Source organism: Acomys russatus, chromosome 5 (genome assembly GCF_903995435.1).
Source record: "Acomys russatus chromosome 5, mAcoRus1.1, whole genome shotgun sequence".
Lineage (NCBI taxonomy): Eukaryota > Metazoa > Chordata > Mammalia > Rodentia > Muridae > Acomys > Acomys russatus.
The window spans coordinates 53,402,784-53,474,872 of record NC_067141.1 but is presented as its reverse complement, the minus strand read 5'-3'; the positions used below and the strand labels follow the sequence as shown (position 1 = coordinate 53,474,872).

Genomic DNA, 72,089 nt, shown 5'->3' with positions numbered 1-72,089 from the left:
GGCCAAACAGGTGGAAGACATAAAAGAGGCCTATAGAGAGGCAATAAAAAAAATTCAGGAAAATACAAACAACCAGATGAAGGAAATCAACAAAACACTTCAAGCTTTGAAGGCCTATAAAGAGGCAGTGGAAGAAACTCAGGAAAATACAAACAATCAGATGAAATAAATAAACACATTTATATTTAAACCAGACTTAAGTCATAGTATTTTAGAACTAAAATCACAGATCTTAGAAGTCATTCGCTTCAGTATCCTACTTCTGGATTTCTATTTGAAACATAACACAAATTTGCAATTTAACAAAAGTTATAGAATACATATTCATGTAAAACTTTGACTACCACAATGTATACAAATTGAGATCCACATATTTTTCCCTGAAACTAATTTTCATTAGCAATTTGATGTGTACTTTCAAGGCATTTAAGAATATTGCCACAGGACAAATTTATAGATGTAAAACACTGGGCAAAAAAGTATGCACAGTCTATATTCTGAAAGATCTTGTTAAATTGTTTCCTAAAAGACTGTGGAAGAAATATGACCATGACCCCACCCTTCCTTCAGTAATTTAACATTTCAAATCTCTTTTTAATTTTGCCAGTTTCAAGAGGGTCAAGGTAACACCTCATGGTGATTTTGCTTTTGTTTTTATGAACTACAGACAGGCTATGATGTTTTAATATATTTCAACTATTGAGTTTTCATTTACGGATTGCCTTTTGAGCTTTCAGCCTGTTTCATCTTAATGTTTCAAAGAACGATCAATTTGAACATTTTTTTATTATTGATGTTGAGCTTCCATTAGCTACAACTGAGTTAATACATTTGCTTTTTCTTTTTTAAACATTGGCTTTTGATGTGCAGATATTTCATAAACATTTCATTATAGATGCTTCATATTTAATTGATTTGAAGTTTTCCCTTCTAGGATTTCTGTTTCCCTAGCATTTGTAGAAGAATTTTGAAGTTTTGGTTTATTTAAAAAACCCAAGATAGGAAAGATGTTTTCTTCAAGGCTGTCAAATACAAATAGCCAAAACACTAAGAATGTAATATTTATACAATTCCTGATTGTGTCATGGATTTTCTTCCTATAGGTAGTTTACTGTATGCATGTGTAATAATATAAATATATATGTAAAAATGTTTAATTAATAAAAATACATGTAATAGAAAACCATATAAATATTTAAGAATAGGTTTTTTTGTTTTAATGCCAGGTATGGGGATATGAGGTTGCTTGGTAGTAGCTGACTATATGGTTTGCCTCTTGCTCTGGAAGGGGTGTGATTTTTCCAGCTGCAGATAGTTTCTGTGAGTGTGTGACTTGTGGAATTCTGGGGACTTTTTAGAGGGTATATAAATACTAGAGCCCAGAGAGGCAGGGTGGGTTGTTAGTTGATTGGTGGTTGCTGTTGGCCATGGTTTGTTAAGTAATTGTGTGTAAAGAAGAAACACACACACACACACACACACACACACACACACACACACACACACACACACGAAAAGAAAAAAATAAAAAAGAAAAAAGAAAGAAACTGGACAGCAAAGATGAAAATGGCCCCAAGGAACTCAACTCCTCTAATGAGCAGGAACCTTTCCAAGCCCCTGATTTTATTCAGGGATCGCTTTTCTTTCCTCTCTATTCTCTTTTTCTATCTTATCTAGTGTTGGAGGCTGAAAGGGAAGAAGAAAAAGGGCCAGAGAAAGGTCGAAGAAAGAAGAGCAAATGCTGGCAATACACATTGATCCTCTTCACCCTAATATAATTTTATAGTCTTTATACATTTGTAATATGATCGTGGGTTTTCCCCTCTGATTCTAGACCAATTAAAATTTCCTTTCCAACATAGGATGATATTGACTCTGAATTTTTGTTTTTCTAGCTTGTCATTCATTTTATAGAGATTATATTTCCAAGTTGTTTCTGATGTCTCTGGGATGAAAGTCACCTAATGTGTTCTCACCTGCTGTGACAGATATCTGCAGCCCTTGCAAGATCATGTAGTTCCTGGGGCACTCTTTCTCAACTGGAGTTGTTTGCCTTCCAGACTGGGACACTTGGCAAGGTCTGTAGAAATTCGGCTGTCATTGCTAGCCGGCAGCTAGTGGTAAATACTTTATTACCACTAAATATTTTAAATACATTATAAAGTATCCCCTCTCCTGTCTCCCCCCCCACCCCAGGCAAATGTCTACTAAGTTGAGACATGGTGTTTTATGTATGGAGATATACGTAAAACATATACCTTCACTTAAAATTATACTTTAAGATTTGTCACTCAAAGTTTTGTCAGTCAGTAATGGCATTTGTTGATAAACCTTCCTGAAATTGTCATTGGGAATCCACTGTTTGTTTACCAATTTTTTTTTAATTGAGGTTTTGTTGTTGTTGTTGTTGTTCATGGATTGTGCCCATGGAGGCCAGACAAGTTCATACTTTACAGATTTTTATTAGCAAGCTAGGAAATCAGATCACACAAACTAAGATTACAGACCATCAACTGTCGCCCAATGCCACCCACAGGGGCATGCTTCATTATGTGACCTCAACACACACACACACACACACACACACACACACACACACACACACAGAGCAAAGAAAAAAATTCCATCAAGAATTTGTTAACTTCAAGAACCTTAGAGTAATGTTTGTTCTGTTACCTTGTAAAATTGAAGTTCTTTGAAGATTTTAATTGCTTAAAAATAACTATGATAGCACGGAGTGGTAGCTCAGTGGTTAAATGAATTTGCTTTTCTTACAGAGGGCCTGAGTATGGTAACATGTTGGGTAGCTCACAAATGCCTCTAATTCTAGGTACAGCGGGCCTGAAGCTTCTTGCTTCTCTTTGAGCCTAACCTCACACGTATAGTCTATGCTACCAATTGAAAATAAAATAAATATTGAAAAAATAGCAACTATGATTGCAGCTGCTTATGTGAGGACGGTAACATATCATGCAGTCAAATGAAGTATAGTGCCCATATATACACGCAAGGGTTTACAGGGGTGTACTGTCATTTGTAGCCCCACCTCTAATTCCAGAGATCTCATGTCTATCACTACATCTCCTGGTCTGCAGCTGTTACACATTTGAACATCACATGATACTTTTATTTATACTAGCTGCTTTCTACTCATTTATCCTGTGCATGCTGGAAAATGTAAAATATTTTTATATGAAAAGGTTGCTTCTAAAAGAGTTTCAATGGGGAAAATGGTTTCTATAATCCTATTCTCTGACATTATATCAGAATGCTGTAATAAATTAGAAAATATTGGTTTTCTTATGGCACTTTGCTCCTTTGGACATATTGAGGTAGGACATAAAGTGCCTGGGGTTATTTTAGTCCTGGAGCCATGGGAAGAGAGCCAGCATCCACTGGCTTCCAAAGGTAGTAGGTAGGAGCATTCTGAGAGCAGCATGGGCAACACACATCCTTATGTAGTGGCCCAAGTGCTGGGGGATTGGTAAAGTGCCAGAAACTATAATCTTCCTAGTTGGCAGGAGAAGTGTAGGCTGCTTAGCTCTGCCATTTACCATGCCCTGATTGCAAGAGATTAAGCTTTAGGACTGAGTAATGCTGGGGCTTGCTAAGGCCTGGCAGACAGTTCATTTATTTTGCAGTTAGGAGCCTTGGGCAAAGAAAACAGAAATCTTGTATCCAAATATTTACAATGAGCTTGACCTTCTTACAAACTGAGGTGAACAAAGGGCAGGTGGAAAGGAAAGAGGAGAAGGACGTATAGGAAGCAAGCAGAGGATCTTTTATCTCAGTAGAATCTTGAGATTACTAAACAAAGTCCATTTCTCATACCAAGAGCGCTGAAAGATGTGCTTATCTTCGGAGTCTGCCCTTCTTCCAGTGCCCTCTGCCTTCTGTGTTGATGTCCCAGCATGCCCTCTACTAGAACACATCAGCAGACTGCCCGCCTTGCCTCACCACCAGCACTGACATACACCATTCCCAGAGGCTCTTTCCAAAGGATTCTGCCCTGGATGTTTTACTCTCTGGAGTATGCTCGGCACCATTTCACATCAAGAAAAATGCAGCAAATTCTTAATAATCACATTAGCACACGCCAGACACAGTAAAATAAATCACACACACACACACTCACAAAATTTAATAGCAATAAAACAAAATTCAGTGATCTCAAAGGTCTCGAGGGAAACGAGTTGCTCCTTTGCCTCTCATTGCTCTTTCGAGCTTGTGAGGGATGGATGCAGCAACTGGGACCAGAAGGAAGAGAAGATGATGCATGTTACATATTACTGGGTCTCTCTGTCTCTGTGTCTTTGTCTCTCTCTCTCTCTCTCTCTCTCTCTCTCTCTCTCTCTCTCTCTCTCTCTCTCTATGTGTGTGTGTGTGTGTGTCTGTCTGTCTGTCTGTCTGTCTGTCTATCTGTGTGTCTGTGTGTGCACATGTAGGCCAACCAGACCAGGTCAACCGCTGAAATCACCCAGTGCAGTGTTGGCTGTGTTCCAACACAGTGTTCTGAAAAGGCAAAGATTTCAAAGAGACCTGCTGTGTTGTGCTGTACCGAGGACTGTATACCCACTGCGTCTCTCTCAAACTGGAACATTGTGATGGTAGAATTCTTTAAATTAATGTAAATATCCCTAGAAAAGGGACCTCATTTTGTCTTCATAAGAGTTTGCCAATTCAAGAACACTGGTTCTCTTCCCCTTTTGCTCTGATACACAGTTCAAGAGGAAGACGGGTAGACTTTCTTACCTATCCCACAGTAAAAAATAATCATAGTTTTCTCTAAAACAGGTCATCCTTTATTTACTGCTTCATTCACTTAGTTATACATTCAATTAACTTAAAATATCCTCTGTAATATAAATTTTTGTAACTGTGATGGATAATTTGGAAGCATGCTCACAAAACTTCAGTAGTTGTAGTTGAGAAATATATTTTAGAAGCCACCGAGGCGAGCAGAAAACTGTCAGAGAAAAAGGCCGAGAAACTGAAAAAAAAAATCATCAATAGCCACGCCAAGTAAGATGGCGACAAAAAGATGACATAGTCTAGGAGCAGAAGGCACTACGGTATAACTTACCTGGATGCAGAGAGAGTCCCTGTGCTCCTGCAGGCCTGCCTCCGCAGTGGAGTCTGCTACAGGACGGAGGAAGGTGAGGGAAGGCAGAAACTGGGCAGTGGGTGTGCAGAACTTTCCTTTAATCATCTGTAGCTTAGCAACTAGCTTCCCTGCCTCAAGCCAATACTCCTATGCACATGCCTTAATCTACAGACACTGTTATTTGTGGTGGCCAAGAGAGTTCACTAAGCAGTGTTTAATGCTCATGCGTAGGGCGTTTACCAATGAGGCTACGCATAATTTTAGCTGATTCTGAATACATGGCTCAGGTTTCCAATACTGTGACAAAATGCCTGAGGGTAGTCAGCTTGCAAAACGGAAAAAGCTCACAGTTTTTGAAGCTTCAGCCATTGGTTGATGTGGAACTGTTGTAAAGTCTATTATAGCAGGGACGTGTGGCAGGGACTCGCTTACATCCTGCATCTGGGAAGCAAGAGAGAGGGAAGTGCAAGCTATCCGATATGCCCTTCCGAAGTACAGCTGCAGTGACTTAACTCCCTCCTGCTAGGTCTCACTCTGAAAGGTTCTTTCCCAATACTGTCACAGGCTGGTAACCAAGCTTTTAGCACAGGGAACTTCAAGCCCTAAACTACAACAGGATGAGCATGGTATGCTACGAATCACATGGTATGATAATTTATCTCTGCACTTTTAAACTTTTTCTTTTATTATTTTTCTTTTGTACATATACATTTATATTATTGCACATATATACAATAAACTACCTACAGCAAGAAGAACCATGATACAATCAGGAATTATATAAATGTTACATTCATAGTGTTTTGGCTATTTGTATTTGGTAGCCTTGAAGAAAACATCTTTCCTATCTTGGTGAGTCTAAAATTCTGAATGTAAATCAGTATCTATCATATCTCATCTTTATCAACTCAAAACATCTATCTAGACCTAAAAACATATTTAAGCTTAATTGTAAAACTAAAGTATCTGTTCTTCAACCCCACCAGAGACTTGAGAAGGAATAAAACTAATTACCTGAATATACAGGGAGTGCAGCTTCCAAAATGAAAAAGTGACAGAGACAATTTGCATCCAAAACTCTCTATAACATTGGAGCATCATCTTTAGCCTTCTGGCCCAATATATCTGACAGACATATTTGTAAGGCAGGAACTATTGAGGACTTGCTTACCCTGTCATGGCAAAGTTTGGCTGTCGACTCTGCCTGCATCCAAGCTAGCCCATTATTAGGCAGAGTTCTGTCAGTGGCAGAAACGAGAACATTTGCCCAGTGGCTTGTTTACAAAGAAATGTTCAACATCCCTAGTCATCAGGGAAATACAAATGAGAACGACTCTGAGACTCCTACCAGAATGTTTAAGATCAAAAACTCAAGTGACAGCACATGCTGGTGAGGATGTTGAGAAAGGGGAACACTTCTCCATTGCTGGTGGGAGTGCAAACTTGTACAACCACTTTGGAAATCAGTCTGGTGCTCTCTTGGGAAATTAGGAATAATTCTACCTCATGATGCAGCCATAGCACTCCTGAGCATATACCTGAAAGATGCTCCAGCATACAAAAAGGACGACTGTGTTCATAGCAGTTTTATTTGTAATAGCCAGAACCTGGAAACAACCTAGATGTCCTTCAACCATAGAATGAATAAAGAAACTGTGTTACATTTACACAATGGAATACTACTAAGCTATTAAAAACGAGGATATCTTGAAATTTGCAGGCAAATAGATAGAACTACAAAAGGGTCATCTTGAGTGAGGTAACCCTGACCCAGAAAGATACGCATGATATATACTCACTCATAAGTGAATATTGGCCACAGAATACAGGGATATTCCTGCACTTTCAGCTTCTTGTTGCTGCTACAACAAATTAGCACAGATGTGGCCTCAATTCACATACATTTGTTTTAGTACACGGTGGAGGTAGTGACTGTAAGATTAGCATATCAGAGGGACGTGGTGAATTTAAGGGTGAATTGACTGTTTTCCTTTCCCCAGCTTTATTTCCTAGGAGCCAGCTTTCTTTCCCTGGGTCATAGGACACAATTCCAACCCCTGGTTCCATTGTAACTTTTAGTTTCTGACTCTGATGCTTTTTTCTCCATCCATCAGAATTGCACCATATTCAATCTCAATCCCCACCCAACCCAACCCAAAATAGGGTGAGCCTGTCTCAGGATCTCTAGGTATCGAAAAGGTATATTTTATATGTAACATTTTACATATAGACACAATATGCACCTTCATATATGACATGCATATACACTTGTAATTGCATATTCACAAAAGATACAGAGATTCATATGAAATTATATAGAAAAAGTATTCTAAACCTAGTGGAGGCAGAAATTCTATTTATAACACTATTTTTTCTTATCTGGGTAGTTAGTGAAGGCATTTGATGTATTGTTCTCTATACAGTTTTGTGGTTTTGAATAATTTTTTTTGTAATAAAAATGCCATTGCATGGAAGAGTAAGAAGATGAACAAGATAAAATGCACAGGAAAACTGAAGGCACACAAACACAGACACTGGAGGCTAACCAATCATGTGGCGGTGAAGTAGCTAGCATACCAGTGATCATCAGAAGCAATTTGATCACAGAACCATAGAGACAAACAAATAGCAGAGGAAATGACATCTCAAAAACTAAATAGGGAACTGATTTTTCTTGATCACATTAAAGCCAAAGACAGAAACAGGAAGCAGAAACACATATTCAAATGTATGACATAGGACTTATGTTGAAGAAAGCCTACTATTGTGTTTTGGAGAAAAAAAAAATCATGGTTAAATGAAAATCCAAGGAGGCAACTTGAACAGCATATGCATAATAATGTTAATGATGAGACATAAAATACAAAATCATATAAAGCAGGCATGCAAACAAATAAGTAACACCTTTTGAAAAATTGCAGCAGGTCACCGAAAGATGTTTAATAATGACAGTGACTTCAGACTTCTTTCTGTTATGTCAAAGTCCATTCAGGAGGCAACGAGAGTCTGACAACTTTATAAAGAGAAGATGTTTGTCTTTTGGTGTTAGGAAAAAAAAAAAGACACTGGTAGGCATATGCACTTAACAAAATTCATTACATTTTCCTTCTCCAAAAACCACTTAAGCCACATGTCAAAGACTAAGACATATGGGGAAAATAGGAGGGAACAAAAATTAAAGAACTGTTTAGTACCAAACCACACATAATATTTGTGCTTTCCCTAATTTCTATCACTTGCATATATTACTTCATCATTTTGAAAGTGTTCACAGTATCGTATGCATCCTAAGCCAAACATGGTGATGCTCACAATCCCAGCACTTGAGAGGCTAAGGTAAGTGAATCGCGTGTAAGGCCAGTCTGAGCTACACATAGAGACAGTCTCTCTGAAAACCCGAACTCAGTCCCAACCCAACCCTACACAAAACAAACTGGAAAACCATTCTCAGACTCTGTGCACCTTTGCATCAAACATCATGGATTACATGGTAACTTTTCTTCTGCTCCGTGCCAAGTTTTTATTATTACCTTATGTTCTTGCTGTTCTGACCTCTGTGCCCCACACTGTTGACACACTCTCTGAAGGGGTAGAACTGAATGCTCACCTTTAGCAGTGTCCAGGGAACTCTTAGGTAAGATTCGAATGTCACGATAGGAAAGATATATTTTAGAAGGGCTTGGGTTGATGAAGCTTATAAAAAGCAGGCGGTCTTCAAAATAAAATTACTATTCTCCCCTTAGCTGGTTGGTTTGGTCAGGAGAACAATCCACACACAAGATGGCACACAGGTACAAGACGGTGCTTACACAAATAAGGCTTGACTCCAGAATTCTCTCCATCAGTAGTGTTCACCTTCCTAATGCTGTGGTACTTAAGTTCTGGTGGCCATGTGATACAAGACAAGGAAGATTTGTGACTATTAATGAGATAACTATAAAGCTATCGCCTTTGTTACTCCATAGCTGTAATTTTTCTACTATTATGAATCATAATGTAACTTTCTGTTATGCAGGATGCCTGCTATGCCACCCCTGTGAAGTGGCCCCTTAAACTCCAAAGGGGTCACAACCCAAGGGTTGACAACTACTGCTTCACATGGATTCTAAGGGTCGGGTGATGGAAAATGGGATGGAGGGGCTATGAAGCCTTTTGAGTTGCATTTCATAAAAATATATGATTTTATAGTATTTCCTTTTCTGTTCCTATAATAATTCAACTACAAAATGTATGTATTGGTGATTCTTTTACATTTCATGCTTGGTTGTTGTTGCTGTTTGCTCTTCTGTTTGTTTCTGTTTTTTTTTTTTTTTTTAGTCAGGATTTCCGTCGACAGCTCAAGAAGCTGTAGAAGTCACTGAATAGCCTGGACTACCTCCGCCTAATGGCAATTTCCCTTCCTCAGCTCTCAAGTGCTAAGGCTGCACAGTGAACCGACAACTCTGAATACACTTCATGAAAAGTTTTCACCTGCCACATGCTATTATTGCTATTGTCATCCTTACTGAGCTTAGCTCTGGAGAAGGTAAGAGTCGGGTGGACATTTTGATGAGGATGCAGAGCTGTGGCATCTCCTCAGTGATCGAATGAGGCATTTCATCCAGAAATGAATCAATCATCTGTTTACATCACACAAAGCCACTTTTTAATTACATTAGAATTCTAAATTGTAATGGGAAACAAGCTAATGTTTGGGGTCTGTAGGAGTTAGAAGAAGACAGGACTAAAGTATTGTATGATAAGTTCAGTGAGGCTGTTCATGGTAGAAACTGACAATTTTGCTTTGATGGGATGTTGAAGTGATAGGAATAGATTAATTTTAATTGGAAACTTCCCGCCCAACCAAGTTCTAGCGGCCAGTTCCAGCTCAGATTTGCCAGATGAATGCACCAAGAAGCATCCCGACTTTCTTTGTTGTTTGAGACAGGGCCTTACTATGTAGTTCAGAATGTCTTCAAATTCCCAATTTTCCTGCCTCTGCACCCAGACTTCTGAGATTACCGGAGTGTGTCAGCCCTCCTAGAGAGTGTTGTTTAGTTTTAAGTCACCTTGCTAAGCAGCAAAAATCAAGGAATTCTGAAACTCAGAGCAACTCAGACCTTTAGCAGCTGGGGAAATGGCTTATGCCAGGTTCTCCCGTATTGTAGGTTTCTATCAGCAAGAAGTATGAACATGGTGGCAGACCTGTAGTCTAGCCAGGAACAAGCAGCAACAAGCCAGGAAACATGTGGGAGGCAGCAGCTGGAGGGTCAGGAGTTCATGATCAGCTCCTGCTACCTTGTGAGACTGAGACCAGCCTGGGTTGCATTTGACCTTGTCTCAAAACAACAACAGCTACTGCTGCTGCTGCTGCTGCTGCTGCTGCTGCTCCTCCTGCTGCTGCTACTACTACTACTTTTAAATGAGCTACTAAAATAGTCTGCATATGCATTGCTTTTGGATAGGTAAGTAACCTTCCTTCTTCTGCTTATATTTTTATACTTTCAATTTTTTTCTTTACTTTTTTTTTGAGATAGGCTTTTTTTTTTTTCTGGGTGGTTTGGCTGGTCTTGCTTAGAACTAGCTATGTAGACCAGACTGATCTCAAACTCACAGAGTTTGCCCTCTAAGGGCTAGGATGAAAGTCAGTTGTATGCCGCCAGACAAGGCCACCCTTATTCTTTTAATGAAATGAAATCTTTATTTTATTCTATTAATTTTAACATTAAATAAAATTTAATTATATTAAAATTAATTTAATTTTAACTAATTCAATTTAATTGATACATTTACATTTTAGTCATTAATCAAATGGCCTTTATAAAACCCTTAGTTATGAAAATAATTTTATGTTGTTTTTAGAAGTACTTTTTAATATTCAAATTTAAACTTAATTTTCTTTTTTGGTTTTTCGAGACAGAGTTTCTCTGGGTAGCCTTGACTGCCCTAGACTCTCTTTGTAGACCAGGCTGGCCTCAAACTCATAGTGATCTGCCTGCCTCTGCCTCCTGAGTGCTGGGATTAAAGGTGTGCACCACCATGCCTGGCTTTAGACTTCATTTTAAAAAAATTTTGTGTATGGTACGAGGTACAGAAATATACAACCTTTAAAAATGGCGACATCTAATGTACACGACACCATTTCACAGACAGAACACTCACTTCTCCTTAGAACCATAGCGTACATTTACCTTTCGTTGGAACACGGTCAACAGAATGGCACTGGATGAGCAATGCCTTAGGGAACTGTGAGAGAGGCTCCAGGAAGAGACAGAGGGCCTTTGACCTCAGGTGCATGTGGTTCCCTGGGTTGTTCCTGGTGTGGTTTCATATCTCCTGTGACAAATCTTTACACTCAATGTATAAGACATGTTTCTTCTTGCTGGATGTCAGATCATAACTGTAGAACCCACTCGGCTGTCCTCAGTGTACCCTGAATCTGGACATCACCCTCTGCCTTGCTTCTGTGCCTCCCAGATATAATCTATCACATGCGCCAGAGAATTGTGTCTCAGTTGGTTTGTCCTGGCAAAGGGCTGCTCTGTGAGCTCATTGATGTTTATTTACACATTTTTCTATTGATGTTTTTAAAAGCTTAAACAATATTTAATCACATGTTGTTATTGCCTTGTAATTTTTAAATTGGTGCCTTTTTTGAAAAAAAAAAAAACAATCAGATTACAGGATAGTTCTTTTAAATTGTAAAGCAATCCTTTTCAGGCAGTCAGATACCAGCATTTTCTTGCTACAATATCATGTATAAAAACTTGTTTTGTTCTGTTTTCCTGTGCCAGCACAAGGGTTTTGCAGGTTTGCTGCCAAACCTGAGAAAGCTTTAACATTGAAGACTCTTTTAGTTACAAACAAATTATCCATATGCACAATTTAGTTAAGAAAATGCATGGGTTACATGGAATAACTCTATCATGTCTAAAAGTATAAAATACATTAGACACCATGTAATTATAATGTAACACTGAATTCTATTTCAATATTGCTTCAGCTTTTTGATATATAGTATCAAATCATATTTTAATAGTTACATATTAAAATAATATAAATTATTAAATCATCATGTCCATTATGTAAAAGGCATTGTTTCATATATCACCATGTGAGTTTTCACGGTGGTAACTGTTACCCTTCAGTAATCATGAAAATGTAGCTGCACTGCTGGCTTTGAGGGAAGAGTGCCTGCAGGAGCCAGCAGCTTAATGACTTGCCAGAAGGTCATGGAGTTGGTTCTGGTTTCTCCGGGATTCTTCTGGAGAGTGGCAGGAAGAGATGCTCCTGTCTCAGGTTTTTTGTTCATGATCAGTTCCCTTCCCATTTTACTTCACTCTCTGTACAGCAACCACAGCGATCTTTCGAAAGCAGTGCAGTGAAGGAGTCCCCTTTGGATAACACTCTTCAGTGCCTCTCCTTTGCCTTTAAGATGAAGGAAGAGCCAGGCAGTGGTGGCACTTGCTTTTAATTGCAGCACTCACAGGCAGGTGGATCTTCAAGTTCAAGACCAGGCTGGTCCAGGCCTACAGAGTGAATTCCAGGACAGCAAGTGAAGGATGAAAACCCTCTACACACACACACACACACACACACACACACACACACACACACACACACACACCATTAAACTTAATTGGGCCTCTGTTTCTATCTCTAGTTTAATTTCTCACTATGTTCTCATTTGTCAGTTTTTAATAAAATACTCAAACACATATAATATGCTATAAAAGGGAAACATCATACTGAATCATAAACTCTCCCTATGATTGTAATATAAAGATGAATTATAAATTTCACATATTTTTTGTACCAACATTTCTACATCACTGTACTTATACCATAGATATAAATAATATTTGCATGGTTTATTTATATTGTATGTACAGATGACATTCACATGGACACATTCACAATATTTTTATAGCACTGGGTATAATTACAAAAGATTCTAACCCTTTTAAATCTCTGTTAGTAATGATTTTGAGGTAGTCACAATGGTGCCTCTGATGATGAGCTGGTAGGGGGTAAATTTAGTGATCAAAGTAAGATGAAGAAAAGCCTTTATAGAATGCTACAACTGGGTGATAAAAGTAAGTGAGCAATTTAATTTTAACAGCGTTTATGATGTAGTTCTGGGAAGGTTTGCAGAACACATTGCTAACAGTTGTTGTCTTAGAAGGAAACTGTGTAAACAAAAGGCAGTGAGGGTTATTTTATACTCTTATCTCTTTTATTTGTGTGTGGTAAAATAAATTATTTTCCTTAATTGTGCACTCCTGGTTTCTTATTTATTTTGTGTCATGTGATTTGCAGCCTTCCCTGTTAGATGAGGCTGACTGGCCACTCCATAGGACTAGGCTTGGTCCTATGACCTGAATTAGCCAAAGGAATGTTAGTTAGTTCCTTTGAAGGAGGCATAGGTTTAAATATGCTTACGCAGTTTATGCCTTTTATTTTTCTGGGATTCATCATAAGAAGAATCCTGAGAACTGTTCCTTCTGGAAAAAAAGATGTGCAAATAGGCTTGAACCTACCCTACAGCTTCAAACCAAACCCTACATTATTTCATCCAGAAGTGGACAAGCTACAGACTGGCAAACATGAAAACAAACAAACAAGAAAACCACTCTGATGCAAAAGCTGCTGAGTTATTATTAGTGGTTGTTAGTTACACTGCACTGCTTAATAGGAATTCGCCTAACTTGCCTCTCTTTAATTAGATTCCTGTCCTCCTGTGTTCCTACAAAACATGTCACCTCATGTTCAATGACTCTGTTAGAGTCAGCAGGTGGAGGGGCCTCTTGGCAAAGAGAATAAGGTCTCTGGCCTGGGTGCAGAGGTAACATTCCAGTTGTGCTGGATCCTTGCTGTGGGGAGGGAGGCGTGCTCACCTTAAGCCATGCTAAAGAGGTGGGCGGAATAATTAGTCCTTCAGCAGGATACTGTGCTTTTCCTTTGCAGAATCCCCACTCCTCGAGTAGAAACTGAAGGGCAGAAGCCATATAGGGTCATATAGGTCTGCCTGTTTGCTTATATGAATAGTTCAGAGAAGCATAAACTTATCTTTTCTAATCTCTCTTCTTAAAGCATGCTCTCCTTAGCACTCTGGGTTCCCTCACATCTACACCGAACATTTTTAGCTTCCTTACTCTTTGTCAAAAGCTTCCCTTCTTTCCCAAGTGGTTGCATGTTGGCCATGAGTCTTACCTCTGTGTCGCCTAGAGGAGCACGGCTTTTCCTTCTCTCCTTCATTTTCCTCTGGAAGGATCTAAGGTTTTCCAGCTGGCCCCGCCCCACAGTTCTTCTAAACTCTATAAAACTGTCCTGCTGCTTCCATCTAAGTCTACTTTTAAGCTTTTACTAATGAAACTAAGAATGCACAAAGAGATCCCTGATTTTCCCTTGTATGAGTTCATCACTATCAGTGGCTATTAGCACATTCACTGTTCAGCCACACTTTGTTACTCTTGTTAATTGAGTCATCTACTTTTAAAACATTCTTAAACGCCTTGTGGGCTGTCACACTTACTTTAGCAGTTGAATCATTTCATTCATTTGGGGCAATTTGATGAATTGGGCATATTTCATTTGTGAAAACAACATTGTATTTTTTGAAAAGTTAGTAAATTCCCTAAAATTGTCATCTAGTTAATTATTTTTAAAAATAAAACTGTAAAACTGTTGAAGGATATGTGCTTATACTGAATTCTTAAACGTTTTAAGTTGTCATTGTATCTTATAGACACTACAATGAACAATAACGATCCATTATAGATACTTAATGGAGTGGTTGGATCATAGATAGGCAGCCTTTGAGGGATGTGGTGCTACATGCAGACAGTAATGATCTGACTTAGCTGCTTTAAGTTAGAATAAACGGTGTATCATCTATTTACGATTCCTGGAGGACCACTAACAGTTTGTCCTTAATTATATCTTCATGTAAGTTAAAGATTCTTTCAAGTCTACACTATCCAGAAATAGAAGATGTGATGGTAAAGCTTCATGTTACTCTTTTATCTCTACTAAATTCTAGATTCAAGTCCAGCACATTGTAGAGATAGAATACAGCTATTTTATCTATCTATCTATCTATCTATCTATCTATCTATCTATCTATCTATCATCTTTCATTTATATGTGAGATAATCTCTCTCTCTCTCTCTCTCTCTCTCTCTCTCTCTCTCTCTCTTTTTCTCCACACTTCCATTTCCAGTTATAAACTAGGTTTTTGAGGAGCTGTTTTAAAATCCCATGAATACAAGCATTATAACACAAGACATTTTTCTCAGCTCTCTCAAATAGATTATTTTAACCTTATTAATTTATCTTTGATTCAGGTATTTTCCTATGGTAGATAATTTTAGTAATTAGTAGTATATTTTTAGTTCATTTTTTCTAAATGTTATGTCTCTTCTCCTCCTGTCAGCTTATAATAGATGATAAGTTTCTGGAAAACTTAAATTTTAATAGTTTTCCATATTGCTATGTTCTTTTGGGTTTGTTAGTGGGAGCTAAGATTTCTTTGTGTCTAGTATATAATGCCTTCTGGTCAAATTGTGATTTCAGGTAAGCCAAAAGTCATAGTCACACAATGTGTATCCAAATGGCTGCCTTGACAAAACCTTTCTCTTTAGGCCACATTCCCATGCTTATATTCAATTCTTTAAAAAAGATGGGAGTGTACATATGAGGCTCAAACCCATGGCTGTGTGCATGCTAAACAAATACTCCATACATACCTGAGCTTTTGAGAAAGCCCTTTTTAAACCATTCCCTCAATTATAGAGCAATCAGTTTACTAGGTCATCTTGCGTTAAAAGGAGGGCCTGCTTCTGACCCTCATCAGGATGATAACACCTTGAAATTTCAGGCTTTGACATTTCATTAAGAAAAGAGCAGTTCAAGTCATGTCTTTTCCTGGGTGGCACTCTGAGACTCAGGAACACTCCAGTAAGAGCAAGAAGATGCTGGAGGCAACGTCACCATTCATCAGTGTTTCTCTTAAGGGATCTCATGAGTCTGGAAGTAAATTTTTACTGAGAAATAGATTGGTTGGATTTAAAGATATTCTTTCATCAAATCTATTATTTTACTGTACAGCCTTTGAGGAGCATCAAGGCCCCAGACAAAATCAAAATGGTTCCAATCTGGAAACAGTTTGAAGTAGCGTAGATTTGTAACTTGGGGAAGTATCCTGGCTACATCTTGAGGTGTTATGAGGACATCATGTCCACCAGCCCAAATGGCAGTGGGCACCTTCATGGCAGTCAGGTCATAGAGGGGAGGATGACTCTGTGAGAGAGACAAAAGGCAATCATGAAAATACACTCGTCATTAACAACATATGAATTTGAACAGAAAGCTTGAAAAATGAGTATCTACTATGAGCATAGCTCCATTAAACAAAGTGAGAGTGGAGGTGGGAAAGGTTTCTATACAATGAATAGTCTCTGCCTTAAGGGAGTTTGTAAAGGAAACATACAAGGAAAGATAGTTAACAAGGCATGTGAATACAGATTTTTTTTTTAGGGTTGGGTTTTGATTGGTGTGATGGCTTAAATAAGAATAACCCACATTCAAGCTTGCTTGCCAATTTTTAAGGAGAATTCTGTCTGTGGTAGAAATGAGGACATTTTGCCCAGTGGCTTGTTTGCCACGTTTGAAGCCATTCTCATAAGGAGGTTCTTTGATGCTCATCATCCTCTTTGAGGTAGGCTGGGTGTTACCAGAGTTAACCTGTCTCATTGTAGGTGAATCTTTAAAATAATAAAAATAGTTTTAAACTTTGTCAAGACAGAGTAAGCAAAGTCCTCAATTGTTCCTGTCTCACAAATATGTCTGTCAGATATACTGGGGCAGAAGGCTGGAGATGATGCTCCAATGTTATAGAGAGTTTTGAGTGACTATTCAGGTAGCAAACTATCTCTGCCATCTTCTCATTTGGAAAGCTACTAACCTGCACTCCCAGCATACTCAGGCAATCAAGTTTATTCTTTCTCAAGTTTCTGATGGGGTTGAAGACCAGGTAGCTTAGTTTTACAATTAAGGTTAGTTGTTTAGGGGTTAAGATGTTTTTAGGTCTAGATAGACGTTTTGAGTTGATAAAGATGAGATATGATAGATATTGGTTTACATTCAGAATTTTAGATGCACCAAGATAGGAAAGATGTTTTCTTCAAGGCTGCCACATACAAATAACCAAAGCACTAAGAATTTAATATTTATATAATTCCTGATTGTGTCATGGTTCTTTTTGCTGTAGGTAGTTTGTTGTATATATGTGGAATAATATAAATATATTTATAAAAAACATTTAATAAAAAAGAGAAAAGAATGGCCCCCCATAGGCTCATATATTTGAATATTTGTTCTCCAGTTGGTGGAGCTCTTTGGAAAGAATTAGAAAATTGTGGCCTTATTGGAGGAGGTGTGTCACTGGGAGTGGCCCACACCATGCCCAGCGCCTCTTTCTGCCTCATGGTTTTGTCTCAATATGTGAGCTTTCTGCACCTCTCTGCCTTCTGCCATGCTCCCCACCATAATGATCATCAACTCCAACCCTCTGACACTGTGAGCCCCAAATTAAACTCTTTCTAAAGTTGCTGTTGTCATGGTGTTATATCATAGCAATAGAAAAGTAATGAAGAGACCATGTAAAGATGTATGCTGGAGGGCCTCCCAGTGCAGGACCAGTGTGCAGATCATGAATAAGAGCAATAAACTTACTGATGTACCAAGCAAAGGGATCCAGGAGTTTTAGAAGAAAAATGAAACAAAGCAGAGTCATTTTTCAGGGCTCTATGTTAAGACAGATAAACTGTGAGCTGTGGGATGACTAAGGAGGGGACACATTGAAGACTGATTCTTCCAAAGAGTATGGATTCCTTAAGATAAAGCTCTGACAATGACTAAATTCCCTAAAGAGGAAGAAGCAGAAGATATAAAGAATCTTAGGAGAATGCCAATAGTTTACAAGCGTTGGAAAGATGAATAGCTAATGTTATGAGACAAAGAAGGAACAAAAGAAAACAAAACAAACTCCAGAACATTGAACTACAGAAATTTGGGACAAGGGACATTGTTCCAAACTGATATAAAGGACTTGAAAACGTGAGAATAGAAAGGTAAATTTACTAATTAAAAGCCATGAGTGACTTTAAGTGGACTGCTACATAATAGAAAAAGACCTCAAATAGAGTTTTCTAAAGTTTAAGAAAGAATGGAAGGGGGAAGTGAGCCTTTTCTACTTGTTTGTTTGTTTGTTTGTTGAGACAGGGTTTCTCTATGTAGCATTGGCTGTCCTGGACTCTCTTTGTAGACCAGGCTGGCCTCTAACTCACAGAGATCTTCCTGCCTTTGTCTCTGCCTTCTGAGTGCTAGGATTACAGGTGTGAACCACTGAGACTGGCTCCTTTTCTACTTCTAATCTTAAAAATTTTGGAAGAAACAGAGGATGGAATGAGGACACACACACACACACACACACACACACACACACACACACACACATATATTTGATTGCATCTTCCTTGCTATCAAAATAAAATATTTTAGAAAGTAAAAAAAAAAATTTAAAAAACCACAGACATGTAGACAAACTGGACACAAGGATACAACAGAAGACCCAGGAGCTGATGATATAGCTACAGAGGGGTAAAACTTATGCACTGGAGGAATGGCAAACTTTTCAATAAAAGGTGCTGGGGAAACTAGGGGTCCTCAAGTTTAAAATTGAAATTAAAATTTGGTGGCTCACATTGTAGAAAAGGCCAATTTAAAATTTAAATTCAATGTGTTTATTTCACATTTAGAAGTCCAGATCCAACCAAGAGGGGAGAAAAAGTGGAGCCTAGTGCTGAATGAGTCTACATTTTATGTTTGTTTCCATCAGAACTGTGTATTTATTTAACCAGGATGTTAGTAAAGATTGTTGTGAAACAACACTGTTTATTTCTTATTGTAATTTGAAATAAAGAAGCAAGATTAACAGTTATGTAAAGCTAAAATACATGCAAAAAATTGAGATAAACAAAAATATTAATATATCTCACATCTCTGGATATAGTGAAAGCAAGCAACTTGTTCTCCTTTGTTTATGATCCTTTATTTCTAAAAAGTCTGCATATTGCAAAGGTCTGCATATTAAGAATTTAATTTTGGCTGTGAGCCTAGCCTTTAAAGGCCGAGCCAGCTCTCCAGCCCCAGATTAATAATTTAAGGAGCCCTCTATCAGTACAAATGTCAGAAATCATCTGATAGGATTGTTCTCATTGAAATAATTTCTCATCAGAATTTCTCTGCGTTCCCTAAAGGGCTTACCTGGTTGTAGTGATTCATATTTTCAGCTTCGCTCCCCCAGTCATAAGCTCTGAAGTCATCAGATCCATAAAGCTGAAATTAATGTTTTAGAGAATATCCAGTGTAAGAATAGTGAGAACAACAGCGAGTCCTAGAGAGATATCAGGCAGGCAGGAAAAAGGGTGCTGAGTCCCTGGAAGGAAGCAAGTGTCTCATCAAGATGGAGAACAGAGTTCACTATATTGATGGTCTTTCTTGGTTTGAAGGAAGAACCTCATGGACCAGTTTAGCCCCATGAGAAAGTCAATCCCAGACACCTTGGAAGTTATAGCTTGCTCCAGTGTACCCTTTACTTCAACTGAGGGCATATCTTTTACCAGTTCTAGTTTAAAATGGGACTGATTTGTGTCACACACTTGCTCTCTACCCTAAAACCCTTTCTCTTGAAGTCCGGGAAAATCAATGTCTGAAGAGGCAATGAGGACAAAATGGAGACGACGTGCTAAGCTTCTAGAGACAAGCCTCTTGAGAGGTTGAATTATGACCTTTGACATTAACTGAAACAAGGATGGCACTGACTTTCGGTGACAAAAAGATTGTTACCTGTTTTATATGCAGAATGTTCTGTATCGACGATCCAGTGGGAGCATGTGACATGTACACATCCAATCGACTCTAGGAAGTTATCAGCAGCCAGTTAAGGAAATGAACTACGACTCTCAGAAATGGAGAACAAATAATTTATCACAAAATACTGGTGCTTTGAAAAAGACAGCAGAACCTTCTCTATGGATGTGTTATTATGTGGAACATCTGGATATGCGAAGGCCTAGGGTGGTATGGGGATGGGTTTGCTGAGTAGAGGGGAAGGCCTACACTAAGTCTGAATCTTACTGCAGGGCAAAACCACCAGGGAAAGCACTGTGTGCAAGCACAGAACCTGTGTGCCCAGGTACAGGGACAGTGTGTGCACAGTAGGCATGTTGGCTGCCACAGATCGCAGATTTCAGGTCCACATGTTGTTAGTCATCACCAGTAGGACTTTGCTCAAATTATTTAACAGCAGCTTTGAATTTTATCCCTTTTTTATCTACAAAATAAATATATCAACCTAGTAGATGTGGCAGGGCACATCTTTAGTCCCACTGAGTGGTAGGGACAGAAAGCAGAGGCAGGAGTATCATCATGAGTTCGAAGCCAATCAAGGCTACCGTGTGAGATTGTGTCTCAGAAAACCATAAAAAACAAATAAATAAATGCACTGAAAAGCATGCTCTCAACCTCCGAGGTTCTTGTGGGGGGATAACATACTACAAAAGTAAAGTAGGAAATCAGTTCCTTCCAAAGAATATTCTAATCTTCATGGAGATCCTAGGAATGAAAATGATGGGGGTCAGATAATACCCATGCTTGTACTTTATATTTCAATTACCCACATAAAGGGAAACTATTAAACATCTCAACTTCTCAACAAGCAGGACTTGGTCAGTGGTTCCTCGTGGGTTTAGCCTTGGAAAGCATAGGATGAGAGGGGATGGTGACCAGCTCTTTTGGCAATGGCTTCATTTTTAACTGTCCTGTATTCTTTCTAATTAGTGATTGCCACATTCTCATTAGGAATAGCTATATAACCATTCCTCAAATGTAGATTTCTTCTCCTTCTTGAATTCTTTTTTTTTTTATTCCAGACCAGACTTTATTTTCTTATTCATATGAGTTCTTCCCAGTGTTTATTTTGAACAATTCACCCTTGTCAAGGAAAATGCAAGCGTTTCCAATATTCTACTTAATTGGTATCTTGCTACTTCTAAGGTATGTGGCTGACATACCGTACACTTAACAAGAGGAAGGAATTTGCTAATTAAACAGAACCTGAGCTTCTTCCTAAGAAGGGATTCCATTTCCTGCCCTTCTGTACTAGACTTTCTGCCTTAAGCAGTGGATTTTATTTGACTTCAAATTCATGCATTAATGACTGCACACAAGTAGTAGATACACCGCTTGCTCAAACTACTTGTAGCTGCTTGAAAACATGTGAGGATCTAGTTAGCAGGCATTGGAATTGTTCAGTCTCCTAATGTTGACCAAGGATGGAACCTTTCCCTCCCCAGTTCTTATGCTCATCATCTGTTGAGACAGCCAATCCTTCATGCATATCCAATATCTGCCTTTAAGGGGTTGTAGCACCTGTGCATTTATATAGTATAGTAGATAAACATAAATCAATGGAAAGCTAGACTTTCTTCAAGCATCAAATAGCCATAAGGTTACTATGCTTACCATATTCATATTTTTTTTGTTGAATCCAGCCCAAAGGGACATAAATTCACTACAGAGTGGTCGGAGTAGTTTTTTGTTGCAGACTGTGACATAATTCATTTTAGATTTCTTATCTTCTAAAAAGAAACCTTTGGTACCAAATATATGCTGCAAAACCAAAAACAAACAAACAAACAAAATCCAACTTTTAAAGATGTCTCCTTAAGTACCTTGATATTTCCTTCACTATAAGAATGGACCGAATTGGGGATCTATTTGCATTTGTTTTCCTTAGTCAGGAGTTGTAGTTACTTAGCAGAGGAGTGGAAGGAAGCTGTTTCCAAACATGGAAGATCATATATTATAGAAAGGAGGCTGTGACCTCAAGCTTACTTCTCCTAATTGTAGGGGGTCTCCATTATGGAGAAGTAATTTTTCAAATCAGTGATTGCCAAGTTATCACTCAGTGGTAAGAAAGATAAAAGAAGTTTTCATTTTAAAATGAAATAATACACTGAAAGGAAGGAAACATAGGTTTCCTTCATATTTTTATGTACATATAGCTATGTATTACTGTTCTAAGCTAAGCAGTCTTCACGATGCAAAGTAGAGAATGAAATACCAAAGAGAGCTTAGCACTGGACATCAAACACATGATGATGCCACAAGGACAGCATGTTAAAATATCTAGGGCTTTTGAATATAAGCTTGGGCAGATCTCCAGTGGAGTCCAGGAACTGAAAAGAAAGTCAGTGATTGGGAATCAGAGGGTTAGATCTACAGAGACATGATGCTTCTGACAATAGGGAATGCACACAGTGAGAAGACACAAACGTTACTGGTCTCACATCTGATACATGAAAGAAGAGCATTTTACAGAACTGACACATTTATGGATGGATGTGTATAATCCAAATTTCATTTAATAAGCTAGTTTGCTCAACTGAGTGTGGTGTACAGGAGTTAAAAACAGGAGGTTTGCTATAAGTTCAGTGACTGCCATACTAATTTAGTGGGGACCTCAAGACCAACAAAGGAAAGAAAGAAAGGGAAGGATGGAAGCAAGGCATGGAAGGAAGGAAGGAAGGTAGGTAGGTAGCAAGGTAGACAAACAGTCAAGAAACACATTAATTCAATCAATTCTGCATAGATCTAGATAGTAATCAAAACTAATCAATGCCAACACATTTTGAAATAGATAATTGTTAATTACCTCTGTTCAAAGTAAAAAAAAAAGTCAGTGCAAGTGGCATGTAACCCATCATTTGGCCATAGGGCAATATCTTTCTTCTGTAGCCCACTAACATTTCTTTTCATTCCTCCAGTTCCTTCCCAAAGCTGAATCTTGTCTTCTTTTTACAAGAATTATCATTATTGGCTAGTTGGCTTTCTGCTTTCATTTTCACACAAATTCACCTTTACCATTATTCTAAACTCAAATGATCAGTATCAACAAACTATTAATATTATGCTTCAAGTTTGTGGCCATGGAAAAAGAGAAATCAAAACCAAGAGAAGATAAAAATGAAGCAACTCTTGTGTGAATAGAATTCCAAATCTACAATTGTTACCTGAACAATTATTTTACTGCTTTAAAATTATCAGTAAGTATTTACATGAGTACTTGAGCTGTAGGATATTGAGGTGCTTGAACAAATCTAGGTGCTTTAAGAGAGTAAGCGCTCATATGAAAAACATACATTAGTGAAGGTGTTCTAATGTCAAACCAAGACATCCAAAATCATATATAATTTGAAGGATGTCTTCCAATTGAACGTTGTGAACTAATTGACCTGCTCAAGGAAACAGATAATTAAAATGTATGAGCAGACACTAAACAGGTATAGACCTCAGCTCATCTGAATGTCTATGCATGCCTCTCTGTAAGTGGCTTAATTCAGTAAATGGAATATGGTACCTACAGACACTGTGACATGGATATACAACATAGGCACACATGCGCACTCAAGTACACCCTCATGGATTCTTATGCCTATGGATTTTGTCTAAAGATCCTACTTATATTTTATACAGATTAAAAATAATAAAAAGCATCTATAAAATAAGATAAGATCCTGAGATAAAATTTGGCAAAGTGAGGAGCCTACCTTGATTATGGATTTTGGAAGTAAGAAAAAACTGGAAAAAATGCTTGTGGGATGTTTGAATGAGATCACAGGACCCAAGGCAAAATTCATTCTGATTCTTTGTGCTAGTTCAGGCATGGTGGAAAAGGCTATAAACCCTGGGAGAATAGGAAACAAGACAATCTTGTAAAAGTTCAATATACTGATGCAAAAGTTTAATCAATATGAGTGAGTGGGTTGGGTTTTTGCATTGTTGTACTTTGTCTTGCTACTGTGATGATCTTAGGGATAAATTGAAAAGACTCCCTGAGCTGTTCTGCCAAGACAATCTGACTTAAATTCTATTAAGTCACAAGTCCATAACTCTCTCTTTCATCCTGTTGCTAGGCAACTTAGCTCATTTAGGGGAAATGGTAATAGTGAGTGAGGGATGATCTGGTAAAGAGTTACTACTTGAGGAGCCATAAAAACCTCATTTCCTAACAGGTAAGTACATTGGTCACCCACAGTTCTAAGATGCTTGGTGAGTCACGGAGCTTCCAGAAGTAGAGTCACTTCACAAGACAAAAATGAAGCAGTTTTCTCTGCTGTTGTTTGCAGGTGTCCCACAAGCTATCTTGTCTGCTATAGAGTGAGATTCCATGGTCATTGTCCTTGGTGCCTTCTTGGATATTCATTCCCCACCTTCCAGCTTCCAAAGTCAAGGTGTTCCCCTTGGATCCACAGTGATTCCAGGTAGGCTTAGGTGTCTCCATTTGCTCTGCTTTTTCCCACCACTGGCATGGCTCCCATTTATATCCTTGTGAGGATGAGGGTGGGGTCAGTATTGCACCTGAGGAAGCTAGAAGGGACATCTGGGTAGTTTTCTTTCCCAAGCTGTATTGTGTGTCTTTGCTGGAGACAGACTCACAATGACACATAGAAATACTTAGTGAAATGTTATCACTATTTGGATCATGGAAATTAGCTGCGCAACCGACTCTGCGCTAGGTAGACAGCTCGCCTTCAGAGGATGTTTGGAGATGAGTGGGTCTGAGTCCTTTGGTTGTCACAGTGCGCACTGTGGACATTTACATGCTAGAATCAGGCTTAATGAACAACCTCCAAACAGTGGATCCTTCCTCCATTTAAAAAACTTGCTGCAGCAAATGCAGGAAGTCTTCAATGAAACATGCTCAAGCCCAAATGTAACAGGGCATCATGGTCATATTTACTGTATTTTCTCTGCAGATGAATAAGAATGTTAGTCCTGTCCACTTTTCCAGATGCAAGTCAGATCTTTCCCCTTTACACTGTCACCCCAGTGTGTATGCATCTCATTGGTGGGGTCCAACCAATGGGCTTTGAATGTCTGTTCTGCCTCAGTTGGGTTGTTTGGGAGGTGAAAAGAGGAAAAGTAGTGAACAGAGATCTCAAATAATAGAAATATTCAGGAAGGTCTAGGTATGACAAATTATGATGCAATCGTCTGGCTTTATTTTGGGTTCCCTTATTGGTACGTTGATAATCTTTTGATCTGTGTTCTCTTCTGCTCACTTCCTCTCTCAGGCTTGTAAAATGTCTCTCAGTATAAGGGAAACATCAGCATCTCTCTCTTTTTTTGGTGATTAATAGCAATGATAGTAATGGCTATACTTATGCAATGTGCAAATACTATAAGATTTATTGTTTCTTGTAGTTTTATTAAACCTAAATTGTCATAGCACCCCATGACTGGGTCTCCTAGAGTTGGAAGCTGCAGTAAAAGATCCATCAGAAACTCCGTCTCTGCCAGTATTATTTTCTTTAAACTTTTATTTGGAACAAGAGTGTTGACTTCTTTTCAAAATGTCTGGGCAAAGCTTGGGGTGGGAGTGTGGCTCAGTGGTAGAGGCCTTGGATGGAAGGTCTGAGGCTCTGAATTCTAGGCCCAATGTTACAGATAAAAAAACAAATATCCAGAAAACCATAACATCTACACTTAAAAAGAGATAAGTTAAAATATTTTAATTTTTATTTATTTTATAGCTGCTTTGTAAATATTAAATCATAAATAAGTAAGGCTAGTTGATTTAGAGTAAGCTTTTGTATTTCAACTAAGAAACAAATGTGACCAAGAAGTTTCCATTTGCTCAAATTACACTTGAGCCCTCTCTTTTAATTTAAATCACACCTGGATTGTAAGGCAGGTGTGACTAGTATGGAGTCTATTTATTTTTTTCCAATTTTTCCTTTTGCATTAAACTCTCTCATCTTAACTGGAGCATCTAGAAACCTCATTGTTAGAATTATCTCACTGAACTTTGGACATGAGCCATTTCTTCAAACTTATATCATCATGACATGTAGTCATGGCCCAAAATGGCTGTGTGGTTGTGGCCCAAAATGAGGGAAGGGTTGGGCTGGCCCTGCATACTCAGCCTCTGGGCTACAGCTTCTCGGATACACAGGATGGGAGGGTTATCTTGGCACAGATAGTACAGAGAGTGAAGGGCATTATAAATAGAAAGCAATTAGTTTGTTCCAACTCAAAGGTGTGACAGCACAGCCCTTGTGAACATACCTATTGTAGTGCCAAGTGAATGCCCAATGAAATACAGCTTCTCCTGACCTGTTTTATTTACAATGAAATCTATTATCCCTGGGAGGTCATATTTGGCCATTTCATCAAAGCTGTAAAAAAAAGCAACATATAAATACATACAACTGTAGTTGTAAAACTCAGGCACTTGCTTAATTTCTTTTCATATAGAAACTCCGTGCCGCCTACTTGTCCAGTGAGTATTATTATGTAGACTATTGCAACCTTACATGAATATATTCTGTTTATGTTCTGAAAGCAGAATGACTGCAGGACTAGTGGCTGCTCGTTCGAGTTCCACCTTCTCCCTTTCAATACTTCTCTTTATTCCCCTTACTTGTTTTCATTCTCCTTTACGCTTTGGATTTCTTTATGGCATTGGTGAGTGTTGTTCAACACCCATCACCGTTGTCATTTAGGATTCTATAATTTTCTAGCTCAATGTTTAGTTTTTTTTTTTCACACATTAGAAAAGTTACTTAAATGTTATGACCGAAAGGAGGTCCACTTGGGAAATGAACAGGGAGTCCCTGGCTTATAGAGATGAGATGGAGCTTGGATTGGATGGAAGAAGGAAGAATTGTTAGAGCATAATGCATATATAATATATTATATGAGATATATATAACATAGCCACATATAATATATTCAACATCTTATAATACCAATGCCAAAATCCTAGCTCATCTAGTATCCAAACAGGAGAATAAAAGAGACTGTATTTTATTCAGTAGGATCAAGTACCCCAGGAGCTTATAAAATCAACACATGAAGGGATGAACAAATTGATACAACCACGTGTGAGAGAATTGTGGTGCCTCATAGGACAATAGCCCCAAGCTTCCTGCCAAAGATTAGAGATTCAAAATATTTCCCTAATATTGCTCCTTCACACAGCTGTACCCCTAACGACGTATTCCATTCCTTTTCTCTTCTAACCCTATCCTGGGAGTGATGTCTATTACTTGTTATAGATGAGATGTGCTCTCTAGTCTAGCAGCAGGATGCAAGTCAACTTGGTGCTTAGGGCCTTTGGAAGGAAAGTCTATGAGAGACAAGTCTGTTCTCTAGTGACAGCTGAAAATAGTTTTACTAAAATAGCTGTCAAAATACCCCAAATTTTTATTAATTGTTCATTGACATTTTTAAACTGTCACAGTGGAGTTTTTTCTTAAAGTGGTATGCTATACACTCATTCTCTCTTCCTTTTTCTGAGTGTCTTTTTTGTTGTTGTTATTGCTGTCTATCTGTAATTTGAGGTACAGTCATGTTGTTTAAACAGGGACCTATCCATGGCTGGTCTGGAATTCACAATATAACCCAGGCTAGCCTCTAACTCTTGGAAAACCTCCTGTCTTCCCAGCACTGACATTACAAGTGTGAACACCTGGCAATATGGAATATAATCTCAGTTATAGTTTCTTTAAATAAATATAACATGTGTATTATTTTTGCAAGATGCATTGCTTAAGAGAAAGCATTTGCAAAACATACAAGTAGAATCAATTCTTATTTCTGCATTTTACTTTAGAAGCTTCAGAGGTTTTATGACCCAACATATGTACTAGCTATTAAGGGAACCTCTCCTAGTTTTCCAGAGGTTTGACTTAGATACAGTTTACCTAAAAGCCCAGAATTTCTCTTCATTTGCAGAAAGTGTTTTGTGTCTTCTTGACCAAGTGTTCCCCCGGCTGTTTCCCATCCACACATCATAACCTGCATCTGCTAGAAGGAATCCAAGGCTTCCATTGGCGAAATTCTCAAGCCAGTAAGCATTGTCTGCAAATAAGGCATGCTGCATATACACAACTGGCCGGGGACCTGGACAAGGGGGTGTGAAGACAGAAAAGCAAGAGAAATTTATAGCCTGGAACATTATAGAAACACACACACACACACACACACACACACACACACACACACACACACACAGAGCATTCCTTTCCCGTCTTGTCACTAGTGTATTAATGCCGAGTATTATATCCATAGCACCAGTGGCTGGAGCACATATTATACCATGATGTTGAGCTGACTCGTGTGGATGCACCAGCTTCTTAGCACAACTTAAAAGTAGCTTCTAATTTGAGGAACATTTTGCAGATGTGCAAACCAAACTCTGGCTAAATAAATAACTTTCCTAAATGGTCTCTTTGGTCACAAATTTCAGAGCAGAAACATGAAACTGATTGTGTCACATGTCAAAGCACATGTCTGTGCCTGTTCTGTTCTACGCATGCATGTACAGTCACCACTTTATGGTGGTTTGGCTTGCATTTTTTCAATGGTACTATGGTGTAAATCAATGCATGTCCAATCTAAACCGTACTTAAGTTGTGATTGTAAGTTTTTCTTGGGCTAGTAGGAGTAATATGGTACTCTTGCTAAATTCTATACAGGGCAGACTTGAGCTTCATAGCCTAGACAGGCCATGGGAATCAGGAATGCAGAGCACCACACAGCACTGTTTTTGTGAACTATTTGTAGTTAATTTGGCTGCATTAAACGCGTTTTTCCCCCTCATCATATTTTCAATTCACATTAGATTTATTAGTGCATAATCCTGTTCTATGTTGATTAGCAACTGCATGCAAGTCTTGGAAGTGGTTTACAAAGATGCAAAATTTTTTATGGTTAATAGAGCTCTGTGTCAGTTTTAGGGAGGAAGAGGAGGCACATGGAAGTAGACACAGATTAGTTCCCTGTCGAACTTTCACACTGTTCCCCCAGCTTTTGCTCACTGGGGAGCATTTGCAAACTCTGATAGCAGGATCAGCACTCCGTCCTTCTGCACAGTCCCACGTCCATGAGGGAGTGAATGTTCACTGAAATGAGAGGAGCCAGGGCTGCTGACTAAAACAAAACCAAACAATGACACCAAAAACTAGCACCATACTTTAGTGACTGAAAACTCAGGTCCTGGAGTCAGGCTACCCAAACTTCATTTGGGTTTGGAAACTTGTTATTTGCATGACTTTGTGCCTGTTTCAGAAGCTGCCCTGGCACATCATTGTTAAGTGGAGATGGTTAGTGTTGCTGAGAGCTTTAAGTAATAAAAATATATAGAATAATAGAGCTAACAACTAGCTTTGAATTCCATATCTTTCCAAAATTTTCTTTCCTTAAATTTATTCCTATTTGAAATGTAGGTAACAGTGCATTATTTTTAATATACCCACTTTCTAGAATAGATTAAAATGTGTTTATTGGTTACATGAAATTTAGATCTAACTGGGAATCTAACTTTGTATAGGAGAGCTGCCCAAACACTGTTCATTTGGGAACTGTTAAACCAAGCGTTTCTTTCTTAGAGAGGCAGAATGCAGAACATTATAATTGTGATGGTTTGCATTGTCACTGAACATGGATTGTGGGAAAGAGGCTGCAGCACCGACATGGTAAGCAGGTGCCAATGGTTAGTTTTCCTCTGGTCCTTTGCAAGGTTTTTGCTTACATTTACTATTCATGCTCCTCACATGCTAGGTGCAGTTAGCACTCCATTTTAGAGTGTAACTTCCAGACTTTTGCATGATTGATTCCTCAGTCTATAACCTGGACCTTATCAATGGCATGCTCTTTTATTTCACAAACCGTCCCTTTGATCATGGCTGCCTGAATATTAGTTTGCATTCTTTGAGAAAGTTTCAGAAATGTCCTGTGATTTAACCCTTGTGGTTGAGAGAAGAGACCCATTGAGTCTAGCGGGGTCAGAGGAGGCACATTTGGGTATCCCACTGGAGTCACCTTCATTCCACCTGTCAGAACGCCTTCTGATATAGTAAGGAAACCAACTTCCCTGGGAAGCCAGTAATGAGTGAATAAAAGTAGGTTCCACCTTTGCATTCTCACCTGAGGATCAAGCATGATTTCCCCCCGAAAGATCTGTTTTGCCTTTTCAGTCTTTAGAGAAAGTGGGGGGGGGGGGGTGGGGAGAATAAGCCTCCTTGGTAGCCATTAAAAGATACTGCAATAACTCTAGCCAATTTGGACAAATTTGTCTCTCTCCGGATGAATAGCTAGCATTGACTTTCTTCTAGTGAGACCCTTCTCCTGTACCTGTCTGTCCAGTCTGTGCTCTCCCGTGGGGAATCCTGTTGATGGCGAGAATGTACCCATCTGCAGTAGTGACCTCATACTCTTCACTGGGATAGCCATTGTAGATGATGATTTCACTCTGTAGTGACATAGAGTTATTTGCAACTTCTCCCCTCAGGCCACACCAGAAAGAACTAGACAAAGCGCCTATCAAGTTAGTGGGGGTAGATTACATGCAATCTATAGCTGTAGGTAGTCATAGAATTAAATTTATTGCATAAAGTCATCATAAAAATGAACAAAATGCTACAAGGTGTCTACTAAAATTTTGGGCTGGCTTTTTAGCATTGATCTTTTTTGACAAGGTTATATGTCCTTGTTACATCTCTCTGCTAGGCTTTAGAGATGGTAAAAATTCCATGCCAGAAGAATTCTGTCAGCTGGGCATGGTGGCGCATGCCTTTAATCCCAGCACTTGGGAGGCAGAGGCAGGTGGATTGCTTTGAATTTGAGGCCAGCCTAGTCTACAAAGTGAATCTAGGACCACCAAGGCTACACAGAGAAGCCCTGTCTCAAAACACCAAACCAAACAAAACAGAAACACAAAACCAAAAACAAACAAAAAGCCCAAACAACAACAACAGCAACAATAAAGGAATTCTGTCATGAGTTATCCAAATGTCTTTAAAAGTAGGAATTTAAAAGGGAATTTGTGTATAAAATGTCATAACATGTTCTGCCTTTTATGGCTAAAATCGATTATTAAGACAAAGGAGCTAAGTTACCAGGCTGACACAAAAATGTTACAAAAACTATTTCTATTATCTAAGATCTTTTCTATAGCAAGGCTAGGCCTTTTCCAATCCTACCACCCATGAATTCATTTTATTTGAAGTACTTTGGACTAACCAAAACTTACAGCATTCATCCACACTTCAGGATTCACGTTATTTTCTGAATCCAAGAATCCACCAGCACTTATGGTTCCATGTAACAAGCAAGCTGTTGTTAAACATAGCCACATCATAGGCATGCCTGGCACAAAACATTTAATGTTTATGGGTTAATCTTATTAATCTATGTTGATGACTACAATTAAAACAGTGCCCTGCTGAAAACTCTAGTGACAGCAGAGACAACTAGTGCTTTATGGAAGAAAGAAATACAGTGAAAGTTACTTGGAGTGCTAGTCATCTGATGGAGTGAACTTAGACCAATCGGGCAGTTTTTCAAGTTTTAATTTAATGATGTTTAACAACCTTGTCTTTGTTCAGTTGTAAGTTAAGACAAGTTTTGACATTATGCCAAATTAAGCAGTGCAGTTGTCTATATACAGGCCTTTCATCCCAGAAAGCAAAAGTGAGGATAATGAATAAATGGAGTTTCCTCTAAGTCACCAAGCTTGCAGTCAGTTTCTAGGGATGTGACACTTTCCCATGCAAAAGTCCAGAAGTCCAACCTTGCACATTTCCGGGTGCAGTCACACACTGTTGCCATATCAATACCATCTGAGCTAGTGATCTCATGTCCTGGCTGCTGCTGAAGTCAGCCAGCTGATTCTTGAAGTTTAGCTTCTCCACACACGAGCTTCCTGACTGTGGGTAAGGGCACTAATCACTTTGTGCCTTAGTTCTCTGTTAGTTAGATTAAGATAATTAACATCATGACATCTCTAATAGTGTGACAGTGAGCACTAAGTGACACAACAGACACAATAGACAACAATGTGAGTTCCTTAGGAAGGTTTTTACTATTTTCATTATTGTTAGAACAAGCAAGAGGCTGATACCAGAAATCCATTACTATATCCAGTCAGTGTCTAAATTTTAAAAGCAGTTTATTTTTATGCATAAAGCTTTTCATACATACTATATACATTTTAATATCCTATCTGTAGATGTTATATATAATTTAAAAACTGGAACTTACAAAAGTATCTATTGAAAACTTTTAAGACACAGTCTTCAAAGTTTAAGTTATGTTACTTAGATATAAAGAGGCTCCATAAGTTTGATACTAATAGTATCCTCACTTACAAATAGCAAAGCAAAGGCTTTGAGACACTTAGGATCTGCCCAAGGTCACAGAACCAACAGGTGCAGGTCTAGAATGGGCATGAAGACAGCCTCACTACAGAGCCCTTGCGCCTGATGGCCACTCACCTCTGCCTCCTGTTTGCAATGAATCTCAATCTTACCTAGTTAGGTGAATTTCGCTTGTCCAGAGGACTTCCGAATTTTTGCTTTTGACATCAGGCCGAAGAGTGAGATATGGCTGCAGTGATAGTTAGAAGGCAGAGAAGTGACAAACAAGAAGCTGGTGGAAATGAGGAAACCTCAGACTATGACACGCCCAAGGCGTCTCCCCGGCACACCAAGTGTAGGTTGGGAAATAGTGGTCTACATGATGCCAAGTAATGGGGAAACAGAGTGCATTCTGAATCCTATTGGACAAAATCAGAGATAACAGGATCTCCCCTCCCAACTCAACAGCATCATGATGAGAATCCACAGAAACAATGTATGAAAGTACTGGCATCAGCCATGAAGTGTGCAGGGAAGTGCGTGACTGTGAGTCAGTTGAGATGCAATCTGATTCCTGACATAAGACCACGGGGAGTGTGGTAGAGCAAACTCACCCACATGTCAAAAGACTTTGACCTATTGTAAACTTTGGCAGCAATCGATTTGGCTGTGGCTCTAGAGACCATGTACCTTCTTTCTTAAAGAAGGTAGAGATGTATGCCCCAAAACGGTGAGGACACGTTAATCCTCAATTCAGCATGAGCAACACACAATCGAGGTCCATGTGCTGCAGCCTTCTGTGTCTTCTTGTAAACCTACTGAGAACCTAAGCTGCCAGGCATTTCTGTTTGGTTTTACTGTGAAATCCCTTCAGAAATGAAGCTATTAACCCTATTTGTCCAAATCATAAGATCTATTTCAATTGAATGAGAAATTTCCTGTTGAGTAAAAGCCATGTCTCAGCTTGTTGGAACGAGAAGAACTTAGTTGCTAAGCCACATTAATTTAGGCTTTGTTGAAATATCCAAACATGTTTTGTTCTGATTGACAGTATAAAAGCAGAGATATGTGCACTTGTCTGAAATGGCTTGGAGCTTTGGACTATTAAACAATACTCTGACAAACTTTTACTGACTTTTTAGAAAGTCGTGTAAAGCACAATGTTACTGTTATTAGTGTGCATTTGCTGTCATGACTTTGAACAACAAATCAATACTAACAACATTGCACTTCCCAGAACTTTCCAAAAAATTCCATGACAGTTTGAACTAGTCTCCAAAACAGTTACCACTATGACTTATATTTTAATCATCTGAGGAATTCTTCTTATTGTTTTTCTTGTACGGAAACCATATTATACCAGATATATGAGGATAATCTTTTTTGGTAACAATTTATCACCCTTATTATGTGGGCTTATTATTTTTAAAGGTATTCAACATGCAGCTGAATATTATATTTGTGATGTAGTCATGTTTATGATATTCCTATAAGTAATAATGAATACTTTATTTTATTAAATATAGTTAGATTGTTCAGTCATCATCATATTGACCTTGATTAAAATGAAGTGAATTGAAACATCTTCCTTAAACGAAATGGGGAATAGTAGCTAGCCTGTAGCCTCTAGAAGTTCATTAATTTCTTTGTTTTCTCTACAGCCAGATGATATTAGAGCTATAAGGAGACTGTAGATAAAAATGTAAATTAAGAGGCAATATTTAGGAAAAATGTATTTCTGTATTTAGGAAGAAATTTATGTCTCCATCAAAGAATCTTATTGTAACTCAGCAAATTGTTAAGGAGCACTGCTCAATCATTGATCAAAATTGCTGAAAACATGTGTATCTTGGGCCAAAAATAACATTTTCCCTGACAAGTCTTCTTTTGTTTATGTGATTGCTTTTTCCACACCAAAACCTTTGGTTCTCTCTCTCTCTCTCTCTCTCTCTCTCTCTCTCTCTCTCTCTCTCTCTCCTCCTCTCTCCCCTCCTCTCTCCTCTCTCTCTCTCCTCTCTCTCTCGTCTCTCTCTCTCTCTCTCTCTCTCTCTCTCTCTCTCTCTCTCTCTCTCTCTCTCTCTTTTTGAGTGGGGAATCTTGAGGTCTCAAATTCCTGGTTGTCTTACCTCTGCCTAACGGCTTTTCTTAACATATTGCATAGCTTCAAAGGACAATAATTGTATTTGGTTATAACTCAAAGTTAAAAGCTTAAGTCTTATTCACATAACACAATAGAGAGTTATAGGAATTTTGAAAAATTAAATATGAAAAAACAATGCCTTCAAGACAAAATTTCTCTAGAGTAATACCTCACATGATATTCTGTCTCTTGGAGTTGGACTTGGTTCCTTTCTTACTGGGTGACTTACCCTATTTACTTTGTATCCTAAAAATTGGATGAGGCCCAGCAGTAGCATAAATATGCATGGACGCATGAGTATGCATATTGATGTTTCACTAGCACACTTTGGTTAGTGAAAAATACTTTAAATTACATGTAAAGTTTCATTTCTCCATCCTTTATATAAAGCAAAATTGGTAATACTCATGATTTATAAAATAAAGGATTATTTTGAGATTTCCTAAAGGGATGACATTTTAAAAAATGTTAGTGACAATGAATCTGTTTTTCCAAATTACACACATCTTAAAAAATAGTACAGCTATGATAAAGAAAAAAAGAAAGAAAGAAATACAAATAAACAGATTGATCATAAATAATAAAAATGTTAAAGCTTTTGAATAGTAAAAATGTTAAAACCAGCATTGTCTAGTTGAACTTACATCCATCCCCATATACCTGGTCTAAGAGAAAACTCTCATTTAAAAAGGATTTAGGGGTTCGAAGTTTAATGCCTATATTCTCCTTGGCTGGTGCCTTAGTTTGAGGAGGACCCCAGGACCCAGATCTGCCTGTCATAAAGTTCTTCTTGTAGGTTTCCAGGACCCTGTGGGTCCTACTATTTCCTCTTTCTTCCATGCTACTCTCGCCTAAAGTCTCAATAGGATGTCTTCTCCTCTGACCCACTTTCTTGGTAAGTAAAGTTTTTCATGGTACGTATCCCTTGGACTAGTGTTTTGATATAAGTGAGTATATACCGTTTGTCTCTTTTTGCTTCTGGGTGAACTCACTCATTATAATAATTTCTAGATCAATCCATTTGTCCACAAATTTCGGGAATTCCTTGTTTTTAATAGCTGACTAAGACCTAGCCGACGATCATGATATTCTCCACCGTTGAGTGGAGAGTGAGATCTGACTTTCACACGAACTCTGGGGCCCCTTTTCTGACCATGTCCCCTGGATGGGGAGACCTGGTGGCACTCAGAGGAAGGATAGCAAGTTACCAAGAAGAGACTCGATATTCTAAGAGCATATATAGGGGGAGGAGGTCTCCCTCAATCACAGACATAGGGGAGGGGAGAAGGGAGGAAGTGGGAGGGAGGGAAGAATGGGAGGAAACAGGGGAAAGGCTAACAATCGAGATGTAATATGAATAAAATAATAAGATGAAAAAAAGGATTTAGGGCACAACATGCTGGTGGTTGATGGTGGTAACACTCTTAGGAGTGATAGGCTCAGAACTGTGCTTATCACAAAGGTCAAAGCTTTGTAAGAGGGAGGGTCATCCTAGTCATCCTCCTCCTCCACTTCCTCCAAGCAGGTTCACCTATCTACATTGCTTAATGCATACAATTTATGTATGGCATTCTCTATATCTCATTTGCATTTGAACTCTTGTAGGTGGCATATTCAAATGAAGACCCCCCCACCCCTCAGTGAGGCACACAGCAGAATACTTAGTTAGGAATTTTGACTGAGTAGGGCTTTGTTGTTGTTTTTATCAGATTTTATTTTTTTCTTTCTTTTAAAAGTTAATTTATTCAGATCACATCTCAATTGTTATCCCATCACTTGTATCCTCCTGTTTCTCTCTCCCTCCTGCTTTCACCTTATTCCCAAGGGAGCCCTCTTCCCTCACTATAAGGTTATAGGCTATCAAGTCTCATCTTGGTAGCCTGCTTATTCTTTCTCTGAGTGCCACCAGGCCTCCCTACCAAGGGGAAGTGGTCAAATATGGGTCACCAGAGTTCATGTCAGAGTCAGTCCCTGCTCTCCACACAACTGTGGAGCATGTCTTGTCCATTGGGTATCAGAGTAGGGGTTAGATGTTTACTGCTTGTATTGTCCTTGGTTGGTGTAGTAGTTTGATCAGACGCCCTGGGCTCAGATCCACCTGTCATGGTGTTCTTCTTGTAGGTTTCTAGGACCCTCTGGATCCTTCTATTTCCCCATTCTCCTATATTTCTCTTACCTAGAGTCCCAATAGGATGTCTTCACATCAATCTTAATCTCCTGGTAAGTGAAGACTTTCATGGGACATGCCTTTTGGGCTAGTGTCCAATTATAAGTGAGTATATACCATGTGAGTCTTTCTGCTTCTGGGTTAACTCACTCAGTATGATTGTTTCTAGTTCTATCCATTTGTCCACAAATTTTGGGATCTCCTTGTTTTGACAAAGCTGTATTAATTACATGTCATAATTAATTACATGTCACACGGCTCCCATTAAATGTAGCCAATCACTTCATAGGGATACTCTCTCCCTTAATTATTTATCAATCATTGACTCTGTACCTAGGTGATGGGGAAATGAAATTAATTACAAGACATGTATAGTACTGCTGGTCAAGAGATAGGGCTTCTACCTAAGTCCATTAGGAAGTAGGCAACCTTTACCCTCTCTGCTTTGTTGTTGTTGCTGTTAGTTGACACTGCAACACCTCTTATACAACCCACGTCATCTTTTGCTCCCTCTGGAATATCTTCTTGGATCATACAACCTTCTGGGCTCTTTTCATACCTTTATTGAATCCAGCCCTCACAACACCTGTGTAGACATTCACATACGGTCTGTTAGTTTATTGTTAGGATACATTGTAAACCTGTAACCTTTCTATGCATATGGTTATATCAGGTTATATCAGGATACCAGCCATAGGAACATACAGAAAATCTTTAAGTAACTAGGACAATTAAATTGTTATTTGTCCATTGATTTTGAATCCCTTATTTAAATATTTTTGCTATTTAGATTTCTCCTATGAAGGTTATCAATACCTAACTCATAAACTTTGGTAAGGACCAAATGTGACAATGTGTGTTTTGAATGGAATTTTCACATAGTAGCATTTTTATAAATACTAATGTCTTATTTCTAGTCACATACTCCATACGTCCTGCCTTCATCTTCCTCCAACAGATAGAACAGCTCTGAATAAAATACTAGACCATTGACTAAACAGGGAATAATTGGTTGACTTATAATACTATTCTATGGTCAAAATTGCAACATAAAAGACAGGATACCATCACTGTGGGACAAGAGTGCTGACTCTTATAGTGAAACATCTGATTTATAACGCTCTGCACATTCAACCTCTTCGTACTTAAAGTTAGTGAAGCAGTATGTCCACAGGGCTCCTATGAGAATTAAGTGAGTTCATACATCGAAGTGCTTAGCATGGTATCTGTCAAGTGTTTTGTTGTTGCTATTTTTTTTTGTTTATTTTGTGGTGCTGTGGAGTGAATTCAGGTCTTACTTATGTTAGCCAAAATATCTCCCACGGATAACATTTTCAGTGCTTAGCCGTATGAGAGATATTTTTTATTATGCATAAAAACTATGTCTAAGTTCCATGAAGTTAAGAGACACATCTTATTATAATGAATTTACATTTTTCACATAATACTATGGTTTATTTTGCTCTAATGTAGATTAAGAATTCTTCTTTTTCCATATAGGAATGTGATTAAAATAGAAACATACTAAGCTATTATTTTTACATAGTATTTTTAGGTAATAATATTTGTTGATGTCTTTTCATGTAATTAGTAATATAGTAAATTTTTTCACTACATTGTGTTATAGTAATCCAATAATAGTGGGACTAATATCTTTCTCTTAGAAAATGAAAACTGTGAATTAGAATGTTTAAATAATTTGTTTACGGATATAACTGTATTGGTGCCAGAACTCAAACGTATTTTACTATAGAGCTCATGGTTAAGTGTTATGTTATACATGTATCCTTTATACTGATTTTTGACCCTTGTGATAGCTTATGTAAGAATGGTGTCTTTATTGTGTAAAAAAGAACATTGCTATCTCTTCCAGGATTACCCAGTAATAAAAAAGTGGAACTGATTCTGAGACTTCCATTGTTTAGATACAATTATGTACATCTAGCAATTTCTTTACGTTGTAGCTGATAAAGACTAAAAATGCCTATGAAATCACTTTGGCAGGATCTGATGAGAGTATAGACACAGGAACATTTTCCCACAGTGTAATCTTTTCCATTATTTTCATTACCTAGAGAGTCCAAGGAAGGATGCTTGCATCTCACACAAAAGAGGAAATGAAATAGGCATCTGAAGTAAGATGGAGGGAGGGAGCTGCATGGGAGCAGGGGTGGGGAGGATAGTGGGACCATGGATCAGTTGTGGAGGGGGTGGTGATGGTGGTAGGGAGGAGGGGAGGAACTGGAGAGGGACTGGAAATAGGGGAGCATCTTCTGGGCAGGGGAGCCCCCCAGGAGTCTATTGGGCTGACCCTAGCTGAGATCCCTAACAGTGGGGGACATGGAGCCTGAAATTACCACTTCCTATAGTCAGGTGGGACTTCTAGTGGATGGATGGTGAAACCAACGTACCCATAAAACCTTCTGCCCAAAATTTTTCTTGCCTGCAAAAAATATAGGGAGCAGAGATTGAGGGAATGGCAATCCAATGACTGGTCCAATTTGACACCTACCCCATGGGAGAGAGCCAACCCCTACACTATTAATAATACTCTGCTATGCTTGCAAATAGAAGCCTGACACAACTGCCTTCTGAAAGGCTTTGTCCAGCAGCTGATGGAAACAGATGCAGAGACCCACAGCCAAACAATAGGCAGAGTTAGAGGAGGTTTGTGGAAGAGTGGGAGGAAGGATAGAGGGAGCTGGGGAGATCAAGGACACCACAAGAAGACCTACAGAGTAAACTAGCCTTACTCCATGAGGGCTTATATAGACTGATCCACCAACAAAAGAGCTTGAATGGGCCGGACCTAGATTCCCTACACATGTGTAGCAGATGTGCAGGAAGTCATCATGTGCCTCCCCTAACAATGGAAATAGGGGCTGTCTCTGACTGTTGTCTACCTTGGGATCCCCTTTCCCTAGCTGTGCTGCCTTTTCTGGCCTCAGAGAAAAAAGATTTGCTTAGTCCTGCTGTGACTTGAGGTGCCTAGGTGGGTTGGTACCTCTTGGGGACCTCCCCTTCTCAGAGAAGGGGAAGGGAGAATGGGAGGGGACTGGCCAGAGAGGAGGTATGGGATCAGGGCATAAAGTGATTAAATAAATAAAAATTAAAACAAAATCTATAGAACCTGTTATGTCTTAAAGAGGGAGGGCCCACAAAGATCTAGGTCACTTGTATTGATCTAATGTGTCTGGTTGACACTGTAGTGGTGGTGGCTGTAATTACTGCAAACAACACCTAAAATGCTGGGCTGGGAGAAAAGGATTTTTTTCTTTTTTCTTTATAGTGACGAAAGTTCTTGTCTGGAAAGGTCATTACATAAATGTTTAAATTCATTAAATCCCATCAAAATTTATACTTACAGTGTGTAATTTATTTTACATTTTTTTTAATTGAAAACAGATTTTTCCCATATAAATATCATGATTATGGTTTCCCTCCCCTCTGCTCTTCTCTGTCCCCCTTCCTTCTCATCCAGATCCACTCCTTTTTGTCTTCCATTAAAATTAAGTAGGTTCTTAAGGGATTATAATATAATACGATTTAATATAATATAAAATATAATATAGTATAATAAATATAAAACAATGATTCAAAAGCTAACACACTGGAATTGGGTAAACTGGACAGGATTGCAAAAGATGTGAAATATTCAGGCACAGGAGCATTAGTTGTGATGATAAGGCAAGAGCATTATCATATGGGATGTGATCTCTGAAAATCCCAGATTCTGTTTGCATACAAGTGAGGAGTGTTCCCTTGAAATCTACACAACTTTCCAAGGATGGAGAGCACAGCCTCTTTGAGGGGACACACTCTGGGCTGAGGCAGGAGGTGACTGCTTTTATCTTAGGTGCCACGGCTACAAAAAAGCCATGATTATTTTCCCGTTGACAGGTCTGTCAGATGAACACCAACCAAACTGGAAGACCTGGACCTGCCCTCTGCCAACCTGGCTTGACTCAGAATTTGGGTATCTCACTTTACATATGTATGCACATGGTTTTTGTGAGTCTGTCTGGGCAATACCCATTCCTTCCCCAGCCTCCGTTTTTGGTTTGGCTGCTCCCTTTCTCTCCACACTTGTGACATTTGGCTGGAGTGTCTCTATTCACTCTGGATCTATCCTATTTTCTGCTCTTGCTCACTGTACCGATTGCCTGAGGGTTTCTAACAAGCAAGTGCCCTGAGCTTCCCTACTCAGTGCAGTGGTTTCCGGCTTTCTCATATGGAGAGATAACACAAGGACGTATTAGAAGCCGGGGCTTTGGATTCGGGTCAGCTTTGGTTCCAGAACTAGATGTGATGCCAACAGTTACATACTCACTCAGCTTAAAAGATAAAATAATATATTTAGACTATAAATGCTAAGCAATATTAATGTTACAATTTCTTGAACGCTCGACCAACTTTTGGACTCAATTCAAATAATAAAGGCAAACTTCATGCTTTACCCATTTCATTCTGCATTTATAGCTAGTGAAAAACCAAATGTATTATGTTAATTTTAAAAATTAATGACACATAGCTGAGTAGTATTTCATAGTGTATATGTACCACAGTTTCTTTATCCATTCTTCTACTGATGGACACTTAGGCTGTTTCCGTGTTCTGGCTATTATGAATAAGGCTGCTATGAACATGGTTGAGCAAATTTTCTTGTTGTGTGCTGGAGCATCTTCTGGGTATATGCCAAGGAGTGGAATAGCTGGGTCTTGAGGAAGACCTATTCCCATTTTTCTGAGATAGCACCTCAGAGGAAGGACAGCAGGTTACCAAGAAGAGACTTGATACCCTATGAGCATATACAGGGAGAAGTAATCCCCCTCAGGAACAGTCATAGGGGAGGGGAATAATGGGAAAATGGGAGGGAGGGAAGAATGGGAGGATACAAGGGATGGGATAACCATTGAGATGTAACAAGAATAAATTAATAAAAAAATTAAAAAAAATTAATGACACAACTTTCAGGAGCTGGGCCAGTTCCATGGCTGATATTATAAAGACACCGCATCACTAAAGGGGCATCTGACGTTCACAAGGTAGGGTCAGGGTGGAATTGAAAATTGCTCAGATGGTAAAATCTTTTCTCTGCCACACGCTGCTGGTCTCATATACTTAAACATGGAGTTCAAAGTGACTGGTGGCAGTAATAATAATGTACATGGGACTCCAGCATCTCCTCCTGGTGCCTCCACTGACTCACATACATGTGACATGCACTCTTTTTCACACACATACACAGAAATTAAAACAAATCTTTAAAAAAAAATAATCCTACTTGATTGGTAAATGTAGCATCATTATTTATTTAGTTAGAATTCATTTGGCTTAATGTGCATTGTGAGAAAATCCCTGTATAGGATGAGAGACTTAGGGAGAAAGAGATAAGGATACAAGCCTGCTTGAGCAAGATGGCAGGAGGCCAGAGGAAAAGAACCCAGATTTTGTCACTTCCTCCATCGTAGTAAACTAGAGTCACAGTGATGTGACTGCACATTGAAGTGGATGACTAGGCAGAACACTAGAGTTCTATGGTAGAAGGGCAGATGAGGGAGAACTTTACAAAATGGAAAAGTAAACCATCATAAGGGGGAGGACTGTATGATCCAGAGGGGTTGAGGACACCAGGAAAACATGGCCAATCTATAGACTCAACTAAGCCGGGTTCATAGGGCTCATGGAGACTAAAGCAACAACCACGGAGTCTGCATGAGCTTATACTAGGTCTTCTGCATACATGCTGTGGTTGTTTAGCTCAGGGTTTTTATGGGACTCCTAACAGTGGGTGTAGTGGTGTCACTGACTTTTGCTTGCTCTTGGGACCCTTTTCCTCCTACTGGGCTGTCTTGTCCAGCTTTAGTATCAGGGTGTGTTCCCAGTCTTATTGCATCTTGTTATGTCATGTTCCGTGATATCCATCGGAGGCCTTCTCTATTCTGAATGAACACAGGGGCAAAGTGGGTCTGATGGGAGAGAAGAGGTGGGGGAGAGAACTGGGAGGAGTGGAGAAAGGGGAGGGAGGCTGTGGTCAGGATGTGTAGTGTGAGAGAAGACTAAAGAAAAAGAAACAAGACATGAGAAAAATGGGGCTTTAGAGTTGGCTCAGCAGCAAACAGCACTTGATGCTCTTGTAGAGGACCAGGTTCAGTTCCCACCACCCCTGTGGTATTCTATAGCTGTCTGTGACTCCAATTCCAGGGGAACTGTGCTGTGGGTTTTGGGAAAGAGAAAGGCTTATTCATTGTTAGTGGGAGTGAAAACTGGTTTAGCCACTATGGAAATGAGTTTGGAGATGCCTCAAAAATATGGAATTATGATTCATCTATACCACTCATGAACATATTACCAAAGTTATTAATGTCTTACTTCAGAAACTCTTACTAATGTGTGTTTACTTGTGCTCTATTCACAGTACCCAGGAATTAGAAAGAGCCTAGATGCCTACAAACTGATGAGTGGACTATGTAAATGTGGCACTCATACAAAGTAGAACACTATTCAGCTGCTCAGAAAAACAAAATTATGAAAATTTCAAGTAATGGATGGCTCTCGAAGCAACCAATCCTGCGTGAGACATGCCAGGCACACAAAGACAAACGGTGTACGCTCTTTCTCTTATATGTAGATTTGAGCTCTGACTTTGGATCTGTGTGTTTAAATTTGAATTGATTGGGACCAATGAGCAGAATAGAAGTGATATGAAGGGAAGGACAGGGAATAATAGAAGAGGCATGATTGGGTAGAATGGGAGGAAGAATGGAAGGATAGAGGGAAAATGTGGGGAGGGGTAAGAAACACTAAAGGCCTTTGAGAAAGCCACATGGAAAACTAGTACTGCAGGATCTTCCTAAAATATAAAAGTATGCACATGTGTGTACATAAACAATAGACAAACATCCTATTAACAGGGAAATAATGCTTCTTCTAGATACCACAGGCCATCAAATACAAAGCCCAGTTTAAGAGTGGGTTACTTATTTTGGGCTTGTTGATCAGTAAGCTACCAAAGTCCTCCAAACATTGCAGACTATTGCCTTGTTGTTTGGTTACTATGCATGATTTGATGTTAAGACCCTACTGCTAAATATAGAATACACTTGAGTCATGGAAAATGAAAAAAAAAATCAAGTTTGTGTAAACCTGGAAACTTTATCTCTGTGGTGCAGCTTTCATGGTGCCAGACGATGCTACATACACTAACAGAGGAGAAAAAATAATTATCAGTCTTACCCAGGTGTAAACCCATGAGCCACAATAACAATTAAGCTGGTAGAATATGCCAATTCATGCAATAGTGGCACAAACATAGGGGTGACCAACTAGTTTCAGATTGGATTTAAGTCCTGCTTCACAAAACGAAACCCATGTGTTGGTATAATATTCTTGTGTACAGTTTACTCTTGTTTATTCAAATTTTCTACTACACTATCTGGTTTCCATCCAGACCCTGTATTGTGATGTTTATTCTAAGTATCTCCTGTCTTAAGTTTGTGTAACCATGTCACCAGCTGGTCTCTGTGTTGCCAACAACAGACAACTTGACAATGCTGAGCAATAATGGAGAATAGGGTGGGACATCAAGGTCCAGTGAGAGGAGGAGAAAGAACAGGAAGAATAGGAAGGGTACATATGGAGAGGATGGGGTTGTGTGTCTGAGCGGGGCGGGGGAGCACCAGGAGGAATGAGCTGGGCCTACGATATGAGTAAAACCCAAGTATAATGTGGGAAATCTGAATGCTAGGTAACATACTAGTTTGCGGGTTTAGGATGGAGTAATTATTGCACAACATTGTATTATAGGAAAGGAAGAAATCAAAATATCCTTTTGTTTAGATAAAATGTTTCTATTCATAAAAATGTTAATGATGCTACTAGAAAATTAAGATCTGATGAACACTTTTAGCGAGGAGGAGAATACAAAGTTACCATACAGTACGATCACCACACAATACAATATACATTGTAAATAATCAACACTTTTCCAAAAATGTAGTAATAAACATTTTGATAAAAGCATCAGGAAAAAAAAATCTCACTTATGATAACCTCAAAAACTAAACAAAACTAAGCCCAAGCAGAGAAGAGAAAGACTTCTGCAATGAAGATTTACATGGAGGAATGAACCTGAGGAAGACGCGCTGACAGATGGAATGTTGGCCCATGCTCCTGGCCTCAGAAAATTACCTTCTACCAGTGTGCCTCTTACCCAAGTGATCTACAGATTCACTGCAATCTTCATCAAAATTCCAATGACATTGTTTTCAGAAATGGAAAAAGTTCTAAACTCACATGAGAATACAAAATACTTGAATAGCCAATGCAACTCTGAGAAAAAGGTAGTAATGCTGGAGATATCACCACACCTGATTTCAAGTTATTCTACAGTTATATCAACCAAAGCAGCATGATGCTGGCACTAAAACAGACACATAATTGATTGGAATAGAGGATTCAGTTTCAGCCTGTTGATTTTGATAAAAATGACCAAAAAAAAAAAAAAATAAATAAAGGTAGATTGGAGAAAAAATAGGCCCCCTGAACAAATGTTGTTGAGCAAGCCGTGTACACACATGTAGAAGAATAAAGCTACATCTCTGTGTCTTACCCTGTACAAACATAATTTCAAAATGGAAAACCTTCATGTAAGATATGAAACTTGAACTTTTAGAGAAAAGCACAGGGAAAAGATTTTGAGATATAAATACACACAAATATTCTTTGAAAAGGACTCCAGGAATTGACAATTGGATTGTATGAAATTTAAAAGCTTCTGCACAATGGAAGAGACAATATAATATACAAACATAGCATAACACAACACAACACAAGATAATAGCATCACATACAAAGAGTAACTGTGCTTGACTTAGACAACGTAGGCCTCAGTGGAAAGGAATTGCCTCAGATTGTATGTCTTTCTGTCATTCTTGTTGCTTTATCTTCTCTGCGGTTACTGGTTTTATTATTGGTGTATATGGTGCTGGGCATCGAGCTCAGGGTCTCACAGTCTTGACAGGGTGTTCTTCATTGAGCTACAGCAAAACCAACTCAGAGCCCAGACAGACCTTTAAGCTTAAATGTTCAGGAAAATAAAAGCTCCAGCTATTGAGCTGACATGAGTGTTAATAGCAGTAGTCAGGGGATCTGAAGTCTTGCCTTTGGAAGAGACAGACAGACAGACAGACACACACACACACACACACACACACACACACACACACACACACATGCACACTAGCAGCTGAGAGAAATAACACATTACTTTTTCTGTCACCACACCTTGTTTTAACATACACTGCTGACAGGGCTAAGAGTGAAGTCAGCAGATAGGGTAGGGTAGGTCTATGATTCTGGCTGACACCTGGACCTGAACTATTGGCTAACCAGAAAGTAAAGGTTTCAGGCCTTTTCCTTGACTGGAACAGTCAGTAACAGAAAGCTTCTTAAGTACTAGAGCTAATCTCAGCCATGCCTGTGGAAACCCTCATTGCTGGGCAGCAGCCAATACTCCTGTTATAGGAGTAGGCACAGAAGGTGTTCCTGATCAGCTCTGCTGTCTATACCACACTGACTCATATTGCCAATGTTCCACCTCTGTGGGAACTGTAGGGTCAGTGTGTCTCTCTAACAAAGAAACATATTTGAAATGCCCAGTCATTCATTACAACCAATAAAGCTATGAGGAGTAATAACACTGTGGTGCTGGAAATATCCAACAGTGCTAAACAAACTGATTATGCAAGGCAGAGCACCAGGGAAAAGGCACTATCCACAAACCATTAGAGATACCCACCATCCTAACACAAGGACACTTGCTCAAAGATATTCACTACAGCTTTGGTTATAATAGCCAGAAACTGGAAACAACTTAGATGCCTCTCAACCAAAGGATGGATAAACAAACAGTGGTACACTTGCACAATGGAGTATTACTCGGCTGTTAAAATTTTCATGGCATCAGTGCGTGGGCAGGCTGTTGTGGGTGCTGCTCCCAGGTAACTGGGTGCCTGAAGGAGTTGGAACCGAGGAGGCACGGTTGTTTGCGGGTGGAGGCTGTTTGTAATGCTCACACCCAGAAATGCCTTATGTGGATCGACAGAATTGCATTTTGTGGTTTTTCTAGACCACATTTCTAGAAAATGAAAACAGCAGAGAATTTCTGCGACAGCATCCTGGATACCACAGAACCTGCCTTCAGGACCATCATGGGTTGGAGCTATTACGATGCTACTGAGCTAAGTCGAAAGGCAGAGTTCTGTTTTGTTGTGAATGCAGGAATGACATAATACTTCTACAAGCCAATGTACCAAAGCAGTCAGCCCCACAGCCAGCCTCTGGCAGCGTGAGTCGCCAAGGTGCTTGTGGCAAGAAGAAAGTGTCTTATAGAACTGTTGGTGGTGTACCCATTACCGCTCCAACTCAGAAAGAAGTAAACAAATATGGTGGAAGTGTTGACAGAAACAATTTGAAAGGGTCACAAAGCCATCTTCCTTACTTTGCTCCTAAGCCACCTAAGACAGTGCAGTTATCAAAGCAGGGTATTGTATGAAAAACTGGAAGAGAAGATATTTTCAATAGGATGAAAACACAATAGCCTACTTCGAATCTGAACTGGGAAAAGAACCTCTGTGGGTGATACCACTTTAAGTTCATAAAGTCTAGGAGGGCAGGCAAAGTGTCGTAATCATGAGGGACGCCCTGTTTGAAACTATAACGACTTCTCAAACTTTTTATGAACAGGCTGATAGGCCTGAAGAGATGCACAGTTGGATTAAAGCAGTCTCTGGCGCCATCTTAGCACAGCGGGGATTTGGCAGATCAGCGTCTTCTGAGCATTTCCGCCTGTCCTTCTGAATCCAAAGATGCAGTCTATCCTGCCCGGGCAGCCGTAGCCACTCTGGTCTCAAGCTATACCATGGAGAAGAGAGGATTTTACGACTCTCTTGCCAAGGTCAAGCCAGAGAACTTCAAGGCCCAGACTGTCTCTCCAAGAGAACCAGCTTCCAAAGTGACTGCACAAGCTCTGCTCACACCTCAGGGAGAAGATGGTGAGCCAGTGGACTCAGACGGCACCAGCCTGACAGGCAATGATGTGTAAGGTGGGAGCACATGGGCTGCCTGCCCCACTCATCCCGCAATATTTTTCATGAGGCTTCTAGCCAAAGATGATAGAAGGTGAAAGATTTCCGTGCTTATATTATACTGCCTCTTGGATGTACTCTAAGCTGGCAAACCAAGAATCTAGAGAGTGGCCAAGTCAATGCAATTTCTTTAAGGAAGGAAGAAAAATAGCTGTACCCATATCAACTGTCTTGAAGCTTTATATATTTGGGTGGTAAAAATGTGTGTGTTTGTGTGTGTGTGTGTGTGTGTGTGTGTGTTTTCCTAATGCCTTTGAAATTTTAAATAACAACTTAAAACATTAAAATTTCTTTAGAAATGCTAATATGATTCCCTATTAAGTATTCAGTATTTACACATTCTAATCCACTAACGTTATCAAGTGGGGCATTGCCAGCCATAAAGTTCCTAAACTCATGATGTCTGTGGTGCTGCAAAATATATACTGTAATGTAGAATATTTAGTAATTCTAACCATTTTTAATACTCTGGCTACTTGGGTGAATTGTGAGTTTTGCATAGAATATTGGATTAGACTGCTGGTGCAGGTGAGGGTTGAACAGGCGTAGCAAAAGGGAGAGATTAGAGCTCAGCAATAGCTAAGATTTTTTGTGGGGAGGGGACTCTTTTTTGGAGGGGGCAGGGACAGGTTTTCTCTGTGTAGCTTTCGCTGTCCTAGTCTTGGCTGGTCTGTAGACCAGGCTTCTCTTGAACTTGTGGTTATTTTCCTGCCTCTGTTGCCTCCCAAGTTATAGGCCTATGTCACTAACATGCAGCATGGGACACTCATTTTAAAGAGCTTAGGACTTGAGCCCATCAGTACTTTATTTCAGTAAAAATTATTTGGTTAAAAAATTTGGAAGATCTGATTTTTTTTAAATCAAAATTTTGTTAATAGGTCTTATTTCTGAATTTGGGTCAGTGAAAGACCTCAGTTCCTATGTGAAGTCATAAGTGCCCTTAGTCATGAAGTTGTTGTGGCTTCTAGATTTTCGTCATTACCTGTGTTCAAGTGTCTGTGTCTTCTTATCTCAAAGTCTTAAATGACTGACTTTAAATGTTTGAATGAATTACTTTCAGTAGCATAGTTTGATATGTTAAATAAGATAACATTTAATGTCAGAGACATCCAAATGTTGGTGTTCTACTATCTGTGCAATATTTATATCTTGAAAAGCAAATCAGTATGCATTTAACTGTGGGGAATATCATAAACAGAAGCACCTCTCTAAGGAGCTTGGTGTTGAGCAATAGAATGGCTTGAGCAAGTGATGCTTTGTGGCAGTCTTACATGTTTGCTCTCCCCAGGGCTGCTGTTATATGATATTTCCAGTCTCATACTTTGGTTTTAGAGTTGTGAGTGTTAGTGTTTTTCCTTTCTTGGAGGATGAGAAATTTGCTACAGTGGTGGGGTTTAGGGGTTAAGATGTGCTATTTAGTTGCCCAACACAAGAACACACCATATACCTTTTATAGTCATAAGCTAATATGTTAGAGTTCTATGCAGTTTTCTCTTTTGCATCTGCATAAGAAAACCATAGGACGACAAGGTTTTTAGCAGTCACCACCCTTCTGCTGCCGTGTTCACTATCCAGGCTGTTTTGGAAGTTCCTTTTTCACGAACATACCTAGGAACCCTTGTATAGACACTTGGCAGTATTGATGAGCATGGCATCATTTTCTTTGGTACAGCCTCCACAGTACACATTCATTTTAACATATTTTCATATTATTAACTTGATATTTTTATGGTGGTAAAATATTAGCTCTGTTTAATTACCTTTATTCAAAGGCATAGGAATATGTTCTTGTGATTGCCAGGATCTTTTAATATTTATCTCAATTCCTTTGCAAGTTCATGAAAATTATTTAATTATTTTAAAGTATACTTTCTTGTAAATATGTCACATCTGAAGTGCCAACAGTTACATTGAATATTGTAATATTTGCTTCATTTTTTTGCATCTGTGTAAGGTATCTCCTTTCAGATTGGGAATGTGTGTCCTCATGTTTACTGTTAAACCTGGTATCTTTGTATTTCCAGTTGGTTGAACACTGTCCTGACTTGAGAATAAGCTGCTCAGAATTCATGATGCCATGAAATTTTCAGGCAAATGAATGGAACTAGAAAAGACCATCTTGAGTGAGATAACCTAAACCCAGAAAGACAAGGATGGTATGTGGTCAAGTATAAGTTCATATTAGCTGTTAAGTAAATTACAATCATGCTACAATTCACAGACCCAGAAAGGCTATGTAACAAGGAGGGCTCAAGTGAGCACACATGAATCTTCCTGAGAAGGAATAGATCTTTCAGGAAACTGAGGGCAGGTGGGGATGGGAACAGGAGGGATCATGCAGGGGGTGGAAGAAATGAAAGGAGAGAGTACTGGGAAAGATGACTGGAATTGTGGGGCTTTTGGGGGGCAATGTAGAAGTCTAGTGCAGCAGAAGCTCCCTGGAATCTACAGGAGTATCCTTCATGAAATCTGCTAGCAGTGGGGGATACGGAGCCTGAACTGGCCATCTTCTATAACCAGGCAAGGCTTTTATCAGTAGCCCTGGGACATCAACCCTTTGACCTACAATCTGTTTTGCCAAGAAGACATGCTGGGACAAAGTTAGCACACAACTTGTGGGAGTGGCCAACCCATGACTGATCCAACTTGAGGCATACACCACAAGAGGGAGCCTGTGCTTGGCACTGCCTGGATGGCCAGGAACCAGAGACTGACAGAGAGCACAGAGACCCAACATAGAACCAAACACAGTTGAAAAAAAAGATTTCAGCCAAATGATTCCAAATGATATTCTCCTATATTCATAGATACATAATTGTCATCAGAGGGAACTCATCCAGCAACTGATGTGAGCAGATGCAGAGACCTACAGTCACACATTAGGCAGAGCCAGGGGAACTCCACGGAAGTGGGAGGAGGAAGCACTGCAGGAGGCAGAGGAATCAAGATCACCAAAAGATCGTAGTCTACACAATCAACTAAACAGGGCTCACAGGAGTTTACAAAAACTGATACGATGAAGTTGGACCCTGTAGGGTCTGAGCTAGGTCCTCTGTATAGGACTTTATGGTTGTGCAGCTTGGTGTTCTTATGGAACTCCCAACAGTGGGAGTCTGTGTCTCTGACTCTTTTGCTTGCTCTTGGGACCCTATTCCTCTTACTGGGTTGTCATGTCTGGCTGCGATATGAGAATTTGTGCCCAGTCTTATTATATCTTGTTAGGCCATATTTGGTAGTATCCCTGGGATGTCTGCTGCTTCTCTTCCACCACTCCTTCTTCCTTCTCCCCTTCTTCCTCCTCCTCCTCCATCACCTTTAGCTTCTTTGAAACAGAGGAGGGGTTGATCTGGGGAGAGGTGAGATGGGACAGGGACTGGAAGGAGTAGAGGGAGGAGAAACTGCTTGTAAATTGTAATATATGAAAGAAAGATAACAGAAGTAAAAACATATCCTGAAAAATAACAACAAAGTTCAAACATTGGAATGTAAATTTCATAATAGCAAAAAGACTTTTTCATACCAATATGTGCTGAATGATTCACGTGATTAATAATGCACGATCAATGCCCAAGGAAGTGTATTAGACCAAAGTGTATTTGGTGAAATTAAGACAAGGATATTTCAAGTTTTCAAGCAATTACTTAACATATAATATAGTGCAATAAACATATTGTTACATTTAATATTATACAATTATAAGATTATAATAATGTAAATTATGGTATACCTAATATCATTATACAATTAACAGATTCAAATATCACATTTATTATATCATAGCTATATCTTAATAGTTGGCAGCTCATTATTACTGATAACAGATTAGAACAAAGTTTATAATTTGAAACTGAACACATTTATTATGCCACTGTCTTGGAGTTCAGGAATGTAGCCATGATATAGCAGGAGACCCCTGGCCTGGGTTTCATGAGCTGCAACCAAGGCTGCCTTCACAATGGGGAACCTGAGTACAACAGGATGAGCGTCCATACTCAAGCAGAGTTGAGGCAGAACTTGTGTTCTTCTGGCTGCAGATCAGTGGAAGGTCCTTGTTTCTGCTTCTCATTGGCTGGAGATCATCCTCAGATCAGAGAAGCCATTCACTGTTCCTTGCCATATGGCTTTCTTATTCCATCTGTTTATTTCAAGCAAAAAAAAAAAAAAACAGCTCCTGCTTTACATTGCTTAAACAGGATGCCATGTCTTCTAATGTAATGAGGTAATCGAATTCCATCACTTTTGACAAATAGAGTAACCTAGCCATGAGTATAGAATCTATCAGCTTTGCAAATGCTATTGGCTGCAAAGAACATTCCATTCTCTTCCTCACAAAAAGGAGGGGAGGAGAACACAGACTGAGACTTGCTGAGGTGTCACTGTCTCATTATTGCTGCAAGACACCCACCTGATTTCAGAGAGTGCCTTTAATTTTGCAAGTAGTCTTCCATCAGTCCAATTAGGTCTTGGTAAACTTCCCAGGGCGCATCCTGTCCAAGGTAAAAATCCATATGATTGTAGTGGGGGATCTCCTTGTAGTAAATGAGGTTGGCAACTTTAGGGATCAGATTTTCAGTGTCCTTAGCACTTGCCACAACATCATGTCCTCCACTCCACATTGCTGTTGGGACCCTCATCTTTGTGATGTTGTACACAGGAGGTGTAAGCTAAATGAAGTGGGAGGGAAAAATAGGGGGAGGGGGACAGGAAGAACAATATTATGAAAATAAACAAACCCATTAGATATTGAGCTAACTTTTCAAATTCTAATCCATCGAATTGGGATTCACTTAATAATATATAAACATGAAAATATTGTATAGTCAGGTCCCCATTGCTTTGATAATATATCTTAGAATGGCAACTGACAAATAAAAATGACATGTTCTTATTATTTCAGAGATTGCTGTATTTCTTTGTATATCTAGTTTGCCTTTAGGCCTGCTATGAGGCAGTGCCTTATGGCAGAAGCACACAGCAGAGGAAAGCCTCGCCCATCATGATAGCCAGGAATCAAAGTATGTTCGTGCAGTCATGCATTATGAATATAAAGACCAATCATCCACTCCCAACTTGCACTTGGGGGCAGATGCTTGAGGAAGACTGTTTCTCTAAAAAGAAAAGGTTTCTCTTTGTGATAGAATGTGGATGGAGAGCATGTCCTTTTTAGTAGTTACCAGAAAAGATAAATGTCTCTCTTACATGCAGAAATATGGGCTCAGTGGCTTTTTTGACCCCTGTGTATCAGCATGCTTTTTAAGAGAGCATTTCTACCAACACGTGGAAACAGACACTTGAACTGTGTTTAAAGTGAATGATCTGTAGATGGAAATAGAGTGGGATAGCCAGCTTTCCCTCACACATTCCTCCTTTTAATGATGTAGAACACACCCTGGTCTAAATGACCAGGAGTTGGTCCTTCTGCCGCAGTGACACAGTAGCATCTGGGAACAGCTCTAAAACTGGGCCAGAAAAAAAACTTTTAACATCTTGCTCTTTTTTTTTTTTTCTTTTTAATGTATTCACTTAACATCCCCATTGTAGTACCCTGCCTGGTCTCATCCTGGTGCCACCCTCACTCTCCCTCATCCCCCCTCCCCTCTTCCCTAGTCCTCAGAAAGAGAGAACCCTCCTCCTATATAATCTGATCTCAGCCTATCAAGTCTCATCTGGACTGCCTGCATCCTCTTCCTTGGTGGAAGGACTCCCTGCCAGGAGGAAGTGATCAATGAGTGGGCACCAGAGTCTACATTAGAGGTAGCCCCTACTATCCCATATTATGGGACCCACAAGGAGACTATGCTACCTCTGGACTATACCTGAGCAGGGAGTCTAGGTCTTCACCATGCATTGTCTTTGGTTAGGGCATCAATCTCTGCAGCAACTCCCCCTTCACCGGCCCCACCCGCCACCTGGATGTTTTGGCTCCATTGACCTCCTTGTGGCGTCCCTGTCTCCTCCAGGTCCTTCTATCCTCCAACTCTTCCATAAGACTCCCTGTGCTCCACCCCAAAGTTTGGATGTGAGTCTCAGCATCTACTTTGATGCCACGCTGGGCAGAGTCTTTCTGAGGACCTCTACAGTAGGCTCCTTTCGTGTTCCTTCTCTTCAACTGCTTCTGCTGTCTATTTCATTAGCACTTCTGAATGAAAATTAAGCACCCTCCCTAGGGTCCTCCTTGTTATTTTGTTTCTTTACGTCTGCATGTTGTAGTGTCGTTATGCTGTATTATGTGGCTAATAATCTGCTTATAAGTGAGTATGTTCCATACATGTCTTTCTGGGTCTGGGTTACCTCACTCAGGATGATCATTTCTAGTTCTGTCCGTTTGCCTGCAAATTTCAAGATTTCCTTGTTTTTAATAGCTGATTAATATTTCTCTATAGCTATGGAGAATATATGGCTTTTCCTTTGGTTTTGAAATGGAAAGAACTGTGTGAGGTAAAGTCATCATATGAGCACTATTTTGGAAAGAGCCAATGAATAGAAATAAGAGTCTCTGAGCAAGACTGAGAGTGAGCTGCAAAGACAGAGCGGGGAGAAGAGCTGATGATCCTGCAGAAAACCAGAGCTCTTTTTTTTTTTTTTTTTTAATACCTAAAAGGGAGTTTGTTTCTGCTATTTGCAAATGAATAACTGACTACTGTAAATAGTGTCTCATTCTCATTCATTCTCTGTAGGACAAAGTTTCTTCTCCTTAAATTCAAAAGTTGAATCACTAATCTCCAGTGTAAGCGTAATTTAATGTTAAATGTTGTTCCAAGCACTTCTCTCCTTCTAACTCTACAGAACTGGTCCAACTGGTCATAAAAAAAACTTACCCTCCTTCCCTCCCTCCCTCCTTCCCTCCTTCCATCTCCCACTCCTGTGTCCTTCACTTCCCGTAATATATTCTGAGTAAAGATCGCATGAGCACACACATTAAGAAGATAGCCATCTTCAAGCCAGCAAAACAGCCCTCACTACAAGCCAAGCTGGTGTCACCTTTACCATGAACATAAGACTTCCAGTCCTGAGGTAACATGGACAAAAGTGAAGACCCCAAGGACTCGTGGAAGCTCTTTTCTTAAGCTCAATAGAATTCTGCTTAGGGAAGATCATCACAAGGACAATGTGTATCTCAAGTTCTCTCCAAAAAGTGATTCACAGGCAGAGATCGAGTCACGTAGAGTGTCACTTTCAGTTGATGGCTGGTGCCTGGGAGACTGACACTGGCAAGAGTTCAGCATCAAAGTCAGTCCCAAATCCCTCAAGCTGACATTTCTTTACTCCAGTGAAACTATTGCTCTGATTAGAAGGTAGGCATTGAGAAGATGGCAAATCAAAAATAAACATTATCATTTGACTTAAAATGGTACCTGATAACTTTTGCCAGGACTTTTTAGTTTATTTTCAAGTTGGCAGTGAGAAATAGAAATTATGTGTATTTATTCAATAATCACATCTTTAGCAATGTAGGCTCACTAGTGATTTATATGCTGGTAATTACACCCATATAATTCATGGTGTCATTAAGTGTAGTTGTGACTAAGGCTACTACCTTTTAAATACACAGAGTTCATCTTCCATGTGAGTCTCCACCAAAAGTTCTAAGTAAGGGACCAACCATATCAGAACCCCAGTCACATGGCTTTTATTCCTTTTGTAAGTACAAAGATGAAGTTTAGAGCTCTGACCCTATTTTCACCCATTAAGTGAGGTCAGCATCTAAAACACTCTTCCTAAAGAAGCTATAAACTTGGTGGAACAAAGAAGGTAGTCACTGACAGAGAGAAACAGCATAGTCTGCCATAGTGTGTGTTTGGTGCCCGTCCCTGAATCCAAGCCCATGAGCACTCAACTATAGCCATTTAGGAGGACAACCAGATTTTTCAAAACATTGAAAATATGTATTTATACTATGTATTCTTTGCAGCTTTGAAAAGATTATGGCAATTATATGCTTTAGCTCAGTCTGCCATCAGGAAGTCAAAACAATTATTGGGTCTCCCAACATAGTTAGAAAAAGTAACAATAGCCAACAGCATATATGGTTTTCAGTGTAATATATTCACTAAATTCATCATCATTTTTATATATGATGTCAAGAAAGGCTTTAATATTACATTACCGATTTGATAATATCAGTTGTCCCAAAGATGACATTTTTTGATTGATACATCCTAAAGGATCCATATATTGGGTTTTTAAATGTAATAAAGGACTTCCTGAGGACCTATTAGAGCAATGCTAGTTTCGTTGTGTGAAGACCTGTTTTAGAATTGGGGATCATGTTTTCTAATTCTATCTTTAAAACAGTGTTAATGAAATAAAGAGAGAGTTCTCATTTTGTTTTGTTTCATTTTTCCTGTAAAGGAATGAGTAGTGAAAGAAAAATAGAGAACTACATTTTAGACTCAGAAATCATTGGGTTGTAGTCTAGTTATTTGGCAATTTACTTCCTAGAGCATCTAGAGAAATGAGGGCAACAAAGTTTACCTCAGGTGCCCAGAAACAAAGGATCAGAAACAATGAGCCATCACACAGGAAATTCCAGGAAGCACTGTGCCCTGGCAGCAATGAGCAATGCCCATCATAGCCTACAGGAAGTCGTGACTACTTAAACATCGGAGTAGAGGCTGTTCTCGCGGGTTCCTGGTAGCATCCCACTGATGTTGAGTAGAGTTATCTTTATTTACCTGGTTAAAGTGCCTCATGTTCTGGTCAGGATTGCCCCAGTCAAAAGCTTGGAGTTTACCAGATTTGACAGCCTACAATAAAAACAGAAAAAAAGGGCACATTAAAATGACACAAGAAAGCAATGTATATGTAAAATTAATGAGCAAGAAATACACAAAGAACATTGATATTGTGTCAACTCATTAGAACACAAATCAAGTAAAAAAAAAAAAGCCTCACAGAATCTATGAAACATTTTATGCCCCCACCACCCCTATTTTTGGATGAAAATCTGGAGATAACAATGCTTTAAAATGCTGCATTACATGTTGGATTTCAGGAATTTATTTCTGTATATAGAAGAAGTTTTGGCCACACATTTCTAACACTAAAAATGACTATGGCTTTTATTAAACAGTTTGGTACTTAGGTTATTATGAATGCATTCTTTATTATTAAGTGTTTTTGTCATTATTAGGAAAATTTTCAGCAAATGTGGACAGCTTGCCACTTTTGAAGAGGACTAAGCCTACTGTTGTTTTGTGAGTAATAAGCATGAACAAAACACTGGAGAGTGTAATGGCTATCTTTACACCCTGGTATTTAGACTTAAAAAACGAGTATATCCAGACACTACAGTTTCCATGATTCTGTTATTTCCCACCTGTCATCCCTGTTGAATTAAGGAGGCAGATACTCCAGATTTATATCAAGTACTTAATTTAATTATCCTCAGAAGAATTTCTTTTTCCTTAGTGTGTACTTTATATTTTTCTCCACTCATAGTTTCAATCCTTTTATTTTAAAATTTTCTCCCATAATATTATATAAATAAAAATATAAAATGTTATATATATTCATGGAAGTAGTGTGTATGTGTGCTATAGAACCCAGTCTCAAAAAACAAAAAACAAAACAATAAAATTTCACATGTTTTAAGGAGTGAGAACAGCCAGGTATGGTGGTGCATGCCTTTAATCCCAGCACTCAGAGAGGCAGAGGCAGGAAGAACCCTGTGAGTTTGAGGCCAGCCTGGTCTACAAAGGGAGTCCAGGACAGCCAAGGCTACACAGAGAACCCCTGTCTTGAAAAGCTTAAAAAAAAAAAAAAAAAAAAAAAAGGTAAGAGGCAACACAGTGTACTACTTAGAATCTGAAGTCTAGTGTCTAATAGACTGTTTTGTATCCAGATTTGAATGAATACTCAATCTTCTATGCAGGACAAGATATTTATGAGGTGTGACAGATGACAGCATTCTTCTAACTGGCCTATGGGATTAAGTAGGAAGATGCATATAAAGCATCCAACCCTTGGCAGTGTGCAACAGAGTGCCTTTCACTGGCATCTCTTCAAGTCAAGTATGCTACTTAAGACCAGCTGTGCCCTTGACTTCAGAGGTTTTTAAAAAAATAGGGCTTTTTTGGTAGTATTTGCATGAATTTTATCAGTTGAGAATGCCTAATCTGAAAATACCAACTCATTCTGCTCCAGACTCTAAAATGTTTTTAGTGTAAATATATTTAGTGTAAAGATATTCACCAGCTACTACAATTAGATCAGTACCATCACCCTTGCCTTAGCTGTCTGTACATTTTGAACAAATGTACCCCCATCATTCCTTATTTCTGTAAAAAGGGAAGAGTCTAATTGATGATGCATAAGGCATTGACTGTAACATTTGTAGGATGGGGATGTCATGGCCTTAATTAAAAAAATTCATATGAACTCAGTGAGGTCTAAAAAACCAGGTATGAAGACGAAGAACAAGCAGTACGCGCTCATGAACTGTGACCATGAACTTGCATTTCTAGGGAGGCCAGAACTTATAGGTGGTACCCATAGCCTCTCCAGTAGCAGGTCCCATTCCTAGGCCAAACTCCATTCACAGGAGTACAAACTCTTATCTCCCCAGAAGTGAAACTTCCAAACTTTGCAGAGATCATAATTGTTTCTCATTTTTAGCTTTAAAGCAGGTATAAGATATTAGTATATATGTTAAAATGAAATTTCCTCTCACTCTCATTTCCTCTCACGTACAGGTAGATGTGATTGTGCTTATTTTTTTTTTTTTTCAACTCTTTAAAGGGAAGCGACTGAAGTGACTGATCTGGAGTGCAGCCAAATTGACACAAAGAATTAATATAAGTACATGCAGCTCTTGGCTCAGAGAGTTATACAACTTAATTGAACCTGATTTATCTTGAGCTTACCGGGTATTGAGTAACCTTATCAAGCAAAAATATAACAGTGGCAAACCCACAAACTGTTCATCTATTTTGATCCCTCCCTCCATACATAGGACTCCCTTTGTTCAGAATAAAACATTTTTTTCTTCACTCTTAAATGCCCCATGGGCTAACTAGAAGATGAGCAGGTCTTTCTGGAATAGGTGGTATTATTTTAGCAAAGCTCACAATTTCCCAGAAGAGAAAGTACAAGCCTTCCCCCTAACAGGCCACGGAAGGAACCCAAGGATGAATATGTGGGAAGCAGGCTTCAAACCTGGGCACTGGAGACACAGAGAACAGACAGGGAGCAAAGGTAACCTAAAGGTTGACGCTGATTGAGGTTGGTGTTGATTGAGGAAACATCATCGTGAGAGGCAGGTCCCTGCACACTCTGCCTGGAACTCCCTGGGACCACATCTCAGGGATTTTGTAGACATTTTGGTATGCCAGTCAGGGAGAGAGAACATGTACCTGGGCCCAGTGCAGCAAGTTCTGAACAGACGTTCCTGCAGGAGTCTGTGCCATGTACACATCCAAACGACTCTGAAAAGAGATCACTTCTCAGCTAGAGGCTATTCATTAACACATGTGCTGACATGTTAAAAAAAAAAAACTTCAACTTTTTATTTATAATTATTATCTTTAGGAAAAGACATTTTCTATATCTTTGCGGACATAGCAACCAAAGAAGTATATATTTGTTTGTTTTTTTTTAGAAGTCTATCTTTAAGAATATTCTCCTCTCACAACTTTGCTTTCCATGCTGGATAAGGAACCCCCTTCAGCTCACCCAGAGCATCTGACTGGTTGAATTTAGAGAGGGCTATGGACCCTCTCTTTCCGGACTTACCTCACACAGTTAAGGGGATAAACACTTCAGTGGCTTTCTTCTTTACTTTGCACTTATAAAAGGACATTAAGATAAAGCTTTGAGGAGGTGGAGGGTTTGCTCTGTGGCTAAGAGTATTGACTGTTCTTTCAGAGGACCTGGATTTGATTCCCAGCACTCAGATGGTAGTTTGTAATGCCAGTTATAGGGAATATGATGCACCCTTCTTGCCTCATCAAGCACAAAACTCACAGGGTACCCAACTATACACACAAAATAAAAAGAAATAAATCTGAAAAAATAAATTTAAGAGAATGTTTGGTCACAAAACGATGGGAACACATCTACATGTTTCCATCCACTGCTAGATTTAGAAAAATGTGTTAAATATTCTATGGGGCCTTTGAATGTTTGTAGGATGCACTTTGTTTACTATATTTAGGTTTATTCCAGATAAGATGCTTTCTTTTCACACTTTTAACTTAATTTTTAAATATAAGACTTCTTTTTCAGCTGGGTTGTGGTGAAAACCTGTAATCTCAGCATTCAGAGAGGCAGAGGCAGGCAGGTCTCTGTAAGTTTGAGGCCAGTCTGGTCTACAAAGTGAGTTCAGAACAGCCAAAGCTATACAGAGAAACCCTGTCTCAGAAAAAATAAAGAATTCTTCTTCTTCTTCTTCTTCTTCTTCTTCTTCTTCTTCTTCTTCTTCTTCTTCTTCTTCTTCTTCTTCTTCTTCTCCTTCTTCTTCTTCTTCTTGTTATTGTTATTATTATTGTTGAGCAATGTGAGCATCAAAATCATTTTAACACTTGTCAAAATTACATTTGTTTATGATCAATCCAAAACAACTGAAAAACAGTCAAAATGTCATGGATCAAGTTCAGAACATCCATATTAATTTTTTTACATCTGTACTATTTATTAGTGATAGTATCTCTGGCTGTGTTTCATGAAACTAACTGTTTTTCCTCATGTTATAATATCCCATAATCCAGTCCTTATCTGCCAGTCAAAAAGGGATTTGACCAAAGAGGGCTCTGTGGTCAAGGATTATTACCTTATTAAGTATTTATGAAACTTGCTTCATTCTGCCTATGTGACATGTTTACATCTACATGACATTCTTTTTTTAAATTTTAATTTATTATAATTTATATGGATTACATCCCAATTGTTATCCTCTCACTTGTATCTTCCCATTCCTACCCTCCCTCCCTCTTCTGCCCTATGCCCCTTTCCTAGACCTCTGACAGAAGAGGACCTCTTCCCTCACCATATGACCACAGCCTGTCAGATCTCATCCAGATACCCTGCTTCCCCTTCCTCTGTGTGCTGCCAAGCCTCCCCACCAAGGGGAAGTGATCAAATCAAGGGCACCAGAGTTGTTCTCAGAGCCAGTGCCTGCCCTCCCCACAACCATGGAGAATGAGTGATCCATTGGCTGTGTCTTAGCTCTAAATGACATTCTTACATCCCCATGATTAGCAAGCACATTTCACTGGAGACCTGACTTGAGACTATGGAAAGGCGGTGGTGCAGGCCCACTTTGGATAAAACAAGCCTTTTTATAAAAGCTTTGAGACCGGCTGCCAGCCCTGCAATTCCCAAATACTCAGAAGGCTAAGACGGGAGTATCACGAATTCAAGGCTTGTCTGGGCTACAGAGTGAGTTCAAGGCCATCCTGGACAACTTAGTGAGAACCTGCTACTGAAGAAAAAAAAAAAAAAAAGAGAGAGAGGCACCAGAGCATGTGAGAAAGTCATATCCCACTCTCCACTCAACTGTGGAGAATGTTCTGACCATTGGCTAGATCTGGGTAGGGGTTTAAAGTTTACCGCCTGTATTGTCCTTGGCTGGTGCCTTAGTTTGATCGGGACCCCTGGGCACAAATCTGCCTCACATTTGACCATATCCCCTGGAGGGGGAGACCCGGTTAGCACTCAGAGGAAGGACAGCAGGTTGCCAAGAAGAGACTTGATACCTTATGAGCATATACACGGGGAGGTAATCCCCCTCAGGAACAGCCATAGGGGAGGAGAATAAGGGGAAAATGGGAGGGAGGGAAGAATGGGAGGATACAAGGGATGGGCTAAACATTGAGATGTAACAAGAATAAATTAATAAAAAAAAAAACTTAAAAAAAATAGAGGGAGAGCAGGCTCTTGGCAGAAGTCTATGAGATAGATGGGGATCATCTTTGGCTGTGTACCACCTCTGGCACATAAACTTAGCCCATGTCTAGCTGGGAAGTGAAGAGTAACTTCTGCATTTTCCCCTCCTCAACCCTCAAGGTAGTTACTTGTATTTTAAAAGGAAAGGAGCCCACTGCTGCATCCCGTTTATAGCTGTCACCGAAAATCTAGATCTATCTCTTTTACTTAGGGGTGATTCAGAAGATAAAGATTTCCAAATTTCTCATGGATGTGTAAAATTTACTCAGAGCAAGTATGAGATGCAGATTCTAGAACTAGTCCTTGAGTTTTTACTTCAGTAGGTCCAAAATAGCCACAATTATAATGGAAAGAGATTTTTAATGGTGGGATTTTAGCCATGGCAAGAATTAGAAGCTCTGTCAGCAAAGCCACTTTCCCAAAGGTTTTTTATTTGTTTTTTTTTTTTTTTTTTTTGTTTGTTTTTATAAATAATAGTCAACTTTCAACCTTGGGTGGAGCCAGGAGGATACCATTGACATTCCAAATGACAAAACAAAGGTCATCTAATGTGATTTCCACAAAATACAAAGTGAACTCTAATCCCGCTTATGCAACAAAATAATTGTTTTTCCAGGAAGTGATTACTTATACCTACCATGTTTAAGTTCTGGGGATCAAATCCAGTTAGAAAAAACATGAATTTGCTGCATAGAGAACGGAATATCTTCCGGTTGCACACTTTGGTTGCAATGAATTGTTCAAACAATGTGTGAGTGGCGAACATTTTGTCACCAAACAATATCTGCAAGGCAAGTGCAGAGGATCATTAAAGATCATAAATATGGATGTCAAGAGTCGAGAATATTTGTTCATCCAGGCAACCCAGGAGGTAACAGTACTGGTCCTGGGTGAAACCAAGAGGCTTGTGCAATGTTGTCTCCTAGTACTCCTAACTCCCTGATGATTTCATGAGACTCTTTCATTGGGATGTTGTGAGCATGTTTCCTTAGAGAACAGCCTGCACAGGAACTGCTACTACATATATATGTTTTAAAAGAACATTGACACCTACTGAGTGTTGTAAGTGCCAAAACCTAAATTCTCACACAAATAAGCAATTCAACCAGAAAGCACTAATTAACTGAATGTTTTTATTTTCTGTTTATCAATACCTTTTCCATCCATATATGGGGAAAATGCAAATGACATGAAACAGCCTGTAAATTCATATAGTCAGGCATAAACATGTGTGGAATAAGAGGCCATATTTATTATACAGGCCCTTGTTCTTAGCTTTTCCAAATGCAGGCAGAAATGGCATGGAGATCTTGTACTTTACTGTTGTAGCCATCACTAGGCATCTATCCAAGGACAAATAATTTATCCCTTCATCCTGACCAAAAGGAGAGTGTGGTAAAGTACTGCAGAATTTCAGCACTCATTTCCAGGGGGACAAACACACTACTGTGGAGATGTAATTCCAGATTGGTCCTGGAGAGGGCATGTTTGCTACATGACAATGGGCACAGGATTCCTGTAAGAATCTTTACACCTTTGTGAGAATTGAGCCATTTTTTATGTACTGTAAAATAAATAAATAAATAAATAAATAAATAAATAAATAAATAAAATGGCACCACTCCTTATTGTGGTTGTGGGTAAACCAGATAAGATGCTTCTACAAATCATCTTAATGACTATAGCAACGCTCAAGCTAGACAGGCCCAGACAAAACACCACTACCATTAAAATAGCAGAGAAATCAAAGCATATATGCAGATCATCACCTTGTTTTAGTTGCCCAATAAGAACAATCTTGAGCTCCTGGATGATCTGAGAAAGGTTGCTTAGCTTATTTGAATCATAAGCTTTTATTTTAAAAAAGGAAAATACTGTTAACAATCAAGTAAAACAGAGAAAGTAAAAAGAGAAAATGCTCTGTGTGAACTGCTGATTCAAAAGAAAATAAAGGGACAAGAATATAAAGAAATAAATGTCCAGAGGCAAGGTTGGATTTGGAAGGGAGCAGCAGTAATTAAACACCAAATGCTGTGCACTGAAAGCTAAAATAAGCTTGATTAATTTATTAACATGTGATATGTGTTGAGCATGTTATTGGCCAAGAATGATGTTTACACATATTATCTCAATGAGGATCCAAGAATGGCAGATTCTACACATTCTATAAATGTGAAAAGCAAAGTTTAGTATCACTGAATAGCTTACTCACAGCCACAAAGGGCAGGAAGCAGATGACTACTTCTATGGGACTATAATCCTTACACCTGTCCTTACATGGATTGAACTAAATTTAATAAGAACTAAATTTTCCAAGGAAAAAAAACACTGACAATGAAAAGTCGCTACATGGGACATTTTCTGGAATACATAATATGGTAGGTACAACTAAGAATGTCTATAAACTTTTTTAATTAATAATCTTGGGTTAGAGAGATGGCTCAGTGGTCACGAGCACACTCCTCTGACCTGAGTTTGTTTCTCAGAACCCACATCAGAAACACAAAGATCAATCATCACTAACTACAAACATTTAGATGCCCAACATTGGTCCTAGAAGAAATTATTGAGTTCATTGATGTGTATGGCTACCCAATACAATATAAATAGAAACCTGAATAGGTCAATAATAGCTACCCATAAGGGATTGATAAAGAACAGCTTCTCATCAAAGAAAATCTCATGACCAGTGGTTTTGTTGGTGAATTCTTTCAAGCATCTACTGAAGGGCTAATATCAAAATTTTTTGAATTATTAAAAGTAAAAGGGAAGGAGCTCTTCCAAATTCATTCTATGGAGCCAATTTTATCATGAAACTCAAACCAGACAAGGAAATAACAAAACCAGAAAATTACAGACAAAAAACACTGGTAAAAAGACAGAAATATCCTTAGTACAGAACATAGTAAACCAAACACAACACATTGAAAGTATAATTTATACCAATTAAATGCAATTCATCAAAAAGATGAAACTCTCGAAATATGCCAATGAAAAAGCATGATACCACAGATCAACAGAATGGAAGACAACAACAACAACAGAAAAAAATCAAACATATTATTGATCTGGCAAGGTGTCTCAGCAGATAAGGGCACTTGTTTAATCCCTGGAACATGTCATATTGGAAGGAGAGAGCCAACTCCACAAAGTGGTCCACAAACCAACCCACATGCAATTCATGTTATACTTGCCCCTCCAATAATAAATCACAGAAACATGTTATCACTGATAAAATCTATGAACAAACCCACATGAAAGGGATGTATCTAAATGTAATCAAATTCATACATAATAATTCTGCAGCTAACATCGTCACAAATGGGGAAAACTACAAGTTCTCTAGAATCTGAGACAAAACAAGCTTGTCCACACCCATCATAATACACAAACCAGAAGAGAAAGTCCTCACCAGAGCAATAAGGCAAGACAAAGAAACAAAGAGCGTTGTCTGTCTACTTACTGCTTATCTCTATTTATTGAGAAAGGTCTTTGATACATAGATACCTGAACTCAAATTCATTATGTAGCCAATTATGTTGGCCTTCAACTTACCATCTCCCTGCCTCAGATTCCTGACTTCTGGGACTATAGACATACACCGTCACACCTGACCTTCTCTACAATCTTGAAAGAAGAAATTCAACTGGCCACCATTTGCCTATGATCATGCATACAGGAAACTCCAAAGACTACCACAAAACTATTAGTACTTACAAATAAATTTAACAAAGGTGTAGGATATAAAATCAATCTGTGGACATGAGTAATATTTATATATACCAGTAGAAAAATATTTTAAAAGGAAGTAAAGAAAGCACTCTCATTTAGCATAACTATAAAAAATATTTTGGAATAAATTAACCAGAAGCAAAAATTTTCTACAATGAGAACTAGAAAATGGATGAAAATAATCAAAGAGGATATAAAACTAGGTGTACCATTTGCATATATTAAAAAACCCTATCAAAAACAGTTGAAATGTAATTCCTATCAAAATAACAGTTTTATCTTTGTAGAATAAGAAATACATCCTAAAATTCATATCAAAACATGAACAGCTAGAACAATATTGAGCAAAAATTAGAGACATGCTACCTGATTTCGTGATGTAATGCAAAGATACATTGGTAGAAATGTCATGGTATTGACATAAAAATAAATACACAGGCCAATGGAACAGAATGGCAAGACTAGAAATAAAGCCATATGTGACAGCCAAATAGCCTAGGAACACACACTGAAAAAGCAAGTCTCTTCAATAAATCATGCTGCAAAGATTGGGTGTGCATGTGCAGAAAACTGAAGCTATTCCTCTTACTGTACATAAATATAAACTAAAAATAGGAACAGTTTGCATGCAAAATCTGAAGCTTTCGGAAGAAAGTGAAGGTAAAGTGTGTTGGAATGTTGGAATTATTGAGGAATTTTAAAGTAAGATTCCCCACATCATTTTAAACAAAAACCAAAAGTAAACAAATAGGGATGTCATAAAACTAGGAAGCTTCTGAACAGCAAAGGAAATAACACATGGATATATGGATATATATGGAAAGGGGGAGAATATATGTAAATTATACATCTGATGGGGTTGATGTTCAAAATATGCAAGGGCCTCTGCTTGGGAGCATAAAAATCTGATTAGAAGCAGGGGATAGAATTAAATAGATGTTTCTCAAAAGAATATGTATAAGCAATCCTCAAGTGTGTGTAAAAGAAATGCTCAGCCATCACCAGGCAAATACATTAAAACCACAGGGAGTTGCTTCACTCCAGTTAGAAAACCTCTTATCAAACGTACTACAGACAACAGGTACTGAGGACAGGAAGAGGGAACTGAATAAGATGCTTCAGAACCACCAAGTCTCTAGCTGTGATTGGGAGAGGTGTTCTGTAGGTAGAGATGAAGACACTATAGCAGATGGCCTCAGGATGAGTTCTCTGAGCCCGCCGAGAAGATAGCACATCATAAGCACCCTTCCATCGCCCCTTACATCACTAACTGCTTAAACGTGCCACATGTCTTCTTTTGGTATCTATGGAAACAGGGAGACTTCTAGTCTTCCCCCTTTAAACTGAAGGAGTCCACATACCTTGACAGCTTTCCTGGAAAGGGTGGCTAATTTTCTCATAGGATTTCGAGTGTATTTTACTGTGACCACTGGAGCTAGTGCAAAAAATATCTTAATCTTTTTAGCCAGTTCTGGATTTGTAGAGAATGCTATGAATGCTGCAGGGAAAGAAGATATTATCTCATTCCAATGATCTCTTTATTACAAATCACGATGAAGGTAGTTATATTCAAAATAGAATGTAAGTACTATTTATGGGGAGGGCTTTTTAAATGTCTTAAGGATTGAACTGACTCTTGCGGAGATCACGTGTGCTCGTATAGAGAGCATTGGGGAGGTTCAGGGACATTCTGTGGAGCATGTATATTAAACCTAAGGGACTATACTGCCTTGAAGTTGGTGCAGTATAAAACCAGGCTATCATCTTGGCTTCTACCTCATTATCTGTGAAAATCACCTTCTTTTATGAATCTTAGTTTCTTTATTAAGCAAATGAGGACAGAAATCTACATTGAATAACTTCTGCATATATATGAAATTATATAGACATGTACATATAGATACACACATAATTTTGTATACATTAAAATATTACATATAACATATATAAAAATGAATCTTAAAGTACTATTTAGTACTTTATTTGGAGTACACTATTTGGAGAATCTTCCTGAATTAATAACCTAAAAAAATGTTTGTGTTTTTCAACAAGAGAGAGCAGCGAGAGGCCTGAGATGCCCTGTGGCTCTTTCTTCACACCGTGTAGCTTAACACATGGCCTCGTAAGCAAGAAGGGCCACTCTGATTGTAGCATATAATCAGTTTCCTAATTCTATGTTTTGTTTCAGTGTCCTTCTCTTGACTGTGAGAGAGTCAAGGGGTAAGTGGGTACTATCCTTATCTCACAAGATAACCTAGGGTCTCAATGTTTGCTGAGAAGACAAATGAAGTCCTATCAACCTCCACATTGAGTTTCAGGGACAAATTTCTCATGGCCATGCCTGTTTTATTTACTCTTCAGAACCTACCTAGAGGAAACGATTTCTCAAAGTCCCCAAACTAGAGACTAGAGACCATAACTAGAGCAAACCAGTTAAACAACCTGACCCCTCTCGCAAAAACAGAAGAAAGCCCCTGGCATTGATTGTATCTGCCCCAAACACACCTATGGTGGTGCCCTGCGAGTGGCCCACATAGAAGAGTTGCTGCTGTCCACTTTTCTCTAAGATCAGATTGATTGTGGCTGGAAGATCATATTTAGCCATCTCATCCCAACTGCCAAAGAAAAGGAATGATGGAATTAGAAATGATGCATGCCTGCTAGACCTGCAGTGTTTGCAAACAGTCCTTGCACACATAAGTGCTCAGCTTTGGCTGTCCTTGAGAGGAAAGTGAGAACTGTGCGCGTTAGGACAACTTCTCCTCTAGCCATCTTCATTGCAACAGCAACACTGTCAGGTCGCTGGAATAAGAATTCTGCTGTGAAACCCTACTGGTAATTTTTCCATGAGGTTGTCATATTCCATTTATCCCAGAGGAGAAACAGGAGATGTTGACATCCAGAAAGAATGCAGGAACGAGGCCATGGAATCACTGGCCTTAGTGATCTCTGTGGTATGAGTCTTAGCTCCTGAGGAAGTACAAGCCTTGTCCCTGTGACTAAGCCTTGTCCCTGTGACTAAGGCCTCAGGTGCAACTCTCTGCTGCTTAGCCAGATTTTGATCAGGACACAAGGACACACTCACACTCCAACCGCAGCCTTGTCTGTCACACCAAGAAAGAAACAGGGCTTTAAACAACAAGTGGTAAGGCAGTAACTAGAGCATTTCTTCTGAGATGGAGGAAAGCCTGCACGGAGGAGACAATTCTAGTTTGCTTTTTTTTCAGATTCCATTATGGTGCATTTGGACAGAGAAGGGAAACCAAGAAGAATTTATGCTTATAAGTGAGTAGAGTGCTTATTCATGAATAGGCTCTTCTTACCTGAAGGCCCAGTACTCAGGTGATTCGGGAGACAGTGTCAGATGTTTTCTGGACCAGGTGTTTCCTCGGCTGTTCCCCAACCACACATCATAACCTCTATCGGCCAGAAGAAAAGCCAAGCTGTTGTTGGGCAGGTTACAAATCCAGTCACTGGCGGATGCACTTAAGCCATGCTGCAGATACACAACTGCCTTTGGAACTGGAAAACACGGACAAGGAGTTCCTACCTGATTCCTTCAGCCTGCTAGCAAATGATGCTTTCTGACTTCTTCACACATAAGCAAGGTTTAAAGATGAGGTTTTGCTCCAGGTGAGCCTAGGATCCAGTCTTCTATGAACTCTGTACTTGGACAAATAGTATATATAAAAATGGCAAAAGGTTTTTAAAACTTGTGTAAACCAGAGGTGGGGATACACTTTCTTCTCTGAAAGGACTATGATTTGTTGCATGGTGAAAGGTCCCCTGCTTCTGCCAGGACATCTAGCCATTCCTGTTTCAGGCATTGTGATTTCAAAGCAAAGTTAATCAAACCTGTTTTCCTGGAGTATCCTTTCCCATGAGGAATCCGGTAAGTTCCAAGGATATAACCATCCTCCGTTATGACATCGTACTTTTCATAAGGATAGCCCCAGTAAGAAATGATTTGACTCTGAAAAATACATACCCGTAGCTCAGTTTGATTTTTGTGTGTACATTGCGATATAGTCCTTAAACTATCAATCTACTGTTCACCAATCTATGCATTAACCAACAGCACACGTAGCAGGAAAAATCATAACGACTTCGGAAGTATTTCAGGCAGGGACTGAAGGAAAAGGGTGGAATGACTCTTCATTTAACATCTTCAGCATAGCCTGTGGGCTTAGTGTCACCAACTACAGTAGTTCATTCTTTATATGTTTTGGCAACAAGTAATGTAAATACTTGGCTAATGGGGGAACCCCCAGGGTATTGGGAAGTATCTTGTGGTTAAAGGCAACTGAGCTCCTACTAATTTGGTCCCAAAGGCATATGGAAGGAAGTGGTTATTAGAAACCAGGAAGAGTATCAAGTCTCTTCTCGGCAACCTGCTGTTCTTCCTCTGAGTGCCACCAGGTCAGGAACAGTCATAGGGAAGGGGAATAATGGGAAAATGGGGGGGGGGGGGGGGAGGGAGGAATGGGAGGATACAAGGGATGGGATAAACATTGAGATGTAACAAGAATATATTAATAAAAAAAAAAGAGAAAAAAAAGAAGAAGAAGAAAAGAAACCAGGAAGAGAAAAGGAAAGACCACATCAAGGGAGGTGGCTGACTGAGCTAACTGCCCAAGAATAGAGCAAGGCCAGTGGCAAAACAAAAACATAGAAATAAAAAGCCCTTGATCTCAGGACATAAAGTTCTCAGCTACTGCTCCGCTGCCATGTCTGCTTGCTTCTCACCATGATGAATCCCCTAACACTGTAAGCAAGCCCAATAATGCTCTCTTCTGTAAGGGTGGCTTTGTTCACAGTGCCTCCCACAGCTATAGGATGGTAACTAAGACAGTTCCCATTCTTCTGTTTGCTTTAGATAGTACTTCTGTATTTATCAAAATCAAATAAAAAATATTTTCCCTAAAAAAAAAAAAAAGAAAGAAAGAAAAGAAAAAAAGCCCTTGATCTTACTCTTCTCTTTCTTCCTACCCCATGCTCAAGATTTCCATTGGCTAATTGGATATAAAAAAAAAACCCACAAAGTTTGAGAGAGATTTAGATATAGTGCTTAATAGGCCAGCCTTTTGGACAGAAAGAGCATTATAAAGGAGCATAAGGTGAGTTAGAAGGCCACCGGAAACTACCGTGTCCACAGGCGTGCATGGAAGCAGAAGCGATTGGTACAAGATATATGCTTAGGCTACTTCATCAACCCTGCTAAGAAGTCTTTGTGATAGAACTAGAAACACTCATAATTGAGGATATTGATGATCAGCAAAATTAATGATTTATCCAAGATAATATGTCAGGAAGAGATAAATGCTTGATTAATGACACAGTAAGTTTAACTGCAATCTCTCTACTCTTATCACAGGGTTACACATTTTCTCATATGAGGTACATGGTGCATATTTAAATTATGCTGTCACTCAGAATAGTGGTTAAAGGATCAGATTCTGGAGACAGACTGACACATGTGTCTGCTGTTCCATTTATTAATCCACTATCAGGAAGCACAGAGTGGACATTTGTGGTCTGCCTTTCCAACATAATACTATTCCAATCTACTGCTGGTGTGAATTTCTTTAGACTTAAAGGTATATAAACCATATCTTGGGGCTTATTAAACCCCAAAACACTGATGTAGTTCACAAGATCCTACGGTGGATTACACAAAGTCCCAAAAAGGTTTCAAGGCTGTGCCCCAGGGGATCGCCAAATAAATCTCGAACCTCGGCTCTGTGAAGCCAGCACTAGATCTGAGCTCAGATCACCAGGATTGTTGTTGCAATGTGGGTCAAAGCTCTCAGTTCTAGCATTAATTAGTTTTGGTAAGGACCAAAAGAAGAAATCCAGATTTAGTAATTAGAGAAATTCTTGATACACAAATTATACCTAGAATTGTGAGTAATTAATAATTCCTTAGCTTAATGGTTTTTTTTTTCAGTCAGTGAATGGCTTACAATGTTCATATTGGCTTCAGGGTTTATGATGATTCTTTTCTGGCAGCCATATATGGGTCCAGGTAGAAGCACACACCATGCTGCTGCCAAAAGCCACAACATTTGGAGTCTGCCTGGGAAAAAATATTAATGCATTTGTCACCAAAGAGAAATTTTGCAAAAGGAAAATTGGTGTGATTTTTTTATAGCACTGCTGAGGAAGTAAGGATAAACATAAACTTCTAGACTATTTTTTTAACAAGCAACATACTGAGTTAATAAGGATTCATTTCATGGAAATCCTTTAAATAAGACAAGGAGGAAATACAAGGGGAAAGGAGGGAAAGAAGGAAATAGGTATGAGAAAAACCAATCAGGTGTTTAGTGGGTAATGGGATAAAGGAAATGTTGGATGATTTTAGAAAAATATATTGACTAATATGTTGCTTGCAGAACATTGATTATTTCTACGAATTGGATAAATTGCTTTTGTTTTATTTTTTTTATGAAGCCATGTGACTTGCATCTCTACAACTGAGTTATAACTCTGGCCCCATTAGATTGGATTTCTCTTCCCATTTTCCTGAAAGTAGCAGTAAGTATTGACAAAATCGTTATGGGAATAACTTTGTCAGCATGTTTTTCACACTTAAAATCATTTTTATCTCTCAGTCAGTAATTTTATTTGAAAAAATAGAAGTAAAAGAAAGTTAAAGCACAATGTA

The 72,089-nt window shown here is 39.0% G+C and overlaps 2 protein-coding genes and 1 pseudogene across 2 annotated transcripts; 1 reads left to right on the top strand and 2 right to left on the bottom strand.

The window, feature by feature from the left end:
* Positions 1 to 16,077: 16,077 nt before the first annotated feature.
* On the bottom strand, positions 16,078 to 31,361 carry Lipn (lipase family member N). Its single transcript, XM_051146349.1, has 9 exons — positions 31,248 to 31,361; positions 30,350 to 30,467; positions 27,919 to 28,117; positions 26,279 to 26,388; positions 23,758 to 23,894; positions 21,671 to 21,817; positions 19,994 to 20,065; positions 19,412 to 19,483; positions 16,078 to 16,384 (listed from the first exon to the last, which is right to left on the bottom strand). Exons 1-9 carry the CDS (start codon positions 31,359 to 31,361, stop codon positions 16,151 to 16,153), a joined length of 1,203 nt encoding a protein of 400 aa, XP_051002306.1. The 3' UTR covers positions 16,078 to 16,150.
* Positions 31,362 to 46,743: 15,382 nt separating this feature from the next.
* LOC127190087 (pleckstrin homology domain-containing family A member 1-like) lies at positions 46,744 to 47,763 on the top strand (annotated as a pseudogene).
* Positions 47,764 to 51,978: 4,215 nt separating this feature from the next.
* On the bottom strand, positions 51,979 to 71,533 carry LOC127189493 (lipase member K). The gene is made up of 9 exons (XM_051146348.1): positions 71,386 to 71,533; positions 69,278 to 69,395; positions 68,746 to 68,944; positions 67,928 to 68,037; positions 66,784 to 66,920; positions 62,328 to 62,474; positions 59,161 to 59,232; positions 56,482 to 56,553; positions 51,979 to 52,470 (listed from the first exon to the last, which is right to left on the bottom strand). The coding sequence occupies exons 1-9, from the start codon at positions 71,485 to 71,487 to the stop codon at positions 52,231 to 52,233; spliced, it is 1,197 nt and encodes a 398-aa protein (XP_051002305.1). The 5' UTR covers positions 71,488 to 71,533; the 3' UTR covers positions 51,979 to 52,230.
* Positions 71,534 to 72,089: the final 556 nt, after the last annotated feature.

Coding starts and splice junctions, on each gene's coding strand:
- Lipn (XM_051146349.1), bottom strand. CDS start 31,361: ATGCCTATGATGTGGCTATGTTTAACAACAGCTTGCTTGTTACATGGA. Junction 21,818..23,757: donor TTCCAAAATCCATAATCAAG/GTAGGCTCCTCA, acceptor TTGGTTTTGCAG/CATATATTTGGTACCAAAGG. Junction 20,066..21,670: donor ACAAAAAAAATATGAATATG/GTAAGCATAGTA, acceptor ATAACTTCCTAG/AGTCGATTGGATGTGTACAT.
- LOC127189493 (XM_051146348.1), bottom strand. CDS start 71,487: ATGTTGTGGCTTTTGGCAGCAGCATGGTGTGTGCTTCTACCTGGACCC. Junction 66,921..67,927: donor CTCGCAGGGCACCACCATAG/GTGTGTTTGGGG, acceptor CTTTCCCTGCAG/CATTCATAGCATTCTCTACA. Junction 56,554..59,160: donor ACTTGCTGCACTGGGCCCAG/GTACATGTTCTC, acceptor TTTTTATTGTAG/GCTGTCAAATCTGGTAAACT.